General features: G+C 43.1%; 2 protein-coding genes across 5 annotated transcripts; both read left to right on the top strand.

Annotated features, from left to right (window-relative positions):
* The first annotated feature begins 10,354 nt into the window (after window positions 1–10,354).
* On the top strand, window positions 10,355–25,184 carry Ahcyl1 (adenosylhomocysteinase-like 1). 2 transcript variants are annotated; one of them, XM_013031890.1, is made up of 16 exons: window positions 10,355–10,465; window positions 12,440–12,583; window positions 13,582–13,682; window positions 14,109–14,211; window positions 15,281–15,375; window positions 16,145–16,251; window positions 17,045–17,161; window positions 17,660–17,723; window positions 18,583–18,671; window positions 19,058–19,128; window positions 19,475–19,569; window positions 19,653–19,751; window positions 20,081–20,149; window positions 20,970–21,048; window positions 22,016–22,136; window positions 23,176–25,184. In XM_013031890.1, the coding sequence occupies exons 1-16, from the start codon at window positions 10,375–10,377 to the stop codon at window positions 23,180–23,182; spliced, it is 1,452 nt and encodes a 483-aa protein (XP_012887344.1). In that variant the 5' UTR covers window positions 10,355–10,374; the 3' UTR covers window positions 23,183–25,184. The 2 variants fall into 2 exon arrangements, with proteins under 2 accessions (XP_012887344.1, XP_012887345.1); XM_013031891.1 differs by lacking the exon at window positions 23,176–25,184 and having other exon boundaries at window positions 22,016–22,140.
* An 18,312-nt stretch (window positions 25,185–43,496) lies between these two features.
* On the top strand, window positions 43,497–64,824 carry Strip1 (striatin interacting protein 1). Of its 3 annotated transcripts, XM_013031904.1 has the most exons (21): window positions 43,497–43,706; window positions 47,994–48,063; window positions 48,740–48,814; window positions 49,184–49,318; window positions 49,421–49,541; window positions 50,351–50,419; window positions 51,728–51,834; window positions 51,943–52,070; window positions 53,971–54,153; window positions 54,486–54,703; window positions 56,016–56,081; window positions 56,185–56,248; window positions 57,437–57,508; window positions 57,951–58,025; window positions 58,213–58,310; window positions 59,331–59,457; window positions 59,670–59,770; window positions 60,721–60,787; window positions 61,239–61,343; window positions 62,201–62,405; window positions 63,892–64,824. In XM_013031904.1, the coding sequence occupies exons 1-21, from the start codon at window positions 43,527–43,529 to the stop codon at window positions 64,137–64,139; spliced, it is 2,514 nt and encodes an 837-aa protein (XP_012887358.1). In that variant the 5' UTR covers window positions 43,497–43,526; the 3' UTR covers window positions 64,140–64,824. The 3 variants fall into 3 exon arrangements, with proteins under 3 accessions (XP_012887358.1, XP_012887359.1, XP_012887360.1); XM_013031905.1 differs by lacking the exons at window positions 43,497–43,706; window positions 50,351–50,419 and having other exon boundaries at window positions 48,006–48,063; XM_013031906.1 differs by lacking the exons at window positions 43,497–43,706; window positions 57,951–58,025 and having other exon boundaries at window positions 48,006–48,063.
* Window positions 64,825–70,629: the final 5,805 nt, after the last annotated feature.

The raw sequence follows: 70,629 nt of genomic DNA, 5'->3' as shown, positions 1-70,629 counted from the left end.
CTTTTGTATTGTGGGCAGGCAAGTAGGATGAGGGTCAGGCAGTATTCATCCTGGAGCAATAGGTAACTTTTACAAAAGTCAGTAGTCCTTTTTACCTAGTTTGCTTCTTACCAGACATCAAAGGTTATAGTCAGACTGAGATTTTTATGTAAAAAATTAAATGTGTGTATCTCAAGTTAGAAGCCAGAAAGAATGGTAAATAACACCTCTCTGGAATGAAAATACAGTTGTTTTTTTAAGTGGTTTGACATGACTGAGTGATAGGATTTGCCTACATATTGTGTCTCTATAGTCTCTCCAGGCTTATTCATTTGTAGTTGTTTTTGCTTTTTGCTGGTTGTGGGACTTGAACTCTCTGGGCTTGGGCACTGTCCCTGTGCTCTTCAGCTCAAAGCAAACGTTCTACTGCTTGAGCCACAGTGCCACTTCCCGTTTTCTGGTGGTTTATTGGAGATAAGAGCCTCATGGACTTTCCTGCCCCAAGCTGGCTTTGAACCGTGATCCTCAGATCTCAGCCTCCTAAGTAGCTAGGATTATAGGTGTGAGCCACTGGCGCCCAGCTCATTTATGGTTTGAAGGACTAAGGAAGCTAAAATCAACTGTAACTGATCGTTAAAAGGGTTTTGGTTAGTTCTTTGAACCTGAAAATACTTGGTCTTAACTCCAGGATGATTCTGAAAGGTCACATTGACCTACTTTAGAAACAGTTTTTGTACTGCATTGTCACTACTTCCATTAGGTCTTTAAAGTCAGCTTTATTTTATGCTGGGTTGTGATGGCCTCTTCCCCTGGGCCTATAGTCTGTGGCATGCAGTGGATGGTGACCAGTAATCTGATACTGTTTCTATTGTCAGATGTTCAAAACACTGACTCTCATAGACTTGGCTGCCACATATTGAAAGCTGCTTGTAGTTCTTCTGCCACCCATGTACTACTTGGCAAGGACTTTCTGTTTCTTTCACCTCTAGTTAGACATCGCCTAGGCTTCCCAAATGCTGAGCTGACTCAGCTCAGCATTGAGCTAGGGTTCACTCAATCCAGCAAATAACATGAATTTAAAATTTAACCTCACTGAAGCTAAGCTCCCAGATCAAGGAAGGAAGAAATGTTCTTTCACATTGTTCATTGTCTTTCTTTCTTGATAGCTGAAGAAATGAGATGGCATTTCCTCATCTTTGTGGCTACCATCCAAAATGACAGAGACACCATCTTCTAGAGGTGTCTGCTGATGGCTTGCTTGAAGAGTATAGATATACTCCTTATACCAATTGATAATAACCAATTAAAGATAAAATAGTATTGGCAATACTGGAGCCAGAAGTCAGGGCCTTGCTCTTTGCAGGCAGATTCTCTACCACTTGAATCTTAACCCCAGCCCTTTTTTGTTAGTGCTTTTTCAGATAAGAGTCTCATGTTTTAGCCCATGACTTACCTCAGACTGTGATCCTCCTATCTCTGCCTGATTCTTTCTGTAATTACAGGCATAAGCCACAAAGACCAGCTCTGGTTGAGATGGAGATCTTACTAGTTCTTTGCGCAGGCTAGCCTTGACCCATGATTCTCCTAATCTCCACCACTTAAGTAGCTTGAATTATAGGTGTGTGACACTATGCCTAGTTATTAGTTTCATCTTGAAAAAGAACACCTTAGGAATATGTCCTAAGGACAAAAAGAAGAAGGAAGTCTTGACTACTCCTTATGGTTAGAAATAAGATTAATTTAAAACAACAGATAGATAGATAGATAGATAGATAGATAGATAGATAGATAGAGAATAAACTAAATAATATTACTAGGGACAAAGATCTCCAACATGAGTGAAGAAAGACATGAATTCACAGTATGATCTCAGGAATAAAAGAGATTTCTCTCCTTGAAACATTGATGCCTTTTATAGCAATTAGCATAACTTGTATCCAGATATTAAATTCTAAATATCATTCCCCATAAAAAAAATTAAGGCCCCATGGAGAATGGCCAATTCTAGGAGCAGAGAAAGAACAAAGGAAATGTGGCATCCCTTCTTTGTCCACAAGGAAGGAGGTGCTTAGTAGAAGAATCAGCTTATAGGAGGCCCTCATTGACCCAACTTAGAACAATATGAGCATTCCACACACTTAGCATAACATTGAGTAAGTGAACATGAATCACAAGAAACAAAGGTGAAGATTTTCTTTACACAAGAACACCAGCTAATATGTAGAAGGAATTATAGAACAAGTTGTGATTTTATAAGCTTCTCTAGTATAACTAATTCAGGCAGAGATAAACAGATGATAAAGTCATGAGGCAACAAGATATTTACATTATAAGTTCCACCCCACAAATTAAGCTTTACTTGCTAAAGGGAAAACTGTCTTTCAACAGCCTTACTCTAACAAAGAACATCGTGGTGTCACTAATAGGGGAATCTGACATTTTGTGCCTTCTGCAAGGATTCTTTGCTACATTGTCTGAAAAATTCTTGCCAATATTTTAATCTCTTTCTAACCAAATTAAACTTTCAGTTCACAGGAAGGAAAAAATCTGAAAGATTCAGAATATAGTAGATACTATAAAACAGCTGGCCTGGATTCTTCAATATCACAGGGTGGAGAGAGGCTAACAAACTTGTATATTAACCGAGGCTCTGGAAATCTACTAAATCTACAAAATACATTTAATGAATCTTGATTCTATTCTTGGTTGAAAGGAAGAGGAGCCTTTTAGATCCACAGGTACACTAAGCATCCTTGAGAAAATTGGGGTCTTTGGATAGAATCTGGATGTAGAATTACTGTTAATGTCCTTCAAAACAAAACAAAAAACTACCATTTGAATGATAATGCAGAATTACTGTTAATGTCCTTCAAAACAAAATAAAAAACTACCATTTGAGCCATGACTGTAGCCCTTTTGGATTTAATTTTGTTGTTAAGTTACATTCACGTTTGTGCCCTGGCTAGCCTCAGAACATAATCTTTCAACCTGTGCTTCCCTTCACATCTGAATTGTAAGTGTATGACACCATACCCCATTGGTTTTCTGAGATAGGATCTAACTTCTTTTGCCTGTGCTACCATGGAGCCTCACTCTATACCTCCCAAGTAGCTGGGATTATATAGACATGAATTACCATGCTCAGCCAGCTTACTATTCATATTTTCAAGGATGATAATGTCATTGAGAGTCTTATGAAGGAGAGTATGCTTACACTTAGAAGATGGTCTGAAGAAATTGTTGGTAAATTTTCCTGCTTCTTTGGTTTGAACATGTGAAAGTATTCATGTGTGTATACAGAGAAAAACGTAAGATTCATTCTATGTCAAGAGCATACAGATGTTATATTATTTTAAATTTAGCTTATTATGTTGGAAACAATTATAATAAAGTTGAAAAAAAGTTTGAAAAATAGTACAACAATTGTATGGGGGGTGGGGGACAAAGTAATCTATAGCTTATTACTCAAGTACTGAGTATGTTCCAAGGAACCAGGATTTCTTCAGTCGCTTTTACTAACTTTCTTTTTTTTAAATGTGGAATTGACAATAATTCATTGTGGAGCTGGCTTAAATATATGTGTGTGGGGGGGGGGAGAATAGGATTGGAAATGAGGGAAATAAGAACAGACCAGACAATTGTGTAGGTAGATAGCTAAGAGGGCATTAAAAGCAGTCTGGATGTGGCTTACATTCTGTTGTGAATTGTGGTTTTGAAAGAATTACGAAGCCCTTCCTAGTCCTACACTGCAATTCTTTAAAACTTTTCAATGATCTCTAGTTGGTTGTGAGAGGTCTGGATCACTCATTGACTAGAGCACTTGAGTAGATAGTAGAAATCTAGTCCAGGTGTCCTCTGGAGATAAAATCACTGGCACTTTGGGAGTTCTTCAAGGTGTTTCTCACTTTTTAAGTGACTGGGCAGTGTGGGTCCTGATACTGCCTCATCCTGCTCTACCAGCAGTGACAGAAGGTCAAACTGAATCCCATTTTGAAAGTAAGGTCTTCATATAGAATTGGATTCTATGAGAAAAGGAGTTGGAAAGAGAGGGAGGAAGAGACAGTGTATTATCTGGTTACTGAGATATAGAAGGGTAAAGTGGGGGGAGGGGGGATGTGTGTTGTGATTAGTCAGCTTCCCCTTCCTCCTCCCCTCCTCCTCCCCCCCTCCCCGAAAAAAAATCCATCTGGGGAGACTGAGAACTTAAGAAACTTGAGACTAGGAAAGAAAGCAGGGAGCAGACAAAACCTGCTGAGTCTCGGAAACCTGGTTTCTCCTCAGGGAGAAGAAGCGGCTGAAGGTGGCTGTGGGTTCAATTTTCTGGCCTGAGATTGATTCTCAAGATCCCTTGTTTTCTGGGGGTTGTGTCCAGGGGCAGGGGATCTCTTCTTTTGAAAACCCTTACCTAAGTAAAATTGAAAGATACGCAGACTTGTCTATTCCTTGTACCAAGAAGTTAGTGTTGCTGTTTCTTTGGATTCATCAGAAATGGTAATCAGAGGAATTTCTGGTAAGTGTCAAGAAAAGGTGTTGGCATTGTTTAGTTTGACTGTCATGTTCTCTTTCCTCACCCCTGAAAAGGGAGTGGGGGAGAAGAGAATAAAAAGAACTAATTAGCTGGAAAATGTGTGAAGGTGATTAGAAAAGATGTAGAAGCCTTGGAAAGCATATTAGCATACTGCTTGGTAATCAACCTTGTTAAAATTTCTAGCTTCTGATAATCACCTTTTTGCTCAGTGCTATTAGCCTAGGAGTATGCTGATCATCATTTCTAAGAAAAATCTGCATGTAGTGTGTTGAAGGAGAAAATGGGTCAGAATATATAAATTTAAATGTCTCAGAAAACCAGTAGTATACCTGAAGAAGTACACTAGCCTAGCCCTTCAAATAATCTCCAGCAGTGAGAAAGATTCATCTATATAATGCCACAAACTTCCAAGGTAGGCTTTCTTAATGATTTGTTTTCCTAGTAATTGCTGTTTACCTTTGAGTCTAGTGCTTCACCCTTAGGAGGAAACTTTTCTAAAGAAATTAAAAGCTGTTAGATAAGCAGGTGAAATAACAAGTTTAATAAGATGTCTAACCTAACCTGTAATTTTTTGAGGCTTAAGTTGAACAACATTTTATAAGACATAGAAGAAAGTCATCCATCATAACACTACTATGCTATTTGAAGATGTGCTCTAAAATAGTATTAAACTAGCGTGATACTAAACACAGCAAGTAGACTTCTGTATTTGGGTCTAGTGAAATTCCATAGCAAAGCCATTTGATTTATTAGTAGCGGTAGTAGTAGTATATTCTGAGTTCAAAACACATCTACAGATTTTTGTTTTGTTTTGTTTTTGGGTCCGGTCGTGGGGCCTGAACTCTGGGCCTGGGCGCTGTCCCTCAGCTCTTCAGCTCAAGGCTAGCGCTCTACCACTTTAAGCCACAGTGCCACTTCCGGCTTTTTTCTTTTTGCTTATGTGGTGCTGAGGAATCGAACCCAGGGCCTCGAGCATGCAAGGCAAGCCCTCTACCACTGAGCCACCTTCCCAGCCCCACATCTACAGATTTTTAAGAGTTCATATTTGTTTGCATATCTCTTTCCTGGAAATATTGGGTACTTAGTTGGTACTACCTAGTAAATGTGTTGACTGAAAGAACACAATGCACTGCTGGTATTAGTTGTTCTGATCAGTGACCCTTAGCCACAGGATCATAGTGGAGTTCTGGTGACTTTTAATTCTCTGATTCAAGAAGTAGAAGGCAGAATTGGGTAAGGCCTAGGAAGGAGGGTAGCTGAGCTATTCAACTTGTGAAGCTATGTGTTTGTAAAAGTAAACTCAATTTCTGATAGTAAAAATACTCATTAGGATCAGCTAGTCAAGTAATAATTTTTTTTATTTGTTTGTTTTTTTTTTTGGGTCCGGTCATGGGGCCTGAACTCTGGGCCTGGGCACTGTCCCTCAGCTCTTCAGCTCAAGGCTAGCACTCTACCACTTGAGCCTTTTTTTTTTTCTGCTTATGTGGTGCTGAGGAATCAAACCCAGGGCCTCATGCATGCAAGGCAAGCGCTCTACCACTGAGCCACCTTCCCAGCCCCTAATGTTTTATATTTTTCACATGAGGTTTTAACTTTTGGGGGTGGCCTATGATTCTTGTTCTTAAATTCTGTACAGGTTTTTTTTTTTTACCTCTTACCAGGCTGATAAAGTACCCCAAATTATTAGGTAGAGGTTTTTTGTTTGTTTTATCAACATTGTACCCACTTAGCTATTTGAAGAAGTACTTTAAAATAGCATATTAAACTAATAGTTAATTGGGTTTTTAAGACACAACGACTAGACTTCTATATTTGCATGTGGTGTTTGGAGGATGGGTCATTCTGACCTTATAGCCTGTCTCAAATGTGCTGTAAATTCAAGAATGGGATATTGATGTGCTTGTACAGTTGTGGTAAGGCTGGGCAGTGAGTACCCTAGCATGACATAGTTAAGGACTTAGTTTTTGGCTTTTTATCTACTTTCCCATCTTCCTTATCCAGCTTATATGTAGGCTTAGTATTTCATATTATCTAGAGTTGAAGAAATGTTAGAACACACCAACTAAGACAATGATTGAAGTCATGATGGTAATATAACCTGCTTAACTATGTAGTAATCTTTTTTCTTTTTTGATGGTACCAAGGTTTGAACTCAGGGCCTCACAATTACTCAGCTTGCTCAACTGGTGCTCTACCACTTGAGCCACACCTCCAGTTATCTCTTGATTTTCTTGTACCATAATATGTCTTATATATGTTCTATATAATTTATATTGTGTCTATATATAAATATGGTGTATAAAATATATATGTATATTTAAAATATGTTATCAATAATACTGATCGTAATTCATCATTGTCATTATTATGGCTTAAATGCAATGTTGTCCAACCCAGTCAGAAGGCTGTTACTGAGATCTTATTTCTTTTTAGTTTGTTGTTTGGGAAGGGTGGGAAGTGCCAGTACTAGGGCTTGAACTACAGGCTTCATGTGCTCTCACTGATTTTTCACTCACAGCTGGTGTTCAACCACTTGAGCAAATGCCTCCAATTCCTGAGATCTGCCTTCATTGGAAACTGATATTCAAAAATTGCTTTTGGCAGCAGTGTCTTTATTTACAATGTAAGGTGAACAGCGGTCTAGAGGGTTTTTCCCCGCAAGGGGAAAACAGCTACCAACTGGGAAGACAACCAGTGGAGCTGGAGGCCTGGGGCACCTGGCAGAGCAGATGCATTCCACAGCAGGAGTCGTGATGTGGGGACTCTACCACATGTTGTTGGAGAGAGAAAAAAAGGTTATTATGCAGCTGAGTGTTGCTGGGCCACCTTAAAGACAATCATCTATCAGCACATGGCATGCACCAGCTTGAACCTGTAACCTTGCTATACTGAGGCTGAGATCTGAAGGTTGAGGTTTCAAGCCAGCTCAGGCAGTAAAGTCATGAGACTCATCTCCAATTAACCAGCAAAAAATCTTGACCGGAAGCAAAGCTCAATTGGTTGAATGTAGCCATGAGCTAAAAAGCTGAACAAGAGTACAAAGCCCTAAATTTGAGCCCTGATATTACACACAAACATGCACGTACACACTCATGCAAACATACAACTTGAGTTCACATTTTGCCTGCTTTAAATGTGGACCAGACTCATTGAGAGATAGGGCAGTGCACTGTGTAGTAAGCCGCTTGCCACACAGTCTAATATTTTTAGGTAGTGAAGATTATGCTAAGCTTTAGGCTGCTGGTAGATTTATTAATACAAGGTGCGATTATGACTATTAGTTCAGTTCTTACATTACTGAAAAAGTATTTCTTGCCACAGCACCTTTTCTTTTTTAACCTAAAAATCTGCAAATGTTATTGCAGTTCCTCTCCCCAGCATCAACTCCTATGTAGGTGGTACCTGGGTACACACCTAGAACTCTGAAAAAAAGATGAACAGGGAAGGGAGTCACAGCAGCATGAAAGGAAGGAGCTTCCAAATAGGCTGCCAATGCCAGCAGCATAGAGCTGGTGGAGGAGGGGCTGCCCCTGGAAAACATTAAGAGGTACTGATGGTCTCTTGACTGTTTTCAACCACCAAAATAACTGCGTATTGGGTTGAACGTCATTACCTTGGTCCTGCATTAATCTCTGCAGTAAAACTAGCTGACTGTTAAAAGTCATATCAACATGCAGGAAATTTTTTCTAGAAAGGCAGTGCTGACCTATGGCCATCTTAGTGACTTGAATATGTTGAGTGCTTTTAGTTTTCTTTTTTGAAATGCAATAATTCTTTTGACATAAAAGATATTCTACAGTTTTAGCACCTAAACTGAAAAAAATGTTTCTTTGGATCCAAAGAGATCCTTGTTAATCATGTTCTATCTGATGGAGTATATGTAGTTGATCTTGAGTCTTTATTGATTTGTGTGGGTTTTGTTGTTTTGTTTTTGTTTTTGCCAATACTGAGAGTTGAAATTAGAGCCCTAAGCTCTCACTTGGCTTTGTTTTTCACTCAAGGTTGGCACTCTACCAGTTGAACCACATCTACTTTTCAGCTTTTTGCTGGTTAATTGCAGATAAGAATCTCATGGACTTTCCTGTCCAGTTTGACTTTGAACTATTAACCTAAGATCCCTACCTCCTGAGTGACAAACTATAGGTGTGAGCAACCAGAGCCAAGCTTGAGTCTTCATTGAAGACTCAAGTCTTCATTAAAGGGACTTTGAGAGGTTCACTTGTTGTACAGCTGTGTATTAAATGCATTGTTCCATCTATAAGACTCTGAGCAAGATGCCAGGATGTAATTCTTTCTCCTTCTGTCTTTGGGATCTGACCTTGGACTTAATAAAACAGCATATAGACTCTTTCCCCTTGTTATTTTACAAAGAAACTTACCCAGTTAAATGTTGACCCAAGATGAGTTTTAAATAGAAGTACACCCAGATTTTTCTGGCCTGCTGCTCAGCTCTGTTCTATGCTTTCAGTCCTGATGTGAACCTTGCTAGGTAGAAAGTTGAAAGCACAAATCCTGATCATTGCTTTATGGGTCTTGAGGTTTACCAGTTCTGTTTTCAATTTGTTTGTATTACTGCCTGGGCCTAGGCTACACACTGCAGCCTGGTGCTACCCCAGCTGGAGGGTGCATGTGACAGGAGGGGAAGGTTGTACAGCTGTAACTAATGTGTAGTTTACTCTTCTTAGCTTCAAAATGGTAAGAGCCATGTTGCTTGCATTATGCAGAAAGGATTTTAATCTGTAGTAATGTACATTTCCAGAGATAGTTGCTAAAAACTTGGCATAATTGATTCTGCATGGGAACCTTTTCATTTGTCAAGTTATAAGGAAAAAAAAAATCTCGATTTGATCATTAAACAATTCTATTTATTTCAGGAAACAACTTTATTGTAGATTTTGAGGAAAGGGCTTATCAGAGTTTAATCAAGAGTTGAGAAAGACTTAAGCCATATAATAAAAGTCAGTGTTTTCACATTTTAAAGTCATCCATTAATTTGTCTATAAATGCCATTGACCATAAGCCATTTGCAATTTACTAAAGCTAGTCTTCTTTTTTTTTTCTTTTTGGGTCTGGTTTTGGGGCCTGAACTCTGGGCCTGGGTGCTGTCCCTCAGCTCTTCAACTCAAGTCTAGCACTCTACCACTTGAGCCACAGCGCCACTTCCGGCTTTTTTTTTTCTGCTGATGTGGTGCTGAGGAATGGAACCCAGGGCCTCATGCATGCAAGGCAAGTGCTCTACCACTGAGCCACCTTCCCAGCCCCAAGCTAGTCTTCTTTAATAGAGTTTATTGAGTCATTATTTCCTCCTTCCTTCAGATTCATCCTAATTAGTTAGAATTTGCTGTGGTATCTTGTTTTCAAATTTCTTATTCATCAATCCATTCTAGACTTCAGATTTTAACTGAGTATAGGAGGTTCTACATATACCTTATTGGTTGATGAGTGCAGAATGATTGGGCTCTGAGTATTGGCACCCTAATATGCATTAACATTTCTAAACATCTTTTCGTGATTCTTTCAAGAAGTAAAACCACTGCCAACTTCAGAATAAGAGTGTATTTGGGAGAAGGGAGAGAACAGAAGCACTATGCGGTATCTGTTTTCTGATAGCGCTGGGTGGAAAAGCAAAGATTGATTTGCTAAAGTTATAAGAAGAGGCAGTAGTTAGCATCTGAAGAGCAGTTAGAGCAGCCTCTGGCCTCTCTCATTTCTCATGGAAGAGTTGCTGACTTCACTGGAACCACTTGGTAATGTTGGCTTTTAGGGAAGGCAGTATATGAGACTAATAAAATATTTCATAGAATTCCCATTTTAAGTTTTTAATTTTACTGTCGTTCTCTTAATAGCAAATCCAGTTTGCTGATGACATGCAAGAGTTCACAAAATTCCCTACCAAGACAGGCCGGAGATCTTTGTCTCGCTCCATCTCACAGTCCTCCACCGACAGCTACAGTTCAGGTAGGTGCGAACAGTAATGTCCCCTCTGATCTCTTCCTGGTGTTCTTCACTTACCTGGAATCTAAAAATTCTTCCTACTGAGGTTGTTAATTCACAGTTAGGAATGAGAATGGCCCCAGCCAGACATAGCTAGGGAAGCATTTGTTATTTTGATTCTTTTTCACCTTGTCTCTGTAGCATCTGTGGCCAATGCTAGAAGATTCTTATTCCCATGTTTATCCACTGACATTTCAGAGGGACAGAATCAGTGGAATTTTGGTTGACAGAACTGGCTTTGACAAAGAAGTGCCCTTTAAAGCATAATTTCTAATATAAAATAAACCTTGCCACCTGGCTTTCTTTTTGTTATTCCCAAGTCTACTTGAGTTGTAACAATAAAGTTACTATTTTGGCTTCTTTTATTTACTAGTAGGATACCTTTTTTTCTGACCTACTTCTCTCCTGTTAACCTCTGAAATGTGAAGCATACAAACCACTATAATTGACTCCAGCTTTCTTTTATCTTTTTCCAATTGAACCGTTAGCCCATAACCTTAGAAAAGGATATAGAGTCTTAGGAGGAACACTAGAAGAAACATTGGGGGGCATCTAACATAAACCCCATCATTGTTCAACTGAAGAATCATTGCCAAAGGATTAAGAGGCTTTGCTAAGGTCCCAGATTGCTATTAAAGGCAACAAAAATCCATATCCAAAGCCTTTCATTGTCCCTTGCCAGAATATTGTTTGCATTGCCTGGTTTGCAGTGTAAAGAATGTAAAATAAAATAATTTGCCAAAAAAAAAAACCCAACCAAACTTATCTCTGTCCTGTACCACTGATAATCCAGTGTAGATAAGATAGGCACACAAGAACAATGTAGGTATAGAAGACTGAGTAGTGAAATTAGTGTATGTATTCACTGGGGGCAGAAGTATCCAAGAAACAATTGTAACTATAATAGTCATCGTAAGTGAAAAAGTGCTTTGGAATAACAGGAGGAAAAAAAGGGTATTTAGATGACAAGCAGGTTAATTATAGCCAAGAAAAAAGGATAACTAATTGGAGTGAGTTATAAGTGGAAAAGAAATGGATGACTAACAAAGTTTTTAAATATCTTGATGGTCGTGATATAGAAATGTAGTGGAGCGTTTTAAAAAGTGAAGTGATAAATAGAAATCAGTGAGCATTGGTGCACTGGTAGAAACTGTGACAAGGGAAACATTCAGTTCAGAAAGGAAAGAATGATTTGAGAGGTAAAGACTGTAGATCCTCTTGACTATCTGTCTGAAGGCTATATTTAGCATTTATGGAAAGCTAGTATTTAAAGTTGGTTATCTTGACCAACTGGCAGTAGAACCAGATTTGCCTGCTTTTTGTGTTACATTTTTTCCCCTCATTATTCCTGAGCACAACCTAGTGCAAAAATCCCTTGTGAGAATCTCTTACTGTTTTCATCTATGTCGGTGATTCTCCAAGCAAGATCCTCTGACCAGTAGCATCAGCAGTACCTGAGAACTTGATGAAATACCAGTATAGGGGTACCTCCTGAGATTTATCAAATGAGAAACTTTGGCCATGGCACTTAGGTATCTGTGTTTAAACAAACATTCTGTGTGATTCAGATAAATGTTTGAGTTATAAGAACAAGTGCTCTATAGAAATAGCATTACTTCTCCCTAAGTTAGTCTTCTCTTTTTGCTAGCCAGATATCTCTGTTACATGGGATCACTACAGGACTAGAATCTGTGACCCCTCATCATAGGTACTAGTGCAGAGCATCCTTAGGATGAGCGAAAGAGCTGCAGCAGAGAGAGATGCACAGCAGTTCTGTTCGTTCTGGCTTAGACCTGAAAGAGTAGGTTCAGCTGAGAGTGACGTAAAAGGGAGCTCCAATTAGTGTTTGCTTGACTTAAATGACAGTCCCTTGGGGGTTGCACTCTGTACAATTGGGACCATTGAGGTTTTTGTATCCCTCTTTCTTTATGGCTCTAGCTGCATCCTACACAGATAGCTCTGATGATGAGGTTTCCCCCCGAGAAAAGCAGCAAACCAACTCGAAGGGCAGCAGCAATTTCTGTGTGAAGAACATCAAGCAGGCAGAATTTGGACGCCGGGAGATTGAAATTGCAGAGCAAGGTAAAAGAAACAGAACGGGTAGAGGACCAGAAGCAACCCTCTTATTGTTTATCAGGACTGAGACAATTTAAGGCTTGAAAGCTAACTTGAAAGTCGTTTGGGGAAGGACAGTTGCCTGGACTTTTGGATAAACACTTCTCTCTTCATGGAGCTTCAGCCCCAGGAATTTGTTCTTGTTTTCCCTTCTTCCTGCTCTCAGCATGTGTTTTCCTCCCTCATGACACCACATTCAAAGACCTACAGTGCAGAGTCAGCAAGTCCTCGATCACTACATAGTAGTTAGTTATGTGGGATCTTACTGGAGTTGCCAATCCCCAAGACCTAGTTTTCCCAGAAACAGCTGATGTGGGGGAGAGTTTAAGCCAAGGATATGGTAGCCTTGGGTCTGCTTTGGTCCAGAGCACCCTCTGCTGGAGCAAAGTAGAATTGACTGGCAGTTAAATCTTGGTTTCTCTATCCAGGAAGCTCTTTACTGTTGTTTTGTTTGCACCTTGAAGGCATGGTCTTTTCTGGGAAAGGGGTAGAGAAACCAAGCAGATTTACAGGATAAGGTAAGACAGCAGAGAAAACAGAAGCAGGTGGCTTCCAGTGAAGGCAAAGACATTCTTCCTGGTGTGGTAATTAGGTATGGAATTACATTAGCTTGTGCTATAACTAGTTCTCTCAAATGGATAGATGGTGAAACCCATCATCTATTTTGACTAGTTTTGAGAGTTTACTGCATTCTTCCTATGTAAAGTAGAAGCAGCAAAAGAAAAAGGAACTGCCAAGTGGTTGCATGATAGCTTGCTACCATTACCTTACTGAAGCTTCTAGAAGTCACCAGGGAAATATGTATGCCTGGTGTTTTTTTGTTTTTGAGTTTGTTGTGTTTTTGTCTTTTGTTTGTTTGCCTCATCTAACTATACCTTAGCAGACCCAGCCCGGCTGTGGCTGTGGCTGGGCAGTATATGGTATTGGTAATGCAGACCTGGCTCAGATCCTCTGTTCTTCCACAGACATGTCTGCTCTGATTTCACTCAGGAAACGTGCACAGGGGGAGAAGCCCTTGGCTGGTGCTAAAATAGTGGGTTGTACACACATCACGGCCCAGACAGCGGTGAGTTTACTGGAAGAAAATAAAAAGACTTCTAAGAAAGGAAAGAGACAAGTTGTTGTTGTTGTTGTTTTAACTTGCTTTTCTTCCCCTATTGAGCCACCCTCCAACTGTCAACTATTAAATAGAATCTATGTTACATAATAATGTGTTATTTTATTTTCATTTGTATTAGTACACCCATTTTAGCCAAGCCAACTTAGAAAGAACTCAAATATGATCATGATAAAAATGTATAGACCTCTAGGAACATGCCTTTTGGGTATAGCTAAGTACCAGTGTGCCACCCAGCTGGATTACACCCTGTGTAACTTCCCCACTATGGCAGCTCTTGTTGCAGTTATGGATAATGTGTTCCTACCGAGGTTTGCACCCCACTGCTGAATGGCCCTCCTCTTCCTCACCCTGTCTTCCTACACATCCACACAGGTATTGATTGAGACACTTTGCGCCCTTGGGGCTCAGTGCCGCTGGTCTGCTTGCAATATCTACTCAACTCAGAATGAAGTAGCTGCAGCTTTGGCTGAGGCTGGTAAGTTCAACTTTTTTTTTTAAAACCAGCTCTGCCTCAACTTACTTATTTAAACATAACTTTGCTGTATCAAAATTATCATTACATCATGTATGTCTAGGGACTATAAAATTTGTGCAATGATTAAAAACATCAACAGGAAGAAAATGGATAATAAAATCTGTGGCAGAATAGTATTTCATCATTAAAAATGATCTTTGAAAATAAGGATAATGAGGAAGTGACCAATGCTGTGTTAAATGGATGAAGATAACTATTAAGCTGTGTGAGCTCAGATGGTCTCTTTTCACCAAAAGTCTAAGCATTTTGAGAGAAAAAAATCCAAGTAAGCAATGCCCTTTTTTTTATTGGTAGATCATTAGCTTATTTGGTATTACACTGAAAATGTCTGTGTTACTGGTGAGTTTTAAACATAAAATTTTTATTGTTGAAATGTCTAGAAGAAAATCACCATGAGGCTTCTTTGAGGACTTCCCATTTTCCTAAGATCTTCAGAAAATAACTTTATAATATTCTTGCCTTGCTTATTCTGATCTGATAAGTGTTTATCGTAGACATTTAAAGATTTCAAAAACAAGTCCATAATCCCATTTCACCCCTTTCATGGTAAAATTTTTCTTTTTCTGTCTATACTGATAGAATGAAACTTAGTATGCCCATAGTTTTATAACCTGTTGTTTTCAGAATTTTTCATATCACTGAAAACAGACACATTATTAATACCCATACAGCCTGTGATTTTACTTCATATTTTCCAAACATTGAACATTTAAATTATTTCAAGGTGTTTGCTAATATATATGATGCTCCAGAGAACAACTTTATATTGTTTTCCACTTGATTTTATCTCTTTAGGATGGAGTCCCAAGTATAAAATTGGCCTAAACACAGTAACATTTTATGATTCTTTGAATTAAAGTATTATTTTGACTGAGTTTTTGCTCTTCCTAAGTTTGTCCCTCTTTGGGATAGTTTTTTTGCCTTTGTCTCTTCACATGAATCTCAGAAACTGATTCTGGTACAGTACACTCCTCAAAGGAAGAACTGACTGACTTATTTTGATCTACAGGAGTTGCAGTCTTCGCTTGGAAGGGCGAATCAGAAGATGATTTCTGGTGGTGTATTGACCGATGTGTGAACATGGATGGGTGGCAGGCCAACATGGTAATAACTCATGCCCATCCCACACTTTTGACTATAGATTTATTTCTTTTCCTCCTTTAAAGCATGGTTCCCTAAATATGTTTTGGATGTTTGGTCTTACTAACTGTTGCTAAAGTGTTTATGAGCATGACAATCTATTCAAAATGGATATGAGATGCACAAGGCCCTGGGTTCAATTCTCAGCACCAAAAAAATTAAAAGAATGGGTCTGAGTACTGAATGGAAAGGTGGAGAAAAAGGGTAAGTCTAGCTGAACTCATGACTCAAACACAGCAGAATGAAATAAAAGGAAATGATACAGTCCTTTAGAGTAGTATATTTGGCTCTTTTCCTTCCTGTCCCAACACTCCTTTTGTATTCAAAGGGGATATATATTTCAAGACTCAAAGCTAAATATTAATCTAACACTCTTCACTGTAGCAGGCATGGTGGCACATGCCTGCACTTACAAAGCTTGGGAGGCTGAGGTGGGAGGATCAGTTGATTTCAGGAGTTTGAGACCAGCATAAGTAGATAGTGAGAGGCTGTCCAACAAAAAAGAAATTTGAAAAGAAAAAAAAAAATAACTCTCCATCATAAGAATCCTTTTGAACTACTTTGCACCAACAGATTTTACTGTATTTCCACTGTCTAAACTTTCTCTGTGGAGCTCTCAGAAGTGCTCCCAGAACATACAGGGCTCTCTTAACTAGTGCAGAAAGTGGGCTCAAAGTTTCCCCCTAGCTCTAGCAGCCTGAATGCCCATAGAAGTCTTCTGGCTGTTCTGTAGATCCTGGATGATGGGGGAGACTTAACCCACTGGGTTTATAAGAAGTATCCAAACGTGTTTAAGAAGATCCGAGGCATTGTGGAAGAGAGCGTGACTGGTGTTCACAGGTAACAGATTCTGGAGTAGCTGCCCTTGTGTCCTTGCCTCAGCCAATTTTTCTGGTCTCTCCTAGGCTTTAGGGCTGTGTTTCAAACTTGTAGTAACTGAATGGGAGTTGTCTATACTAGATAAAACTGAGTTTTTACTTTTGAAAAATCAAGGTGGCTCTAAAAGAAAGAATTTTCAGGTTTTAGTTCACATGAATTTCTCCCCCACTTGCTCCACTGAGTAATTCTTAGTTTGGGGGGCCAGAAAGTAGGGGGTGAGTGTATCTCGAAAAACTGTATTGTATTGCAATTTTATATTTAAATGTGGGGAAAAGTTCTGTACACACTACATGTTATACACACTACAAAAAGTAAAACTGGGCAAAACCCTCTCAACTTGTTGAAAATACCTAAATATGTTTCTCAGTTGGTGGCACAATGCCCTCCTTGCAATGGCACACACAGGAAACCAACCATATTAGAATCGATGTCTTCCTGGTTTATCAGAAGAAGATACGGGCTTTTAAAAGATGCAGAAATGCTGGCCTAAAGATACACATTCCCTTTGTGGAAGGAAAGTAAATTACTTGCATTGAAAGGATTTTATTTTTCTTCAAAAATGAAAGGGCAGAGGGAGAAGAAAATGAAAAGTCAGGAGAATGACAAGGACAAAATCATGTTTACTAATAGCCTTGGGCAGTAAGTAAGACTGGGGAGGGCAAGGTGGAACTTGAAGATAATTAGATCTTTATCCTGTATTATGTTTTAGCAGCTAACTTGGTGTTTTTGTTTTTGTGGCCTCTTCTTCCTTTAGGCTCTATCAGCTCTCCAAAGCTGGGAAGCTCTGTGTTCCTGCCATGAATGTCAATGATTCTGTTACCAAACAGAAGTTTGATAACTTGTACTGCTGCCGAGAATCCATTTTGGATGGGTAGGTTGAAATGTACATACATTCAAACTTAAAGGGAATCAACTAGATTGGGTTGCAGTGTTGTCACTGCAGTTTTATCCCCTGGTTTTCCTTTACCTTTAAAAGTTCATTAGAGCTGGGCACAAGTGGCTCATGCCTGTAATTCTAGCTATTCAAGAGGCTGAGATCTGAGGATTTCAGTTTGAAATCAGCCCAGACAGGAAAATCTATGAGGTTCTTATCTGGAGTTAACCAGCAAAAAGTTTGAAGTGGGGCTATGGCTCAAGTAGTAGAGTGTTAGCCTTGAGCACAAAAGCTCAGGGACAGAGCCTAGGCCTTGAGTCCAAGCCTTGGGACCAGCATACATACAAAAAAGTCCCGTATAAGGGCCCATTCCATACTGAGCTTAATCAACTTCCAATTGAAGTTCTCTTGAGTATTTCTCTACTCATAATTTTGTGTGGAAGGGACTATGTTGAGCTAATAATGTTTGAGTTGAGCCCTTATCTGTTTCCACAGCCTGAAGAGGACCACAGATGTGATGTTTGGTGGGAAACAAGTGGTGGTGTGTGGCTATGGTGAGGTAAATAGCTGGGCCTCAGTGTCTCTATCTTTACATAGACTTACTAGAAATAGTTGGTGAAGGAGACTTGTGCTTTCAGTGTAGAGTTAACTGCTGCCAGAGTCACAATATGATTTCAAATGTTTCTCAAACTAAAGCAAAACGTTCTTCATTCAGCTCTATGAGTAGAAATAGAACAAGTTCAGTTGACAGAGTTGATCAGTTTGTCTTGTATCAGCCTCCCCCCATTATATCTTTAATGAGATATAATTCAAATGAATGTAGAATTTTAGCTCCACAAGTTACTTTGGGTGGAATAAAGGGTGTGGCCAAACATCTCTAAACTGAAACAGGTTTTAGGAGACTGTATTGTCTTCAGCAATAATCCATAGAACTTGGGATGGTAGGCTGTCCTTGCATAGATAACATTGCAAATGAGTTACCAGCATTTTCTGCAATAAGAAATTAAAGGTTTTAGGGCTGGAGAATCAGTTACCTGATTCCTGGGCCTAAGGCCCGAAGTTCAAATCTGTGAGAAAAAAACATCTTTTCTATCAAAATATCCTGAGATATTTCTAACAAATCCCAGTACTGTTTAAAAAAAAAAAAAGTGAGAGAAAGAAATTAGTGGTTCCAGTCACTCTTGCTCAGTCTTGTTTCTCTAATGGTTACAGTTATCCAAACCGCTTAATTGCCTCTCATACTGAAGTTCACAATGTGGTCTAGGTCTATTATCTGCTTCGATTTGGAGTTTTCCCACAAGTGCTCACTAGATAACTAGTGATATCCAGAAGTTAACTCTTGTCTCCTAAAGAGCCCACCTACCCCAGTGCACATGCCTCAATGGACAAGGCAACCAGACCTTTCTTATATTCTACAGGTAGGAAAGGGCTGCTGTGCTGCTCTCAAGGCCCTCGGAGCAATTGTCTACATCACAGAAATCGACCCCATCTGTGCTCTGCAGGCCTGGTAAGGATAGAGTAGTGATAACACGGTTAGGTTTGTTTTGAAAGTTCATGATTGAGTCTATTAATCATTTCTTGCAGAAATCTCCAAGGGAAGAGAAGACTAAGATTGCTCTATTCATGCTAATCCTGGGGGTTTCCTAGAACTTGTTGGCATTTTCTCTTCCTAGATGGAGTCTGGGGTTAAAGGCAGCCAGTTTAGTTTAACTCCGCTTACTCCTGCCCCACCTTCACCCTCCTGGGGATAGCACTGGCTTTAATTCCGGAAGGGGATTTTGTTGTTTAATTATGAGACCAGTGTGTAAAGTTTTAAGTTTGAGGCCATTGTCCTTTTCCTCACCCCTGAACTGTCTCATTGTTTTGCTCAGTGTTTTCCCCCTTTTCTTCCAGCATGGATGGCTTCAGGGTGGTGAAGTTAAATGAAGTCATTCGGCAAGTCGATGTCGTAATAACTTGCACGGGTAAGAATCAGCATTGGTGCACAGGGAGGAATGTTTACTCCAAGGTGAAACCTCAAAAGTAACCAGGCTGACTTTTTCTGACACCAAAGGTGAAACCTGTGCTCAGTTTAAAGTTCCAGCCCCAGAATGAGCATCAAAACCTTAATGTATCTTCCAAAGGAAAGAGTCCCTTTTATATTGCTTCAATCTTTAAGCCAAGTAACGGAGCCAAAAAGCCACTGTGCACTCCTGTGTACAGTGTATGCAGGCTCTTTAATGCCAGGTCTCTCCCACATTCTAACTGAAAACCAATCAGTGCCTTTGCTGCCCAGCATCTCATCTGTCATTCTACCATTTCTACTTTTAGGAAACAAGAATGTAGTCACACGTGAGCACTTGGACCGTATGAAAAACAGTTGCATTGTGTGTAATATGGGCCACTCCAACACGGAAATCGATGTGGTGAGGCTTCTTCCAGTAGTTGCTATGTCTTTCTCCTCTGCCTTCCCTCAGAGCCATTGTCAGCTGTATCTTCTTCCTTTCAGACCAGCCTCCGCACTCCAGAACTGACCTGGGAGCGAGTCCGTTCCCAGGTGGATCATGTCATCTGGCCAGATGGCAAACGCGTTGTCCTCCTGGCAGAGGTACACACGCAGGAGACTGGCAGGGAGGGCGTTCCACAAAGTAAGGAGAGGCAGAAGAAAATATTAAGCCTGAGTTGCTCTGAATTCTTTCTCTATTCAGAGGTTTATTTCTCAAATGCTCTAGTCCCTAAAAGAGAAACAGTCCAGAAAAATTCCCTGACCATGGATGCTTTTCAGCCTTTCATACTTAGTGGGTTTGCAGAAAATGGGATAAAACCTGTTGACTTCCTCGTCCAACTGAGCATATATAGGGGTACAGTCTTTTGCTAAATTTGCTTCTCTTTTTTTCCACTGGACTCTGAGAAAAGGGTTTTCTCTCTTCCTCCCAGGGTCGTCTGCTCAATTTGAGCTGCTCCACAGTTCCCACCTTTGTACTGTCCATCACAGCTACAACACAGGTACATGGCAGAATTCCCACATTTTCTGCACTACATGTGCAGAGCTGGATATAGATCAGAGTTCTAATGAGAGTGCTGTGTTCGTGTGTGTGTGTGTGTGTGTGTGTGTGTGTGTGTGTGTGTGTGTGTGTGTGTGTGGTTAAAATTTAGACTTTTTCCAGTATAGAAAAGAGTCATTAGTGAGCCACACACTGGTGGCTCCTCTATAATCCTAGCTATTCAGGAGGCTGAGATCTGAGGATTGAGGTTGAAAGCTAGCCCAGGTAGGGAAGTTCGTGAGAGTTACCTCCAGTTAGTCACCAGAAAACCAGAAGTGGAGTTGTTGCTCAAAGTGTAGAGCGCTAGCCTTGAGCAAAAAAGCTCAGGGACAGAGCCCAGGCTTTGAGTTCCAGCACCATGACCAACCAAAAAAAAAAAAAACCCATTAATGAAAAGTCTGGTAGTACATGCCTGTAATCCTAGCAATCAGCAGTCTAAAGTAGAAGGATCTTAAATTCAAGGTGGGCCTGGGTTACATAGTGAAACCCTGGCTCATCAAAAATAAAGGAACAAGATAGGAAGGAGTTACTAGTGTTTGTGTCTCTGACTTGGCAAAATTCAGTTGAAAATACAGTATTCTAGCATAATGGTTCTTTAGATTGTTCCAGCTTTAGTTCGTTCAACTAGTAGACAAGAACACCAACTAACTCTTAGGCAGAATCATGGGTATTGTCATTTGGCAGGTTACTGTAGTACTTACCTTAAATTCTTGTTAAAACTAGTTCTGTTTTTATGTCCCTAAGAAGTGTTTTTGTCTTCTGGCCCTCTTTTCCCACCCTAGGCTCTGGCACTGATAGAACTCTATAATGCACCTGAAGGACGATACAAACAGGATGTATACTTGCTTCCCAAGAAAATGGGTGAGTGAAAAGTGGTAGAACCCCTATTGGTTGAAGGATACTAGATTCGGAGTCCAGGTTCTGATTCTTTTTCTTGTGAGTACTAATAGGTTGATCTCAGGAGATCAGTAAGCCTCTGTTACTTGATCAGTAAACTGAGAATGATAATTTGTACATTACAGAAGTATAGCAAGAACTACAACTAATGAGCAACAGTGCTTATTAGCACAGTGCTATAAGGTAGATGATGCTCTTCTTCTAAAGTAACCTTTGGAAAGTCAGTAAACTTTCCAGAGCAACTGATACAGCCCAGGCCTTTTATGCCCATCTCTGTCTTGATTAGCAGATTGGTTCTGTCACCCCTGAGGACTGCCATGCTTTGTTCATGCAGTGTGTTCCATTGCTAGACCTCAGCCTTTCTGCACAGTGGTACCCTCCTACCATCTCCTGGGGCCAGCCCAAATAAATGTCTTGCTTTAAGCTAAAAAAAACAAAAAAATTAAAATAAAAAATAAAAAGTGGCTTGCTTCAGATTGACTTTTTAAATTAATATACTCATTAAAGTCAGATTCACCTGTGTGAGAAATCTATGATCCTGAAGTGTGAAGCCTTTATGGATCTTATGCTAAGTAAACATTAGTGTCACAAAAGTTTTTTGAGCTTACTACAGTCCATTTTGATTCAGTCCAGCTAAAAAGGTGGTAAGGAGGATGGGAGCAGTAAATCAAATGTTAACAGCTAAGATGAAGCCAAACCTTTCCTAGAGAAGATATGGAAGTACACTAGATGGAATTTTAGAGATACTGAAAGAAAATTCTCTGCCAGAAAAACAGGGCTTTTAAGATAAGCACATATTTCAACTTGTGGATTCTTTCAAGGTTATTTCATCTCTATTCTATCTCAGAAAGCTTCCCATGAAAATAAGGGTAGGCCATGCCCTAAGAGGCATATTTGACAAGGAGTCTGCTCCCCTGCCACTTCCTCCTAGATGAATACGTTGCCAGCTTGCACCTGCCATCTTTTGATGCCCACCTGACAGAGCTGACAGACGACCAAGCAAAATATCTGGGACTCAACAAAAATGGGCCATTCAAACCTAATTATTACAGGTAACTTGGGGAAAGCAATGAAGAGTTCTTTAATATAGAAGTAACAGCCTAGGGCTGGGAATGTGGCTTAGTGGTAGAATGCTTGCCTAGCATGCATGAAGCCCTCGGTTCAATTCCTCAGTACCACATACACAGAAAAGGCCGAAGTGGCACTGTGGCTCAAGTGGTAGAGTGCTAGCCTTGAGCACAAAGAGACTCAGGGACAGTGCCCTGAATTCAAGCCCCAGGACTGGCCAAAACAAAAGTAACCAGCTTAGCCAACTAGCTTTCATTTTTCTCTTTCTGGTGTATGTGCTGTGGGCTTTAACTCAGGACCTGGGTAGTGTCCCTTAGGTTCAAGTCTGGCTCTCTACCATTTCAGCCATAGCCCATTTCCAGCTTTTTTGCTGATTAATTGGAGATAAAAATCTCTTGGGGTTTGGTTTGTCTGCCTAACTGACTCCAAACCATGATCCTCAGATCTCAGCTTCTGGAGTAGCTAGGATTACAGGCATGAGCCAGTGGCACCCAGCAGCCAGCTTCCTCCAGTAAAGATCAGGTGCTATAACTGATTTTATAAAGAATAGGAATTCTTCAAATTGAAGACAGGGTAAGGTCTGGGGGTGGAGTTCCATGATGAAGAGTCCTTACAATGCATGTGTGAAACTATCTCTAGATTGATTCCAGCACCACAAAACAAACAGATTAACGAGGTAGGTAAAGAAATTGTAGACGCAGAAAAGTAAGTATATTCTGAATTTGTGGGGCTTGAGTCTCACCCTAAAGACTGATGTACTTGGTCTGGGATGAAGCTCTGGCAAACTTCTCTTATGAAAGCTCCACAGACAATTCTAATGCATAGTCAGGGTTGAAACCATTGACTTATATTAGAAAGAAATGCCAGAAATGGCATAGTGAGAGACAAATGGTGCCTGGGATCACCTGCAGGAATCCCCTGCCTGGGCCAGGAAGGGACCCGTGAAAGGTGATCTGTTTCTGCTTCTTCTCTTGGATATCTCACATGGAACATATATTAACTGGTCCATCTTTTTCCTTACAGATACTAACGGACCATATTACCAACAACCAGTCCATATGAACCACACAACTCTAAAAGAAATATTTTTTAAGATAACTTTTATTTTCTTTTTATTCCTTTCCTGTTGATTTTTTTCTATATTGTCATTTTTTTGTTTTTGTTTTTGTTTTCTTTTCATCTCAGTATCCAAGTTTTGCAGACCACAAAGGAACTTGGCTTCAAGGTTCCTTAGTTGAACCTGAGGTTCAGGGTCCCCCCCTACCCCGACCCCAAGTCAGTCAAGGATTTTACTCTTCCAGCCCAGAAAGGTAATCCTTTCACTACCATTTCTGGGGCCTATAGTCGTGATGAGGTACCTTGTTAATAGGAAATGCTAAGGTACCTTTGATGTGGAACAATTTGCAATGTCTAAATTGCCTTAAAGAGCCCACTTATTAGCTGCTGAAATCAGTGCTCTTTCACTTCTTCAGAGGAGCAGGAGTGGTAGCTACCTGCCAGGTAGATGTAGATGGTGCATGTTAATTTCCCTTAGAAGTTCCTGGCCTGTGTTCTGTGTGAAGGTGAGGGGTCGGGCTCAGAGAAATGTCTCCCGGAGGACTGCCTGTGAAGATGCAGCAGCCTCCTAGGCCTCTGTGCCACCCTGCCTTCACTCCCTCCACTGTCTCATTTTCCTACTTCTTAACAGACTACATTGTATCAAGTTGAACTTTGTCCCCTAGCATTTATTTCTGTTGTTTTGTTTTGTTTTTTAATTAAGGAAAATTTTAGTGTTAACACTGAGGAACTGCTCAGGTGGTCAGTTATCAATTTCTCTTTTCAACTTTTGAAGCAAAGAGTGGAGAGTTGAGATTACTCTGTAATCTCAAACTCTGATGAATCCCTCTGTTTCTAGCTCTTCATTTTTATAGCATCAGTGAACTGGAGCCATAAGCAAATTGTTTCTGCTCTGCCCCATACAGCTTATGCTGAAGGCAAATTTCTTGAGCCATCACTCAGTATAAACACACTGAGCTCTATCTTTAGAGTTTGTCCTTTAAGAGCAAATTTTTGGTCAGCTGTGCTTCTGCAACCTAAAATATTTAAAGGGAGATAGGTGTGGATAGAAGGAAGAATGGTAAACTGGGCCAAAGTAAAATGTATAATGTGTCTGGGACTATAGATGCTGTCTGATGCTTGTTTTATAGAAGTGATACCATTTTTGATTGACACATCCACAAAAAGTTGATGAACCAAGATGTTAACATTTTGCTGTGGAGAAAGTAACCAGTATATCCTGACTCATTTTCTGAAAGAATACCCAGAGATTTCTCAAAGATCAGAGAGTATATCCATGCCATGCACCCTGCTTACCAGCATTTCTGCATGGTGAAATGAGCTTTAAGTATATAATTATTCAGGATTTTAAATCCTCAACTGGTTCTAGCTTATAGTCCTTCAAAGCCGGGCTATGCATTAGTGCTAGATAATAGACATTCTTAACTTCTCTCCACTGATCAGAGAAACAAATGCTAAAAACAGGAATATTAAAACCGAAAGCTTTTACCCTGCAGCTTCCTAGCAGGGGATGATAATCTTGCCAAAACTTTTTTCCCTTCTCTCCCATTTCTCCCCACCCAGTCCCTTTTCCTTGCCAGTGTGGCCATGCTTGCTTCTCTGTAGATGCTAACAGTTGAAGCCCTTTCTCCTAGGGCACTTAACCAGCCAATCAGAACACCACATCCATTGGGGAGGTAACCTGGCCAACACTGTATCCATGGGGTCAGCTCTGCTGGAGAGAAGGGGCCTAGATCCAACTGCCCTCTGATCCTATGTCTCTTACTGTGTCCATAGGAATAATAGGTAAGGGCTCTGTCTCTGTCAAGCCATGTAACAAAGGACACTGTGGAAAAAGTCTGGCATCAGAGGGAGTATATGGAAAGCAACTTGGGAGGAAACTGTTCATTTTGTATTGAATGATTTTTAATGAATGCAATATTAATCCTTGCAGATCAGCAATAATCATTAAAGTCAATTAAAATGATAAGATCTTATTGGTAGTCTGTGTTTTTCTTGGTTGAATAGCAAAACTTTATAAGAACCTGTTTGCTAGGATGGGTTGAGTCATAGGTCAGGAGTATTTAATAGGTATTTAATAGGACCTAATATACAGAGGCTAAATGTAGACTTCATTATTAGCTTTCAGGGTCTGTTTTTGTTTCACTGAGATGATCTCACTGTGTTGCCCAAGCTGGCTTCAAACTCTGAGACTCAGTGTGTGCTGGTGACTTATGCCTGTAATTCTAGCTACTCAGGAGGCTGAGATCTGAGATCAAGGTTCAAAGCCAGCCCCAGCAGGAAAGTCCATGAGACTCTTGTGACTCCAATTAACCACTAAAAAACTGGAAGTGGAGCTGTGGCTCAAAGTGGTAGAGTGCTATCCTTGAGCAAAAAGAGCTCAGGGACAGCACCCAGGCCCAGAATTCAAGCCCCACGACTGACTTAAAAAAACAAACTCACTCCTGGGCTCAAGCCATCCTCCTGCTTTAGCCTTCTCAGGGGTACACCATTGTACCAAGCTATCAGTAACATCTTATATTGTTACAGTTTGGATGGTGAATGGCCCCTAAAAGTCTGTATTGAGGCCTGATCCCTAGGATGTCACTATTGGGAGGTACCATGGATCCTTTGATAGGTAGGATTTGTAAGAGGTGATGAGGTCACTGTGGATCTGTGCCCTTGGAAGGGATGATGGGACTTCTCCCACTACTTTGTCCTTTTTGGTTCCTGTCTGATGAGGTGAACAGTTCTGCTCTACTTTGCATTCCCATCAAGTGCTATTCACTATAACATGGAACATTGAGGCCAGTCAAGCAAGCACTGAGCCATCTTCTAGAACTGTGAACAAAAGTAGTAAGCCTTTTCTCACTGTAATCCCAAGACCCACAAAAAAAAAAAATGGGGAAGCTGAGCACTGATGGGTTATCCTAACTACTAAGGAGACTGAGACCAAAGGGGCAAGGTTGGAAGCCAGCTTAGGGAGACAAATCCTTGAGACTTTTGCATCTTAAATTAACTAGTGAAAATCCAGAAATGTAGGTAGAGTGCCAGCCTTGAGTGAAAGAAGCCAAATGATAGCAAAAGGCCCTAAGTTCAATGCCCAGTATCAGCACCAAAAATGATAGACAGACAGACTGACAGACAGACAGACAAACAGACTAAAGAATTACTAACAATATCCCCAGCTCTGAACATCTGTTTTTCTTTTGTTTGTCGGTCGTGGGGCCTGAACACTGGGCCTGGGCGCTGTCCCTCAGCTCTTCAGCTCAAGGCTAGTGCTCTACCACTTGAGCCACAGCGCCACTTCCAACTTTTTCTGCTTATGTGGTGCTGAGGAATCAAACCCAGGGCCTCATGCATGCAAGGCAAGTACTCTACTATTGAGCCACCTTCCCAGCCCCCATCTCTTTTTTAAATAGTGTTTACCTATGCTGCCAAAAGGCAAGAGATTGCCCTGGGAGACATCACTAAGTCTGTGCCATATTTCTCAAAATTACTAGACTCCGTCTCCCACCAATGGCCAAACTTCCTCTAGACTGGCAGCCACTGCCCTCCTTACTGAACAGGCTTCTAAGCTATGAGACAACCACTGGAGGGGTCTTAGAGGTGGAAGGCTACTTTGTTTGCTGGACTCTGCTGAGGTTATACTTAAGGTTTATCAGGCCCTAAACTCGGCTACTGTCATGCCTGATCAGAACCATAATGAGATCATTCATATGTTAGAAGCAACAGACAAGTATGTTCCAACAAACCTGACTCAGGAGCTGATGCTGTGGAAAACTGGTTTACTGGTATATAAAAATAGAGGTAAGAAATAGGATTTGTGGAGCCAGGTGCTGGTTGTTGACACCTGTAATCCTAGCTACTCAGGAGGCTGAGATCTGAGGATCACAGTTCAAAGCCAGCCCAAGCAGGAAAGTCCATGAGACTCTTATCTCCAGTTAACCACCTGAAACCTGGAAGTGGTGCTATGGCTTAAGTGGTAGAGCATTCACCTTGAGCTGAAGAACTCAGTGACAGTGCCCAGGCCCAAAGATCAAACCCCATGACTAACAAAAATAGGATATGTGGTAGTAAGTCGCCAAAGGATTTTTGAAGTAAGGCCTTTACTTCCAAGCATGTCTTACCCCAAAGGCTGAGCTCATAGCCTTAACATGCTCAGTCAGGTAAGGAAACTTGAGTCAAAAGCCACAAACTACACATACCTTCATGCCCAAAAGGCTATATGGAAGGAAAAGAGATTGTTTACAAAAATAATAATAAATACAACATGGCACAGAGATCCTGGTCATCTTTTTATTTGCAGTATTGAATTTTCAACTCAGGTTGATTGCCAAGCAGGCACTATGCCATTTGAGCCACCCTTCCATCCCTGGACCCTGTCCCTCTTACAGGCAGTTTGAAAGCAGTAGAAGTGGCCATTGTAATTGCTGCTGGAGGTTTGGCTCAGTGGTAGAACAATTGACACCTAGCATGTGTTAGGCTATAGGTTCAATCCCTGGGAGCGGGGGGGGGGGGGGAAGGCCCTTATGCACTATAAAGGAGATAATGTCAAAGGAAGTAATTTGACAGTAGCAAAAACAACTGTCCTAAAAACAGGACTACAGGTGTTCTCTCAGACAACTAAGAAGGAGCATATACCAAGTTACAGAGCAGGCTGAAATAGATAGGGACCTTACAAGGACTATTAGAAGAATCCAGAGGGCTGGGCACTGGTGGCTCATGCCTGTAGTCCTAGCTATTCAGGAGGCTGAGATTTGAAGATCATAGTACTTGGAAGTTAGGCAAGGAACGTCCTTGAGACTCTGATCTCCAATTAACCACCAGAAAACCAGAAGTGAAGCTGTCCCTCAAAGTGGTAGAGTGCTAACCTAGAGCAAAAAAGCTCAGGGGCAGGGCCCCGGTCCTGAGTTCAAGCCCTTTGACCTGACCAACCACCCCCCCCAAAAAAAAAAATCCCAAGAGATGATGGTTCCTAGATTAAAAAATAAAACTTCCAAAACCCTTACAACAACAAAAAAAAAAAAAAAAAAAGAGAAAAGAGGGAAAAGCTGGGCCTCATTGGTTCACTTCTATAAAAGGCTGAGATCTAAAGGACTATTGTTAGAAGCCAACATGGGAAGAAAAGTCTACAAGGTTATCTCCAATTAGGGGCTGGGAAGGTAGCTCAGTGGTAGAGTGCTTGCCTTTCATGCTCAAGGCCCTGGGTTCGATTCCTCAGCACCACATAAGCAAAAAAGAAAAAAGCTGGAAGTGGCGCTGTGGCTCAAGTGGTAGAGTGCTAGCCTTGAGCTGAAAAGCTGAGGGACAGCACCCAGGCCCAGAGTTCAGGCCCCACAACCGGACCCCAAAAAAATAATAAAAAAAAAAGGTTATCTCCAATTAGCCAGAAAAATGCTGGGCTAGAGGTTTGGCAGAAGGATAGCCAAGTTGAGCAAGTATGAAAATCCCAGACAGGCAAAAGTAAGTTAATTGGTTAATAAATTTTAAAATACATGGTTGCTCTTCCTTGAGGAGGGGTGCTATGGATACCTTAGGCCACAGAGCCTTTACTGGGAAGATGACAGTTGGGCACCAGTGATTCATGTTGGAAACCACTTCAAAGCCAGCCTAAGTCTGTGAGATTCTTATCTCCAATTAATCACCAAAAAAAGCCAGAAATGGAGCTGTGGCTCAAATGGTAAAGCACTAGCCTTGAGCAAAAAAACTCAGGGACAGCGCTCAGGCCCTGAGTTCAAGCCCCATGACTGGTGTACACACACAAGAGCCTGACTACTCAGGCGCTGGTGGCTCACACCTGTATTCCTAGCTACTCAGGAGGCTAAAATCTGAGGATCACGGTTCTAAGCCAGCCCAGGCAGGAAAAGTCCATGAGACTCTTATCTCCAATAAAGCACTCAGAAAACTGGAAATGGCTCTGTGGTTCAAGTGATAGAGCACTAGCCTTGAGCTGAAGAGCTGAGGGACAGCACCCAAGCCCCATGACTGACAGGAAAAAAAAAAAAAAAAGCCTGACTATTTGCTATCGCAATAGTCTTGGAGGAGGACTTTGATCCTTGTCCAAAGAAAGAATACCTGCCTTGGTAAATTTAGACTTCAGTTCACCTAGTCTATCACCACTAAGCTTTGACTTCCTCCTAGTCTATTTTCACCTTTACAGTAAAAGGTAGATTGTGGCTTTGAGAACTAAAAAGTCTTTAAGGCTTTTTTTTTTTTTTTAGATGCAGTCTTGCTCCATAGGCTTCAATTATGCTGCCTCAGCCTCCTGAGTGCTGGGAGTTAGAGGTATAAGAGTGTGCCATCTCACCCAGCTTCGAAGACATTATTAAGAGGACCTTCCAGCTAGGCACTGGTGGCTCATGCCTGTAATCCTAGCTACTCTGGAGACTGAGATCTGAGGGTTGAAATTCAAAGCCAGCCTGGGCAGGAAAATTCATAAGACTCTTCAATTAAGCACCAAAAAAGCTGGCGGTAGAGCTGTGGCTCAAGTGGTGGAGTGCTAGCCTAGAGCAAAACAGCTCAAAGATAGGTCAGTGCCCTGGAGTTCAAGCCCCAGGATTGGCACCAAAAGAAAAGGGGCAGGGGGATAATACCCAGGCCCTGAGTTCAAACTATAGGACTAGCATAGGGCTGGCAGAGAGAGGGCACAAACAATCCTTGTTTTAGGCTCCCTATGTCCCTACAGAATGATAAAGGACCTACCTTTACAGCTAATATTTTTTTAAATGGGCTCCACCACCCTGAAGATCACTTATCCCCTATATCCCTACATACAGCATAGAAAATGTTAAAAAGGCTAATTATGCCCTTTAAAAAAAAACCTTGCCAGCTGGGTGCTGGTGGCTCACACCTGTAATCCTAGCTACTCAGGAGGCTGAGATCTGAGGGTCAAGGTTCAAAGACAGCCTGGGCAGGAAAGTCCATGATACTTATTGCCAATACACCACTCAGAAAACCAGTAGTGGTACTGTGGCTCAAATGGTAGAGCACTAGCCTTGAGCTGAAGTGCTGAGGGACAGCGCCCAAGCCCAGAGTTCAGGCCCTACAACTGACCAAAAATAAATAAAACCTTGCCAAGCCAGGTGCTGGTAGCTCATGCCTGCAATCCTAGCTTCTCAGGAAGCTGAGCTCTGAGGACTGCAGTTTGAAGCCAGTTCAGGTATGGAAGTCCACGAGGCTCTTATCGCCAATAAACTACATGGAAATAAACCATAGATGGCTGTGGCTCAAGTGGTAGAGCACTAGCCTTAAGCACAGAGGCTCAGGGACAGTGCCGAGGGTCTGAGTTCAAGTCCCAGGACTGGCAAAAACAAAAAACAAAAACTTGCCTGACTGGTTAAGCTATGTCAAAAGTATCTGAAGTCCTGCTTAAAGCTGCTACCATCTCACTTGTAAGGATAAGAATAGCTTCTGAGGATATCTTACAACTTAGCCTTTTTTCAGATGCTAATTTAAAAAGCCCTTCTGACTTCAGACTTTTTTTTTACCCTTTTTTTTCTTTTTTGTGCCAGTACTAGGGCTTGAACTTGACCTGGACACTGAGTCTTAGCTTTTTCACTCAAGGCTAATGAACCATACTTCTACATTTAGAGGTTAATTGCAGATAAAAGAGTCTCACAAACTTTCCTGCCTGGACTGGCTTTGAACCTCAGTCCTTAGATCTCTTGAAAAGCTAGGATTATAGGCATGAGCCACAGGCACTCAGCTTCCAGACTCTTTTCTTTTTATTCCAGTACTTACCAAATGTCTCAACAATCTAGGACAGGTGCAACAAGCTATTAACTGAATGTGGAGATAGGATCTTACCAGCTCTCAGGACAGAGGATACTCTGGTAATCCTAGGAGATAGAGTCCTGATACAGAAAGAAGGAGCACACTCTGATCAGCTAAACCATAAGGTGCTCTGTGTGTGTGTGTGTGTGTGTGCACGCGTGTGTGTGCGCGCTGCCCTGGGCTTGAACTCAGGGCCTTGGTGCTTTTGCCCGAGGCTAGTGCTTTACCACTTGAGACACAGTCTACTTCTGGCTTTTTTGGTGCTTATTGAGAGTTGGATTTTCCTGCGCAGGCTGGCTTTGCACTGTGATCCTGAGATTTCAGTCTCATGAGTAGCTAGGATTACAGGGGTAAGACACCAGCCAGCACCCAGCACCCAGCGACCATAGAACTTTTTAAGAACCCCCACTGCTGTCAAGTTAAGGGGAATAAACAAGTAAGTTCACTTTTCTAGAGTAAAATGTGTCTTTCTTGAGAGCTCACAGGAAATCAAGATAGAGGATTACTCTGACTGCACCTGCAACCCTGTGGAAGATCTAAGGCTTCTTTTCAAAGGTGACTATAAAAACCAATGTTCAGGTAACCAATATGACCAATGGCTTCTGCCTGGGAGTCCTCTTGGACTTCTTTGACAGTTTTTCTTGTTTTTGCAAACTTCTGCATGCTTCCAGAGGACTGCTTTTCCTGTTTTGGGTTATCCTAGTCAGTAGCCATTATCCATTTCACCTTAGTCTTTCAACTAACACCCGCCCCTCCCCCCCGCATTATGTTATCTCAGTTCTCCCTAACATTCAAGCAATGGAATAATAATGCCTATATCCTCCTCACTAAAGTCTTATTTAGGGTTCAAAATCTAGCTAACCTTTGGGTTTCCCACCAGCAATTACATCTGGGTTTCTGATTCTCTGTACCTGAAATGCTTAGATTCTTCCAAGCAAATCTATACATGTTAACTGTAGTGGATTTTATTTGTTTGTGCTGGTGCTAGGAAGTTCTGGGCATTGGCCTTGTGCATTTTTGCTCAAGGCTAGCACTCTACCACTTGAGCCACAACTCCTCTTCTGGGTTTTTGGTCTGGGGTTTTGGTCAACATATCTCAGCCTCCTGAGTAGCTAGGATTATAGGCGTGAGCCACTGTGCCTGGCCAACTATAGCATTTCTTCCCACCAAACCACGGAATATAATCCCTTTTTATTTCCAACCCATATCTTTGATCTTGGTTACTAGTGTTGCAACTGTAATAGTTCTTGGTATGCTGAGAAAACATGTTAACAGGTGCTCAACCTATTCAAGACCATACTGGCAAAATGAGACTCTTACTGGCCTATACTATAAATTCAACAACTTCCTTCCTTATTCCTCTTTCAAGACCTCACTGATCATACAAATATAACCTTTCAAGTTGGGCAACAATGGCTCACTCCTGTAACCCTAGCTACTCAAGAGGCTAAGATCTGAAGATTAAAGTTCAAATCTAGTCCAAGCAGAAAAGTCCATGAGATTCATCTCCAATTAACCAGCAAAAAGCCAAAAATGTAGCTGCGGCTCAAGTGGTAGAAGCCAGCCTTGAGCAAAAAAGCCAAGGAAGAGCATAAGGCCTTGTGTTCAAGCACCAGTACTGGCAAGTGCATGGGTGTGCATGTGCACTCATGCGCGCGCGCACACACACACACACTGCAATCTTTTCAGATAATGGCTTCCTTTTCCTCAGGCCTGATATATTTCTTTGCCAATTCCAGGGTAAGGAGTGGGTATACAATGTGTGGACTAGAATCCAGTAACAGAACAATCAACTCATATATATGACCCCTTCAAATAAGATCATAATTATTTATAATCATTCATTTTTCCCTAACTACTACTTTTCTTTGTTGTTGTTGTTGTTGTTGGTTGTGGGCTTGAACTCTGGGCCTGGGCACTGTCTCTCAGCTCTTCAGTTCAAGGCAAGCACTCTGCCATGCCACTTGAGCCACAGCGCCACTTCTGGTTTTCTGGTGGTTAATTGGAAATAAGAGTCTCATGGACTTTCCTGCCCAGGCTGGCTTTGAACCATCATCCTCAGATCTCAGCCTCCTAAGTAGCTAGGAATACAGGTGTGAGCCACCACCACCCAGCTAACTACTACTTTTTATCCTCTCAACATAGATGAGCAATTACACTAATCATAGATATAGTCATAATAGGCACCCATAGCACTGGATAAAATGTTGTAGAAATAATTTACAGGTTTTGTTTTTTGTTTTTGTTTTTGTTGGTCAAGGGGCTTGAACTCTGAGCCTGGGCACTGCGCTCTTCAGCTCAAAACAAGTGTTCTACCACTTAAGCCACAGCACCATTTCTGGCTTTCTAGTGGTTTTATTAGAGATAAGAGTCTCATGGACTTTCCTGTCTGGGCTTGCTTTGAACCATGTTCCTCATAGCTCAGCCTCCTGAGTAGCTAGGATTACAGGCATGAGCCACCAGCGCCTGGCTAATAATTTAGTTTTCACACCACTAAAATGTCACTACAGGGCTGGGAAGTGGATCAGTGTTCAAGTGCTTGCCTTGCATGCATGGAGCCCTGGATTCCATTCCTTCACACCACATAAGCAGAAAAAGCTAGAAGTAGTGCTGTGGCTCAAGTGGTAGATCCCTAGCCTTGAGCTGAAGAGCTGAGGGACAGCATGCAGGCCCAGAGTTCAGGCCCCATGACTGACCAAAAAAAAGTCACTACAGGGCTTGGAATATGGCTCAAGTGGTAAAGTACCTGTTTAGCAAGTACAAGGCCCTGAGTTCAAACCTCAATACCACCACCAAAAAAAAAAAAAAAAGCCAAAACAAAAAAGAACTTCTAAAAGTTAGACTTTCAAGCTTCTACAACCGTAGAAGACTAAAGGATAGAAATCTCCAAAGGGGAAATGAGGCAGGGTAAGCGGCATGAGGAAAGAGGGAACTGCATGACCACTAAAGGATGATGCAACAGCAAATTTGCATTACATCAGGGTGTCATGTTACCACTCAAACTGAAAAACAAGACTTTGCTAGGATCAACACGGCCAACAGAAATGACCACTAACTGTCATTTGCTTCATTATAATGGCCTTTCTGTGTGATTAGCACTGTAGTTTTATCTGTTCCCACTATGCACCTGGTGCTGTGATACATCTGAGAATCCTATATAAGGGCATGAAAAGGGAATAAACCCTATCCCAGGAAAATAACAACCCAGTCTAGGAAATGCCCACCTTAGCCCATGAATAATCCCCCCTCAATTAAAGCGCCATAGAGGTGCTGGTAAAAACCTCAGTGGATGTGACTCATTTCTAAGAATGGCCACATTCACTCATGTGACTTTTGCTTTATAATACAAGCTCACTCCCAATTGCTTGTTTTGTCTCATCTGTGAATTCTCTCTCTTGTGGTGACAACAGCCTGGAAACACTAAGCAGAGGCTTGTCTGTCTCTCCTTGAGGACCACCCCCTCCCAAGTCACTTTAAAAAAATGATGGATACTGCCAGGTGCTAGTAGCTCATACCTGTAATGCTAGCTACTCATGAGGCTGAGATCTGAAGATCAAAGTGCAAAGCCAGCCTACATAAAAAAAAGTCCATGAGACTCTTATCTCTGATTAACCAGCAGAAAGATGGAAGTGGAACTGTGGCTCAAGTGGTAAAGCACTAGCCTTGAGCAAAAAATCTAAAGAACAATGCCCAGGCCTTGAGTTCAAGACCCACTACTGGTACACACACACCAGAAAAATAGACTATTGCTCCTTGCTAAGATCAGGATTTGCTGCCAAATAAACATGCCAAATTTCAGGGAGAAATATAAACTTTTAGAATGTTTTGAACTTCAGAGATGTAACTGAAAGAATCCTTCACATCCACCCTAGGGGACCACGCAGAGGCAGGCAGGCACAGAAGAAAGATTATTACAAGGTTTATTAGAGGAGCCATATGTCCCCCAGAGAAGGAGCACATGGCACCCTTCACTATCTAGGTAGGAGGAGAGTCTGGGTTATAAGCCAATAGCCTTGTGGCCAGGAGGAGTTGGACAGGAGAATGTAAGGACTCAGGAAGAAGTTTAGTTTGGAGGAAGGAAAGAAAGAAAAAGAATGCATCTACATAACTGGCCTCCTTTAACCTGCCCAACCGCCTGCAGAAGTTGGATAGATCCTGTATAAAATCAGGATCCAGTGTCCCATGAATGGGCCATGTGGACTTATTGTCCAGTAAATATTCAGGCTAGATCTCAGTACAGAAGTATATGAGCTCCTGTGAATCAATGTCAGATTCAAGTTGGAGCAATTTTAGATTATTTAAGAGACAACCCAAGGGGGGAGAGTCCTGAGGAATGTCAGGAATATTAGATTGTGTCCCTCCCATAGTAGATGACCTGGAACCAAAAGCTTGCTGCGGAGCATCCTTGGCAGTGCAATTTGGCTCAAAAAGTGGGAAACAACCAGTGGGAAATATCACGTTTCTCCACGGAGTCCGACTGTCTCAGAGGCCCTCCAAAATGTGGCTTAGATACTTGGCCAAGCTTTTTGGGGAGAGGTGGGGAGGGGAGGGGCTTAAGTCCCCTGACAGAGGAGCCTGATACTGTGAAATATAAGCCTCTAGACTCTTCACTTACCTGGGGGTAGGACTTGATCAGCCACTGGCAGACATGTGGGAGGTGTTTCAGTCAGTAGGATCAGCTCGGTGGTCTTTTGGGTCTGCCTAGGACCATAGGTTAGGTCCCAGGGTTGCTGGCAAGGCCCTCCTAGTGGTCTGGAGGAGCAAATCCACCAGGGAGCCTATTCCCGTATGAGCCACCAAAATGAAAGAAAAATGTAACCGGGGCAGAAAGTAACCCAGAAGACCACATGGACAGAAGTCACATAGATGAAAAGATTTATTGCCAGTAGAGCTGACAAGGCCAAGTTCTCATGAGGAAAGGGAGAGAATGGTGCTGTCTGGCTCCTTGGAGGCCTCTTTTATATTGTCGGGGGCCAGAAGTGGGAGGTGCAAGCACTGCCATCGAGGGCAGAGATTAGGTCTGTGAGGGGGGCATTTCCTTACAGTAACCTTGGCCTTTCTCCTGAGTTGACTTGAGGTTTCCCAGGACTGGGTTTTCAGGAAGCTGCCCCATTTTTCTCATTTTCCAGCAAAGATTCTTTCAGCAGAATTTTACAAGGGTTCACAACTAAGTTGCCTTGAATCTCAAAGCGGAATTTGAACTTGGGCTTTTAAACAATGTTTGAATGATTAAGATTGTGGGTATTAATGGAGACAGACTGAGTATATTTTGCACTATTAAATGGCAGTAAGCTTTTGGAGGTCAGAGGAATATTATGGTTTGAATATAAAATGCACCCCACTCCATGGGCTCAGGTCCCATTAATGGTGCTGTTTTGGAGGTTCTGGAAATTTTAAGGGCTGAGGCCTAGATGGAAGGAGATGGAGCCTAGAAGTAATATCATTGAGATGGTGGGTGCTTGACCTGCCTTCAGTAATAATCTTATCAAGTTGTCACCTCAAGACTTAGGCAAGGGCTGGGAAGGTGGCTTAGCGGTAGAGCACTGGCCTTGCATGCATGAGGCCCCTGGGTTCGATTCTTCAGCACCATATAAGCAGAAGCAAAAAAAGGCCAGAAGTGGCGCTGTGGCTCAAGTGGCAGAGCGCTAGCCTTGAGCTGAAGACTGAGGGACAGAGCCCAGGCCCAGAGTTCAGGCCCACAACCAGACCCCCCCAAAAAAAAGACTTAGACAATTTTTCTACTGTTAGTAACATTTTAAAAAATCAACTGAGTGCTGGTGGCTCATGCCTGTACTCCTACTTACTCAGGAGGCTGAGATCTGAGGATTCTGGTCAAGACTCTTACCTCCAATAAACTACTCAAAAAAAGCCAGAAGTGGTGATGTAACTCAAGTGGTAAAGCACTAGTCTTGAGCACAAAGAGGCTTAGCTCAAGGACAGCACCCAGACCCTGAGTTCAAGCCCCAGGACTGGCCCCCCAAAAAATTTGGGATTCTACCAAAATAATTGCTTGTGTCTTCTGTTAATTTTGTTGGCCTTTTGGATAAGAAATTAAATCTTGACAAAATTGATTTAAGCATCTGTTTATAACAGTTTTGAAATGATTAAGACTGTGATTAAATAACTATTATTGTGAGTGATTCTGTAGCATTTATCATCCTATATGTCCATGACTAGAAATGTGAGCTGTGTATCTAAACCTTTACCTTACCTAAATGTTACACAAACATTTACAAGAATTAAAGGTATATAAGTTTAGTACATGTAAAATGGCCAGCAAGTGCTCTATTTATACAATATACATTACATCTGGACTTTCAGTATATAAAAATGATCAATACAACTTTTGGCTTTTCTGCTACTATTCAGCTGAAGAAAGATTTGGCTGTCCTATATTTGAAACCTGTCCTACATATATGAGTATTATTGAGTATTACTGTATTTATTGTATTTATTAGAAGTGCACTTGAAAACACTATACATACATGTATATTGTGCCAGTACTAGCACTTGTAAGGAGAGATTTTCATTTCTTTTTTGTGGCAGGCTAGCACTCTACCCCTTGAGCCACAGCTCTATTTCCAGCTTTCTGCTAGTTAATTGAAGACAAAGTCTTACAGACTTTGGGGCTTGAACTGGCTTTGAATCACCATTCTCAGATCTTAACCTCCTGAGTAGCTAGGATTACAGATGCAAGCCACCTGCCACCTGTGTGCCTGGCCAGGTTTTTTTTGTTTTGTTTTGTTTTTGTTTTAGATGCTGAGTTTACTTTCGGAAGCTGACTAAATGCCAGGCTTGTTTTGAGAGGTGCCTTTTTGGATGGAAGGTCTTCCTGGCCCAGTTTCTTGAGGATTCTTTTCTGACTCCCTGAGAAGGACTTGCAAGTCCTTCTTACAGGCTGGTTGTGAGCCTTTCTGTTCTAGTTTATCCTTCATCTCCCATGGAAATATCTAAGTTGACTTAAGGACCTTCTCAAGTCCCTTCTTCAGTCATTCTGTCCATCCCTGTCAGAACTTTCCCCTTTCTTCTCCAGACTTCCAGTTATCTGAGCTACTAGTTCCTCTGTCCTTAAGAGACGCAGGGACCCCCCAAGTAGTTGAAAAAGTAAAAGACTGATTGGAAATCAACTATTTTTATACATTCCGATGGGCTTTGGAGGCCTAGCCAGTCACTGTTTCACTCCTTACTAAGAATTAAGTCTAAAATGGCTGCAATATTGACCTTTAATAATAGGCAAATATGTCCCTAAACTCCTTCCTAAAAACAGAGGGCTAAGATGAAGAAATAAAAATGGCAATGAAACACATGAGGAAATATTCATCATCCCTGGTGGTGAAGGAAATGCAAATAAAGACAACCCTGAGATACCACCTTACCCCAGTCAGAATGTCCCACATCCACAAATCAGCCAACAATGCTGGAGGGGATGTGGAGAAAGAGGAATCTTATTACACTGCTGGTGGGAATGTACACTTATACAACCACTTTGGAAAGCAGTCTGGAGGGTCCTTAGAAAGCTAAAGCTTGACCTCCCTTACGACCCAGTCATACCAATTCTAGGCATCTACCCTGAACAACAGGAACCAATATACAAGGACACGTGCACCTCCATGTTTATTGCAGCACTGTTCACAATAGCTAGGATATGGAAACAACCCAGATGCCCCACCACAGCTGAATGGATCCAAAAATTGTGGTATCTATACACAATGGAATATTATGCAGCCATTAGAAATGACAAAATAATGGCATTTGTAGGGAAATGGATGGAGCTAGAAGGAATCATGTTGAGCGAGGTAAGCCAAGAGCAAAGAGACAAACGGTACATGGTCTCCCTGATAAGTGGATGCTAAATCAAAAATGTTAGGTGATACAACAAAATTAACAGGACTTAAGAAACAAAGAACTCCCACTCATCTGGTCAAACCACTACTAAATATCCCCATGCTGCTGATCACATGTATGGTGTATATGTGTACACCGTTATATGTTACAGACTGTGATAGACAATTTGCTCCAGGAAAGTTAGAATGAACTTGTGACTTTAAATGAGCATCATTATTCCACAATACTGTGAAATTTGGGGAATTATGTAATCGCTTAATCACAATTTAAAAAAAAGAAGAACCTCGGGGAAGGTAGGGAGGGAAGAGATGGTAGGGGGAAAACAATGGAGGGGGTAACAATGCTCAATAGGAAGTGTACTCATTACCTTGCTCATGTAACTGTAACCCTCTGTATAGTATTTTACAATAAAAAATTTAAAAAATAAATATAAAACAACTGTTAAAAAAATTAAAAAAAAAAACAGAGGGCTAAGGGCTTGGCTCAAGTGGTAGCACCTGCCTAACAAATCCTAAACCAAACAAAAACAAACCCAGGATAGCTTGAATGAGTCCTTGGCTTTGATCTTCCAGACTACAAAACAAACAACATTCCTCTTCTCCCACATATAAAATAAGGCAAAATAAAAACAATTTACATACATTTACATGTATGTTTTTTCTATCTTGTTTGTTCTAGGGCTTAAATGCAAATTTCAGAAAAAATGACTCATCGAGAAAAAAAAGCCATTTGAATATGGGCTAAATAAAAATCCTGTCTTTTTCTCAAATAGTGGTTAAAAAAAATCTTTAACCAGTAACCTTTATCCTATCATTCATAAAAATTATAAAAATGTTTTTTCTTACAAATTAATTTTGTAACACAGATAATATGAATTTATCTTTTTTTTTTTTTGGTCCGGTCGTGGGGCCTGAACTCTGGGCCTGGGCGCTGTCCCTCAGCTCTTCAGCTCAAGGCTAGTGCTCTACCACTTGAGCCACAGCGCCACTTCCGGCTTTTTTCTTTTTGCTTATGTGGTGCTGAGGAATTGAACCCAGGGCCTTGAGCATGCAAGGCAAGCGCTCTACCACTGAGCCACCTTCCCAGCCCAATATGAATTTATCTTGATGCCCTCTAGGAGAACAGATTCATTTTCTCTATCCATTGAAGAATTAAAAGGTAGGAAAGTGTTTAAGGTAAGCAGAGTAAGTGTCTTTGAAAATGAAAGGAAAGCCTTAGAAAAAAGTAGCTCTCCATGAGAAGAGATAGTTCAATGGAGTCCTCTTGGAGAGTGGTTATTATAGTGTGGGGCTCTGCCCATATCTTCTCCCCAGGGCTTTTGGATGATGCTTAATGGCTTGTGCATGCACCACTTAGCTATTTTCATTGGTTGAGCAGGAGCTATGGTCATTATGGGAGGAAATGTTTGAGAAGGAAGCAGAAGCATTTGGGTAGGAAGAAGCATTTAAGCAGAAGCCTGAGGTACTATGGAAACAAGAAGTGCCATGACGAGCCACATTTTATCTGCCATATGTTATTTCCATCATTTTTTATCCCTATCTACTTAATAGCTTCTCTCTTCCCCTCCCACCCCACCTCCTCATTTCTGCCTCTTGGATAGTAACCCCAACTGCTCTCAGTGAACTGGGACAATGACTGTTCCAGACTACTTTCTCCTGAGAGGGGCCAGAACAGGGTATGACAATCTGGGATCCTCTAGGAAGGGTCTTTTTGCCAGATTGGTCATGATTTGTGTTCTGTTCCAACGGATTACAGTAAAACCCCAGAGTTTATATGAAGTTCCTCTTTTTTTTTAATGCCCGTTTGTAGCTTGATGGTCACCAATCTGGAAGAAACAAACTTAACAAGCTGATTGAGAAGACAGGTGCCAAATATTAGTAGAATTATACTAGATGTAAGAAATGAGAGGTGAGCAAGAGTGACTGATACAAGCTCAAGACTTTATTGGGAGACAGACCTGCCAGGCTGCTCCAAGCAGGAATGGAGGCAGCAGTCATGGACAGGTGTGGATAGAAATTTAAAATACGTTAGAGACATTCACATGGGTCACATGGGTCACATTACATGGACTATGGGAATTTGGGGGTAGGGTCAGTTCTGAGAAGTGTTATGAAGGTGTTACCTGGATGACAGAAATTGGAGGGAGAGTCACATTCTAAGAAGACTATTGCAACAGGGCCAGAAATGTGTATGTCACATTGGAAAAACAGTATCAGGGAATAGTACCAGATTTTTGTAAACAGGTGGGGACATGGGTGGGGATTAAATCAGCAAGCTGACTCTGGGACCCTAGACTAGATAGGAGTCCCAGAAAAGCTAATGATCAAGACAGCTAGTACCAGCTCTCCCCATGAGAGCCATCCTTGGAAAGTCTGTATTTTAATTTGAGAGGCTATATGAGTTATTTATGGATGAATTTGGACTTGTCCTGAACTGTTCATTTAAAAGCAGTTGCTATGCTTAGTGACAAATTTTTGTAGACAAGAGCAGAAGATTTTTTTTTCTTTTCTTTTTTGTCGGTCATAGGGCTTGAATTCTGGGCCTGGGCACTGTCCCTAACCTCTTCAGCTCAGGGCTAGTGCTCTAGCCCTTGAGCCACAGCACAACTTCTGGTTTTTCTGGTGGTTAATTGGAGATAAGTCTCAAGGACTTTCTGCCTGGGCTGGCTTTGAACCACGATCCTCAGATCTCAGCCTCCTTAGCCAGTAGGATTACAGGCGTAAGCCAAAGGCACCCGGGTTTTTGTTTTTTTTTTCTTGTTGTTGTTTTGTCGATCATGAGGCTTGAACTCTGGGCCCGGGCACTGTCCCTCAGCTCTCCAGCTCAAGGCTAGCGCTCTACCACTTGAGCCACAGCTCTACTTCTGGCTTTTTCTGTTCATGTGGTGCTGAGGAATTGAATCCAGGGCCTCATGCATGCAAGGCATGCACTCTGCCACTGAGCCACCTTCCCAACCCCCACTTTTTTTCCTTCTATTTTTGACTCTTATTTTCAACATAATTTTAAAGATTACCAGTAGAGGAATAAGTTAGATAGCCCTCTTAGTCCTAAGAAGTTGTGTATGACTGCACATGGGAAGAGGCATCTGAGTTTTTCCTGGTGCTATAGAAATAGCAAGTGACAGAAATACAAGGGTGGTAATTTCCCTGTCTTATCACCTATCCTTCCTGAAAGAGGAAACCTAAATAGAAAAGTTATATGTCTGTGTTATATTTCATGCTGACAATTCTGAGAAAAAATTATATTTTTCTAAACCAACAATTTATCATTTACCAAACCTCTTTTTTCTTTCTGTCTCCTTCCTTCCTTGCTTCCTTCCTTCCTTCCTTCTTTCTTTTCATCCATTGATCCTTCCCACTCCCTTGGTTGGTAAATTTCCACTTGTCCCTGTTAGATTAAGAGTAAGGTTCAATCTCTCTCCTAATGCAAGACCTGGTTGGAATGGTCCCAATACATAATACCATGTTCTTCTTTGAATAAAGCCTGTCCTACTATGTTATTTTTTCAGTGATGGTACTAGGACTTGAATTGAGAGTTTGGGTGCTGTCCTTTAACTCCATTAGCTTTTTCATTCAAGGATGTAACTCTTCCATTTGCGCCACAGCTCCACTTCTGGCTTTTTGCTGGTTACTTGGAAATAAGAGTCTTATAGACTTTCTTGCCCAGGCTAGCTTTGAACCATGATCTTCAGATATGTCAGCCTCCTGGATAGATAGGACTACAGGTGTGTGCCACTAGCACATACTTCTTGCACTTATTTGCCTACTGTTTAAAAAAATAACATATTTTAATTTATACATAATTGTACACACTTAGGGAATGCAGTGTGGCATTTTAATTCATGTATACACTGTACGCTGATTAGGTCAGAGTAATTGCCTTATTGTTTTATATCGTTGCCTTGCATTGAGAACATTTGAAATCCTCTCTAAAAACTTATTCTGCACTGTTAAATTCATTGTTGTCAACAGTGTGCTCATCTGACATCAGAAGTTATCCCATCCATCCGTACTCTGGTCTCTATTAACCATGCCCTCTCCATTTCTCCCTCACCCATGACTTATTCAATATAGTATGCCGTACAGTTCTGCCTACTAGGCACTGTCATTGCACCATGACTGCTCCAGTCTATTCTGCTGGCTGCAGCATAGGAGACATTTATTAAATGTTTGCTGAATTCATTTGCACCATGACTGCTCCAGTCTATTCTGCTGGCTGCAGCATAGGAGACATTTATTAAATGTTTGCTGAATTCATTGGTCTGAACTGTGTCTTGGATGGGAGACAAAGCTCCCTGGGTCCTGAGTACCTGAGTTCAAGTCCCAGTAAACACACAAATGCCGGGTGTCTTATGTATTCACTTGTCTGTACCTCTCCAGGACGTGAGTATCCACTCCGACTAGGACCTGACATTCCTGCGGGCTCTGAAGAGGGCCGTGGCAAGTGCAAAGAGGAAGGTCAGCCCAACGGAAGGCACTGGGGTGGAATGACACCTAAGGACAGACAGAATGACACCTACCCGGAAAGGGAACCAAAGGGGAGACTTCTCTGGCTGAGGGATCACAGGCAGTGACAGACAAGCAGCCAAGATGGCGTTCGGCACTGGCCTCCACACTCAATATGGCGCCCTGGGGGCCGGGGAGGGGGGGTAGGAATCTCGCGAGAGTTGCAGGACGGCGACGGTCCGCGAATTGAGCAGGGGGTGTGGCATAGCCAAGATGGAGCCGGCGCTCGCCGGTCCCGGCCCGTTGACTGTGAACAACAAGCAGCCCCAGCCGCCGCCACCTCCGCCGCCCGCCACCCCGCAGCCTCCGCCCGGGGCGCCGCGGGCCGGCGGAGGTCTTCTTCCGGGGGGCAAGGCTCGAGAGTTTAACCGCAACCAGCGCAAAGACTCGGAGGTCAGGAGCTTCGGAGGGCGAGGCTAGCGCGGGGCGGGCGGCGGCGGCACCGGCTTTCCTGGGGCCGCCTCGAACCAGCGAAGCCGGGCTGCGGGAACACTCGTCCAGCCCTGGCCAGGGAGCTGTCACTGGCTGGAGATCGCCGCGGCCGGGGGCGGGGAGCCCGGAGCCCCGCCGCGCTCGCCCGCCCGGCGGCTCTGCTCCCCGGGCCGCGGCCCTGTGGGCGTGGCCTGGTCCCGGCCCTCGGCGGTCCCCCCCCCAGCGCCCCTGAAATCCGTGCGGTGGCTCCCCCCACATCTGATCACCCGGGGCCCGCTGCTCCAGGGCGGCGCGTGTGGGCAGGGGAGGGACGGGGCGGGGGGCAGAAGGCCCTCAGAGCCAAGCTCGCTATCCGCGGCTCGGGCTGTGCTGCCCAGAGACGGTCAGCGTGGTAAGGGAGACCTACCAGCTTCCCACCCACCTGAGCCTGGGCAGGCTCTGGCCACGGGCAGACGGCGCCTTTGTGGTTCGTGTTCCAGTGAGTGTGATGTCGGAACTGGTGAACGATCAGAAATACATACTGGAAATGTGTTCGGGTGCTGGATTCACCCTCCTCCCTTGCTCATGTGCGGTGTCTCCCTTTGAGGAGACACCGTCGTCTGGAGCTGACTGTTCACCCCAAGTTAAAATTCCTCCCACTGCTTCCCTTTGCAGAATTCATGAATGGAGGCACACACACACATATCGCAGCATTTTCGGGTTTCTTAATCATCACGTTCCCAGAGCATTTACTATTTCCAGTGCACTTACTATGCAGGCTGCTTCACCTGAGACAACTCCCAGCCTGATGAGCAGGCACTTAACTAATGAGAGGAAATTCTTCATGGTCCAAGCATGGTGCCTCAGCTCTTACCAAAGAGTGACGATACTATCTTTAGACCCATGAAATCAGTTCCTCTCAAACGTCTGGTATTTTTGTTTGTTGCAAGCCTGTCTATGGTTAAAACATGTCTAAAATTGATAAGCCCAAAGTGGAGTGAAATATCTTGAGTTTGTATTGAATTATTTAAAAAGGCAAAGAAACAGGTAGAGAGAGAAAGTGTGTGTGTGTGTGTGTGTGTGTGTGTGTGTGTGTGTGTGTGTGTGTGTGTGTGTGTGTGTGTGTGTGTGTGGTCCTGGGCTTTAAACTTGGGGTCTGAGCACAGCCCCTTAGCGTTTTCATTCAAAGTTGGTTCTACCACTTGAGCTATAGCTCCACTTCTGGCTTTTAGTTGGTTGATTGGAGATAAAAGTCTCACATACTTCCCTGCTTGGGGTGGCTTTGAAGCACCATCCTCAGATCTCAGCCTTCGGAATAGCTAGGACTACAGGTGTGAGTCACTGGTGCCCAGCTCCTACTCAGTATTCTTTGAAGTTTGGAGGATTGTGAAAGTCATGAGATGACGAACCCATCTTCCCCTGAAGGGAGGTGCGTGTGTGTGTGTGTGTGTGTGTGATTGAACTCAGGAATTTCCTCATACTAGGCACATGGTCTACCACATGAGCTACATCCCAGCCTTCTGTTTAAAAAATAGTTTTAAATTTTCCTAAGGTAGCCCCAGTCAGATAAAATACCCTTGGATGCATATTATTTAGCTTTATTTTTTGTGATGCTGGGGATCAAATTGAAGACCTGGAGCATGCTAGGCAAGCTCTCTCTTGCTGAGTTATACCCCTGATTCCTATGGTACATTTTAACTTCTCTTTCTATCCTTTAATTTCCATGTAGACTGTGTACATGAAAAGCCAATCAAATAAACAGGGAGACTTGTTTAAACCTATTACAAATGCTGATGCTGTACACTTCCTCTAGTTGTAGCTGATGTAAGTAATTTGGAGCGTGGTCAGTACCTGAAAGACAGGGAAGCTGATATTTGACTAGAGTTTTTTGTATGTTCTGCAGTTTTGATTAGTTCAAGGTCACAGACATAGTGGCACGTGCCTATAAACCCAGCACTCAGGTGGCTGAGCCTGGAAACTCATGAGTTCAAGGCCAACTTGGACTACATAGTAAGCTCAGGCCAGCTAGGACTACATAACAAGATCCTGTCTCAAAAATTCCAAAACCAAGCCGAGCACTGGCGGCTCATGCCTGTAACCCTGGCTACTCGGGGGGCTGAGATCTGAGGATCGTGGTTCAAAGCCAGCCCAGGCAGGAAAGTCCATTAGACTCTTATCTCCAATTGACCACCAGAAAATCGGAAGTGGCACTGAGGCTCAAAATGATACCCTTGATCAAAAGAGCTCAGGGACAGGGCCTAGGCCCTGAGATCAAGCCCTAAGATTGACAAGAAAAAAAAAATAGTTCAAAACAGAGAACTTGAACATTGGAAGAATTGCTGTTCAAGACCAGCACAGGCAGCAAATTAGACCCTATCTCAATGAAAAAACTGAATGGGGGAGTATTTGTTATCCCAGCTACATGGGAGACATAAGTTAGAAGATTTTGGTTCTAGCCAATCCGGTATAAAACACCAGACCCTACTTGAAAAGTAACTAAAGCTAAAGGGACTGGGAGGCGTGACTCAAGTCGTAGAGTTTGATAAATGTGAAGCCTTGTGTTTAAACCCCAGCACCCCTCTCCTCAAAAAATGAGAAAAAAAGCCCCAAAGGTAGATTTTTGTCACTTCCATAAATGAAGAAATGAAAGCCTAGTAATGTGTGAAATTGTATACTATTGTCTATGAATAAGGAATACAGCTCTTATTTATAGTTATGTCATTTTGTGGGTGGCCTTTGTCCTCATCATTTGTAAGAAGATGTTATGTTGTTTCTCTCTTTTTTTCTTTTTTGTGGTACTAGGGATTAAACTCAGGGCTGGAACCTCTTACCACTTGAGTCATATCCCAATCTCTTGTGTTTCTCCTTCTCCTATTCTCCCTCCTTTTCAGTGCTAGATATCAAACCCAAAGCTTTTGCACATGTTAAGCAAGTCCTCTACCACTGAGCTATATTTTTTGCCTGCACAAGTAAATTTTAATTAGGCTTAGGGAGTTTACCTATTTCTTCCTTGTTTTTGCCCTCTTCTGAATACAAAGCTTCCAGATGGCAGTGTCTTGTAATCACCTCTCTAGCTGTAAAAAGATTTTCTTTGTCTCCTCTTCTGAGTGGGAGGGAGGCCAAGCTGTTCCATTTCTGCCTCCTCAATCTGTCAGTTCTCATCTCACTGAAAATTGAAACAAGAGCAGGGAAGCTGAGGGTTACATACTCATTTTGTCCTGAGCTGTTGACAGCTCACTCTCCAGGAAGAAGTTGGGCTTCTGAATTTTCAGGATTATATGCAAAAGCCATTCCCTGTACAAAATAAAGTCTTGTTCACTCATATAACAGGTATACATTTGAATACAAGCCATTCATTCATTTTATTTATTTATTTATTTTTGTCCAGTCTTAGAGCTCGAACTCAGGGCCTGGGCACTGTCCCTGAGCTTTTGCTCAAGGCTAGCACTCTACCACTTGAGCTACAGCGTCACTTCCAGCTTTTTCTGTGTTTGTGGTACTGAGGAATCGAATCCAGGGCTTCATGCATGCTACACAAACACTCTACCATTAAGCCACATTCCCACCCAAGCCATTCATTGTTTATTCATTCTAAGTACTGTTGAATCACTGGTGAGCACAGTGGATAAACTTCCTGTTCTCAGGGAACTTGTAGTCTCATAGAGAGGCACACACTAAACAAATGTGCCAATATATAATTACAGAAAGTGTTCTGAAGGCAAAGTATAAGGTGCTGACAGGCCTTAATAGGGAGACCTAGGTCAGGAGACAAAGGTGATAAAACATCAAAAAAGTGGAAGCAATGGTATCCTACGACACAACAGTTTCTGAAAGCATATGTACTTTTCCCTTTGGAAAATATTCAGGATGATCTTTTTTTATTATTATATCTTTAAGTAGTTGTACAAAGAAATTCCCATTCTACAAAACAGTATATGAGTACAATATGAGTACAAGGTGTCTGACAACATTGTCACCCATCGCTCCTAACCCATCCCTTCTCTCACTTTTTTTTAAAGTTGAGATTAGGTGATTACATAAATTTCACATATTTCACAGTATTGTGGAATAGTGATGCTTAGTTAAAGACACAAACACATTTTAACCTTCACAAGGCAAATTGTCATTATCATGGTCTATAAAGTTTGTGACAAGACAATTATTTCTTCCACATCAGGTGATATTTATATTTCTTTCCTTTTGCTTAGTGTAAGCTGTTTCCTCTGCATTCAAGATGATCTTTTGCATAATTTCTGCTTTTATCAAAAGGGCTATTCTGAGTCTCCAGACCTTGAATTTGAATATGCTGACACAGACAAATGGGCTGCAGAGCTGTCAGGTAAGATATAAGCCTTCATTTATTTGAAGATAGTTTTTTTTTAACTTGGTTTTAAGATGATTAAGAATTAATATCATTTTGGAGTTAATTTTGTCACTTGTTAGTTCTGTCAGTGATATATAATGCATATGTTAGTTATGTGAGTTAGACCCTTAGTCAGATTTTGATTGACTTTTACTTGAATTGCCTTTTCCTTTTATGAAGTGTCTGTTTGTGGTTATTTCAGTTGGCAAGAGCTCAAGTCAGTTAGTCACTCACGTTCTTTGGCCATGCATATCCCCCTTACAATGCTTACTTCTACAATAGTAGATTGTAAGGGGGAGGCAGCAGTGAATGTACTTGCATATGTGCACATCTGTTGTTACTGCTGTTCAACTGTAACATGGGTCAGCATTAGCAGCATTAGCAGGTCCCTTCAGAAGGTAGCACTTGAAAGATGTGCGTTCATTCTCTGAGGGATGCACATCAAACGGGAGTGCCTGGACTTAAGCTTTCACTCTCATTATTAGCTTCTCGTTAGTGCCCATCAGAGCACTAAGATCCCCTTAGTAATTAGAAAGCATAGTCCAAGTATCACTGTAACTCATACAGAGTTTGGAATGGTATTTGTCTTTTCTGCTGCATGTAAGACTAGGTTTGGAATCTGGTGATGGTGATGAGATGTTGTTCTTGACAGAGCTTTACAGCTACACAGAAGGGCCAGAATTCCTGATGAATCGAAAATGCTTTGAGGAAGACTTCCGGATGCATGGTGAGATGATTTCGACTCTTTCTCAATTCTCTTCATAGGCATCAGGAGATGTAATTTTTCTTGGTCATCTGAATAATCTAAGTTATCCTCGAGTGTGCAAAACCTGCGTCGTGATTGTTTAAGGTCAAATGCAACATTTATAGTGAGCTTTGTGGGAATTTTGGTGGTAGCCTTTTAGGCAATTAAAATTCATAGAACAGCAGCATGATTTTATCCCGTGTGTGTGTGTGTGTGTGTGTGTGTGTGTGTGTGTGTGTAAACTTATCCTTCCTGGTCCTATCATAGTCCTGAATTTAGAGGACTAACACAATCTGTTCCATTTTCAGAATTTTTTTCTAGCTCAGTTATAAGTGGTCTCTCTCCCTGCAGTGACAGACAAGAAGTGGACTGAGCTGGATACCAACCAGCACCGGACCTATGCCATGAGGCTCTTGGATGGCTTAGAAGTCACTGCCAGAGAGAAAAGACTCAAGGTGGCCCGAGCAATTCTCTATGTTGCCCAAGGTACTGTGTGGACCTCCTTAGAAACTCTTGGCAACTGTGCCAGTGACATTGCCCAGTAGTCCCATGTGGAGGGGCTGGGTACAGTATGCCCTGTGTTTGCAGGCACCTTTGGGGAATGCGGCTCGGAAGCAGAGGTGCAGTTCTGGATGCGCTACAACATCTTTCTGCTCCTGGAGGTGGGCACGTTCAATGCCTTGGTGGAGCTTCTGAACATGGAAATTGAGTGAGCACTTCTGCTGAGGGGCTTAAATAGGGAAGGGAAGATAGTGGTGGGAAGGGGGATAGAGGACTCAGAACTAACTGGCTTTGAGATGGGCATGTGAGCCACTTGAAGCTGAGTTTAGCCCACACTATTCTGACCACCTAGGTTGAATAATGCTGGAATTTCTTGACCATACCTTGAAGATAGTAGAGATTAATGATGGGTCCCTATTACCAGTGATTTTACACCGCACTGTGTAGGACCTGCCCAGATCTAAGGCACCCCTCACAAAAAAGGCTAATTCTTTTGAACTCTCCTTTGAGCCTGCAGACTCTCCTGTTTGCCCTTTGCTTTCTCCCTCAGCAAGAGGTCAGACACAGCTCTGACACACAGGCTCAATCAAAGCTGCTCTAGCCTGTGTCACCACTGGTCATTTGTCTGATGGACAGGTCAGCTGCTGCTCATGTAAATATAACCATTAATAATAATAGTTCAGAACACTCACTAAGTGCTACATATTCCAGGCATTGTTCTGAGAGTATTGCCTGTGCTAATTCATGTTATATGACATAGCTACTATTATCAGCCCCATTTTGTAGATGAAGAAACTGAGGCACAGAGGTTGTCTACCTTGTCCAGGTGCACATAGTAAGTGTTAGAGTCAGGATTCAAGCTTAGAGATTTGGCAATCTGATTCAGGGTTTAAATTCCTAACCCGTGTGTCCTATGACCTCTTGTGCAATGTAAACACATATTGTAGCATCTTACCCTATGGGACAGTACTTGTCTGTCTTGCTAGGGCAAGATGCTGACTCTCAGTTCTCCTGTAGCAATAGTGCCGCGTGTAGCAGTGCAGTGAGGAAGCCTGCAATCTCCCTGGCGGACAGCACAGACCTTAGGTAAGATTCAAATAGCAAGGCTTGAGCCCCCTGAGCATTAGCCAGAGAATGACCTGGGAACAGGACTGGGAGGATCTTTGGGTTTCCTTGCTCTGTGTGCAACCTTGCACACACGAATCTGCTGGTGGGATGGTTTCAATCTGAGTAATTTGGGAAGAGGTGATGGAAAATCCAAAGGAAACCCACAATCAAGCCACTTAATGGAGATGTTAAGAACTTGGTTATGGGGTATTACATGTTTGGACAAAACTGAAGGTGTTGCTCTGTGGGCTCTACCTTTCACATATGTATCTTTATTCCCATCTACATTGGTTTAATACTGACTATATCATTACATTTCACAGAAACACAGGAAATGGTAGCAATTGATAAACAACAATATCACCTTTCCATATTATTGCGTTAAAACCTTTTTGTGAATTTCAAAGGTTCTCAGGTTGGATGTGTGTGTGATACATTCCCTACGATAGTTGGGGTCCCTAGCTTTCACCTCCTGTTTTCCATTCCATCATGTAAACCGTTCTTGTTCTTGATGTGATTCTATCCTTTGATTCTATTTTTGACCAGCACAGCTCCCTGTCACCTGTTTGGTCTTCCCATGAAACTTAGAGCAATAAATACCATTCTTATTCACATTCATTCATCTTTCCTTTTTTTGTGAGAGTCCTGGGGCTTGAACCTCAGGGCTTAGATATTATCCCTGAGGTTTTGTGCTCAAGGCTAGTGCTGTATCACTTGAACCACAACTCCACTTTTGGCTTAATTGATAAATCACCAGATTAATTGGAGATAAAGAGTTTCCCAGACTTTCCTGCCTGGATTGGCTTTAAACCAGATCCTTAAGTCTCAGCCTTCTGAGTAGCTGGGATTACAGGTGTGAGCTACTGGTATTCAGCACCACATTCATTCATCTTTGTATATAAACACTTGCAATACAAAACTGAATGAGATATGATCCCTGAATACGCAACCTGAACAGTACAGGAAGTACTGGGGGAAAAGACTTAAACTTGCATTTGCTCTACAGGGATGCTCAAATTGTCACTTCTCATTTTCTGCCTACAGCCTTCACCCACCAGTTAGCCTTTGTGTACAGAACTTTTCATGGTAGCTGGGATGTAAGGAAGCCAAGATTGCCTCCTTAACCCACTATTTTTTTGAGACTGGGTACACTTTGTAGTCCAGGCTAACCTTGAACTTGATCCTCCTGCTTCAGCCTCCTGAATGCAGTTTGAGGGTACCACCTCTGCTTGAAGGTGCCTCTCAATCCTCTATCCTACTCTGTTATAAACTGATTCTTGTGCTTAGAGTCCTGCTCAACATTATGTACCTGATTGTGGAGACGGTTCACCAGGATGCTGAGAGTGACAAAGCCGAGTGGAGAACAGTGCGACAGACCTTCAGAGCTGAGCTGGGTAGGACCACAGGGATCCTCTCTAGTCCCTGCCTAGTAGCTGAACCTGGAGGGTTTGGGGAGGGTCCTTTTGCTAATTATGCTCCTGATGCCTTTGGGTCACCCCTAGGCTCTCCACTATATAACAATGAGCCGTTTGCCATCATGCTGTTTGGGATGGTGACCAAATTTTGCAGTGGCCATGCTCCTCATTTCCCCATGAAGAAAGTTCTATTGCTGCTCTGGAAGACAGTATTGGTGAGCACCTTCTTGGGGGAGGGGTACCCAGATGCTAACAGACAGGAAGAGGGATACTTCCTTGTGTAGTCAGCCCTCCATATCTGCAGATCTGTGTTCCTGGATTCAACCAAATATAAATGAAAACTTTTTAAATAGTCACTCCCTAAATAATATAGTAGAATTATTATTTAACATTTACCTTATATCTGGTATTAATAAATAATCTAGAGGTTATATGCACATACCATACCATTTTATACAAGGGCTTGAGCACCTGTACATTTTGGGTTTTGTCTAGGAGAGGGGCTTGAGGAGAAAGGTCCTGGAACCCAGTCCCTCATGGATAATAACAAATGACTATATCCTTTTGGATACTGCATTACATTAATGTAAAACTCCTTTGGCTAAAAGAAAACATTTTGAAAGCTCCTGAAAGGAGATAGTGAAGGAAATGTCTTTTGGCCCACTGCATCAGAGGACATGGCCTTTGAATCAAGATTGATTGGCTCCTTAACTCCCCCAACCTGTTTTCTCAGAAATAGAACAGTGTCCCACAGACAAGGTGACTCTAGGAAGCTGTTCCCAAACTCGAGATTTTTAAGGGGATTTGAGGCAAAGAGAATTGCTGTAGTTAGGGCCCTTGGCCAGATGTCATGTGAAGGAAGCAAGAATGAATCCTGATTTCTAGTCTGATTTTCTTCTGGTATAAAACTGTTCGTAAATGAGTGGGGAATAAGTGCCAGCATACTTGGCTTGGGGGCATTGTCTGCAGACAGGTCCAGGCTGAAGCCCTTTCCACCAGGAGAAGCACTGATCCTAGTGGAGTTCTCCCTCTTTTTCTAGAAATGGTCTGCTAACTATGTGACCAGGGCATCCTGAGGTTAGGACCTCTTTAGTTCATTGCATGCTTTATCTTGGCCAGACATCCTCACTGAAACCAGAGGGGAAAGTTGAGAAACTGAGTTGCTCAGGGACAATGACACTAAGCACCCTACAATGACTATGGTGCTAGAGTTCAATCTAGGAGGGTGTTTAGGCAAAGCTTTTTTTTTTTTTGCTAGTTCTGGGCTTGACCTTAGGGCCTGGGTGATTGATGTCCCTGAGCTTCTTTTGCTCAAAGATAGTGCTCTTTCACTTGAGCCACAGCTCTACTTCTGGCTTTGGGGGTAGTTTATTGGAGGTAAGAATCCGTGGACTTTTCTGTCCAGACTGGCTTTGAACCGTGATCCTCAGATCTCAGCCTCCTGAGTAGCTAGGAATATGGGCATTAGCCACCAGTGCCCAGAGATTTTTTGTACTGGGCTTTGAACCCAGGGTGTTGCTCATGCTAGGCAAACACTCTACCACTTGAGTGTACCCACCCAGTCCTGTTGTTTTGCATTTTGTTTCTGAAATAGGGTCTCACTAACTTTCTGGGTTGGCCTTGAACCTACCATTGCCTTCTAAATACAGTAGTCAGATAGATTACAGACATGTACTACATGCCTGACTTCATGTTCAACTTCTGAAATATGAGTCTGCCAATGTTTCTAGGAATTGGCTCCAATCTGCTGCTGTTTTTTAAAATTAAGGAATAAAAGGGAGGTATGACTCAGGATCACTTGACTAGCAAGTATGAGTCCCTGAATCCAAACCCTGCCACCCAAAAATTAAGGAGTATATCATGTATATAGAGTTAAGTATATCTGTGCTCCAAGGTCTGCCAGTCAATGGTTTCTTGCTCCTTCTTCCTCCTTTCCCTTGCTGAAGCCACTGAAATGTCCTCTGGGTGGCTTTAGTCCCTGGTTCAGTGCCTTTGTAGCTATCTGTAAAGGTGTGGGTTATGAGGGTGTCATGCATGCTTTTGAGCCTGACACCATTATCAGGCACCAGGTTTACAGACATGGTGACTCTGGCTCTGAACCCCCATCTGACATAGTGTACACTGGGTGGCTTTGAAGAGCTGCAGAGCATGAAGGCTGAGAAGCGTACTCTCTTGGGTCTCCCCCCACTGCCTGAAGACAGCATCAAAGTGATCCGCAACATGAGGGCTGCCTCTCCACCAGCATCTGCCTCAGACTTGATTGAACAGCAGCAGAAACGAGGCCGCCGGGAGCACAAGGTGAGGCAGAGATCCCTAATCTCTTGAGAACACACAGAGGGGCGAAGTCCCTAGAGGAATGGGGTGTTGGAAATCAGCTCTGAACAGCTGGTCAGAATAGATGTCTTCTCCAGCCCCAGGTCCAATGTATAGTAAATACTCAGAACATGGTACTTTTGAGGTGCTGGAGCAAGAAATGATTTGTTATTTAGTTCCAGTCATGACTCCTGTTTTCTCCATGATTCTCAGGTCTCTCTTCACCCTTCCTGTGTTTGGTTCATTGCCATTGCCTTTCCCTTTTCTGTCTCTTCATCAGCTGGCTCTGGTCATATCTCCTTTCCCTCTGCATCTAGGCTCTGATAAAGCAGGACAATTTGGATGCTTTCAATGAACGAGATCCCTACAAGGCTGATGACTCTCGAGAAGAGGAAGAGGAGAATGATGACGACAACAGTCTGGAGGGGGAGACGTTCCCCCTTGAGCGTGATGAGGTGATGCCTCCCCCACTGCAGCACCCCCAGACCGACAGGCTTACCTGTCCTAAGGGCCTCCCATGGGCTCCCAAGGTCAGGTGAGTCTCAAATCTCTAGAACACTCTTGGCTCTTGAAACCAGAGCCTTCACATCCCCTTGTTAGCACCTGAGGTCCTCTATAAGACCAAGCTGACCTTGGCTTTGAGGCAATCCTGGGATTCTAATATGAGCTAGCCTTGCTGGTCTCATATGAAGTGGTCCTTGTATGGCTCCTACATCAGTAATTTGTTAGCTTTTCGCCAGACTTGCTAGTGAAGGAGGATTGGAAAGAAAATGAACAAAGAAACATTTAGTCAGATCCATCCCACTCATCATTTATCCTGGAGTTATACATTGTTTTCAACAGAAAAGTGGTATTCTTTTCTTTTTCTTTGAGAGAGGGCTTTACTATGTAGTCTAGTCCAGTTGGGGCTCAAGGTCTCCAACCCCCTACCTCAGCTTTCTGAGTGCTGGGATTAAACACATATGCTGCAAAGAAGAGTTTGGAATCATAATTAATGAACTTGAGATGCATATGGGGGAAACAATGGATGGGAAGGTACCTGGAATAGGCAGCAACTTAAGGAATAGAAGAGTATATGGAAGGATATGAAGTCCCTAATATGCAATGTGTGCCAATTGTAGGAAAATGAAACCCACATAAAAAGTCAGTAGCTCATAGCTGTCAGTGTTTAAAATTGCTGTTTAAGAAAACTTGTTGATAGCCAGGTGGTGGCTCATGCCTGTAATCCTAGCTACTCAGGAGGCTGAGATCTGAGGATCGCGGTTCAAAGCCAGCCCAGGCAGGAGAGACCGTGAGACTCCTATCTCCAATAAACCACCAGAAAACCGGAAGTGGCGCTGTAGCTCAAGTGGTAGAGCGCTCGCCTTGAGCTGAAGAGCTGAGGGATAGCGCCCAGGCCCAGAGTTCAAGCCCCACGACCGACAAAAAAAAAAAAAAAAAAGAAAACCTGTTGACAAACTTCTTACTATTGTCTAAATAAAACTGTTAAGTTTATAATATATCACCTATATTGTATGGGTAGTCTACATCACCTTAATTATATGGGTAATCTAAAGTTATTGATTCAACAAAATTATAGAGGATATCAAATAGCCAGAGGATTTCAGATTTTCTCTCTCTGAATATGGGTGTGAACTCAGGGCCTTCCACTTGCTAGGCTGACATTCTACTTCTGAACCATGCATCTAGCCCTGATTTTTTCTCTTTTTTTTTTTTGAAAAAGGAATATAATTGTGAGAAACTTTTCCTTCTATCTTCATAGTTTCTTGATGTTCTGTTTCTATTAGAAACATAACTATTAAACATGTTGAAACAGTTGATAAAACTTTTCCCTCTTTCTTTGGTAGAGAGAAAGACATTGAGATGTTCCTTGAGTCTAGTCGCAGCAAGTTCATAGGCTATACTCTAGGCAGGTAAGTGTACTCTAAATTCCTTTCACAATTAATCTGGCATTTGGTGGGGAACAAGGTGAATTGTTGTCTGGGCTCAGTGTAAGGCTTTTTTTTTATTCTCCAGTGACACGAACACAGTGGTGGGGCTTCCAAGGCCAATCCATGAAAGCATCAAGACTCTGAAACAGGTAAGTGATTCTGGGTGAACTTTCGACCTTGTTCAGTCCCTAGTGAGTAAAGTGAGATTGGGCTGAGGGAGAAGCTTTTCAGAAATGTTGTCTGCTGTTAAGAGTTTGATCAGCAGTTCTTCACAAGTTTGCTTTTGTATGGGATTGATAGGAGGTTTGTTAAATAGATTCTATTACCTGCTGGTCATTGGAGTTTAAAGAATCCAGTAAACAGCCCTTGGTTTTGCTTGCCAGAAGTTTTTGTTGTTGTTTTGTTTTTGGGTCTCAGGTTCTTGCTTAGCCTTTTGCTCAAGGCTTGTACTTTACCATGTAAGTCATACTTCTACTTCTGGCTTTTTTTTTTCTAGTTAATTAGAGATATGAGTCTCTCAGATTTGTCTGTGTGGGCTGACTTTAAATGTGATCCTCAGATTTCAGCTCCTTAGCAGCTTGGATTACAAGTGTGAGCTACTAGTGCCTGGTTTTGCCCAAGTTTTAAGGTAGTTAAAAGAGAGGCCTGCCAGTTTTTCTGCTTATAGAGTTATCAAGGAAGGAGACTTTTGAACTGAAGCATGTAAATACTGCAGTGCTATACTTCTGAAGTTAAGGAGCTCACCTACCCAGGCTCAGGCAGGGCTAGAACACAGAAAGGGCACAGGTTCTAGAGCCAGGTGCCAGTGGCTCATACCTATAATCCTAACTACTCAGGAGACTTGAGTTCTGAGAATTGTGGTTTGAAGCCAGACTCTGCACGCGCGTACACACACACACACACACACACACGCACACACAAATATGTCTCCTCTACCAATATACCTTGAGTATAAATGTGGTTTTGAAATACGATTTTAAAATTTGTAGTGCCAAAATGGTCTCTATTTCAAAGCATTTGGATTATAAACTTGGTTTTTCTTTTAATAGCTTGTTCTTTTGTTGTTGTTGGTTTTTATTTTATTTTATTTATTTATTTTTTAATCATTGCTATCTGAAAGCCCTTTTCTTCTTTTGACTTGTTTTTTTCTGACCTGCTGTGGACTTTTTACCTTGGTTTTAAAAATTAGATACCTATTTAGAAAACTATTTTGGATTTGTGCTTCAATTAGGGATCTTAGTTGCGACTTAGCCTCTCTCAGAAGAGAGCATGTAGGTCTTTGCCAGAGTGGGTGAATGTGCCCAAAGATTAAGGGTGTTTTTCCTGTCTCTGTCCAGCACAAGTACACATCGATTGCAGAGGTCCAGGCACAGATGGAAGAGGAGTACCTACGCTCTCCTCTCTCAGGGGTGAGTTGGTTTCCTAGCTATTCCCAGACATTGTATTGGGCCTGGTCCATTAAGCTACCTCAAGTCTCAGGCTTTGCCTCAAAGAGCTCCCAGCCCAGTGCCCAGCTCAGGGGGTGACATATGTCTGGCACAAGACTTGCAAATGCAAACTCTGAACCAGGCACCTGTCTCTGAATCCCTGCTCTCACAGGCAGTGGGTGGCAGCATGGACTGGATCTCTCCATACTTTTGTTTTCCTGCTTGTAAATGGGAATAATAAGGATTGGCTAAGCTATTTGAAGTAAAGCTGCTGGCCTGGCACAGTGCATGTGTCAGAATTTACTATCATCATTGACATGATTCTTTATATTAGTACTTAGGGACTCTCCTCCAGTCAGCTATCAAGTTGGCTTAGATTATAGATTAGACTGGACTTCTGTGTTTATACCCATTGTGTTAAAAGGGAGAAGAGGAAGTTGAGCAAGTACCTGCAGAAACCCTTTACCAAGGCTTGCTTCCCAGCCTGCCTCAGTATATGGTGAGTGTTCCATGTCTTAAGACCCCTCCGTGGTTACTCATAGTGGGATTCCCCATTACACTGGCTGGTCTTCTTCCCCACAAGGGCTTTGACACTTGATTGCCTACAGGAGCACCACCTCTCAGGGCTTAGATGGTCCTAGGCTCTTTGTGTCTGTGTCGGTGTCTGAACAGTCTGCCCTTCCCAGATTGCCCTCCTGAAGATCCTACTGGCTGCAGCACCCACCTCAAAAGCCAAAACAGACTCAATCAACATCCTAGCAGATGTCCTGCCTGAGGAGATGCCGTGAGTGTCAATCCTGTCATAGGCAAAAGTCTGGGGCAGAGCACAGAGGGAAAAGGGCCAATTTAGGTTGGGTTCTTTTGTTGGTTTAACTTCCCTGCAGGATAAATTTAGGATATTCCTAAACTAAGCTCCAGGAAACCATAATGGATTCTACTGCAAGGGGAATTGGCCACTTGGTCTGGACAGCTTGCCTGCCAGTCCCGGGCATGTACTAGTGTAGATTCTCTTCGCTGATGGCCATTGATCTGAAAGTGTAATCCTCGCGAATGTCTCAGGAGAGAGAGTGAAACTCTCAAGGGTTCTTTCTTACTGGCTGACCTCATCTCTTTGATTAAGAGTACAAAATGAGGTCGTGTTCTACATTGAAAAAGATGTGAGCCTTCACTTGATCTGCCTACCTGTTTGCCAGGACTGCCCAGTTCTGAGCCCAACTCCTGGGTGGCTGTTGCCTTACAGTCTGACAGTGATAGCCAGTTATAGGAAGAAGCAAGGATTGGCTTATGCCAAAAATGGAGCAATAGAGTAAACCATCTTGATAATCCTAGAGAGATTCAGAGTCAAGTGTTGCATTTCCTCCTATAAAGGAAATCTTGTAAAGGTTTATAGTGAGAAATCCTGAAATAAGAAACTGATACTCTCATTACACTCTAAGGTTATCTAGCTTCCAAACCTTTCTTTTCCTAAACATGAAACTTCAATGTACTGATGTTCCACAGAACACAGTTTGAGGAGCTCAAGTTAATATGGTGACTGAGGCTTAGGGGAGATCTATTTGTTTGGGGGTAAAAAGCAGAGAAGTAGGTTCAGAATGCTTGAGGGGGAGTATCATAGGGAAGCAATCATTTGTGCCAAGTTAGATTGCTAGGGAGGTAGGTGGATGGAGTCCTGAGCCTGACCTCTGCGATGTCCATGGATGGAAGCCTTTGCCCAGAGTGCTTAGGAACCCCATGTGTGTTGTGGGCACCTGGAGAGAAGATACTGCCCTGTGCTAGTAGTTCACTCAGGCACCTGTGTTTCCAGCACGACAGTGTTGCAGAGCATGAAGCTGGGGGTGGACGTGAATCGCCATAAAGAGGTCATTGTTAAGGCCATTTCTGCTGTGCTGCTGCTACTGCTCAAACATTTTAAGTTGAACCACGTCTACCAGGTACCTAACAGGACCTTCCTTCCTGTTCACTGGGCTGGGCCTCAGGCAGTGCTGTTCTTCCATCTCCCAAAAACAAGGCCTCAACTTTTGAACCCACTTGAATTCTGCATGAAAGTTCTAAGACATAGTTCTACCAACCAAGGCTTTTTATCACTGGTGGAAAGAGGGAAGGTCTAAGGGGCATGCTTATGGTTTTGTTCTGTTGGTTTCAGTTTGAATACATGGCTCAACACCTGGTGTTTGCTAATTGCATCCCTTTGATCCTGAAGTTCTTCAATCAAAACATTATGTCTTACATCACTGCCAAGAACAGGTGATGAGTACCAGGGACCAGAAAGGGGAGGGTATGGCCAGATTGATGGGCTCTCAGCTGATCTGAGACCAATCAGCCAACATTTTTTTGTGTGTCTGTCGGTCCTGGGGCTTGCACCTCAGGGCCTGGACACTGTCCCTGAGCTTTTTTGCTCAAGCCTAGCACTCTACTATTTGAGTCACAGCTCTACTCTCTGTTTTGTTCTTAATTGCAGAAAAGAGTCTCATGGACTCTCCTGCCCTGGCTGGCTTCAAATTTGATCCTTGGATCTCAGTCTTCTGAGTAACTAATTCTAGTTACAGGTGCCCAGCAAACTTAACATTTTTTTTTGTCACTAATGACAGTACCCTGACAGGCATCAGGACATAGAGATGAATGAGACAGAGTTCCTCTCCAAGCAGTTTATGTGTCAGATCTGAATCTAGCTAGTCTAGTCACAGGTGATTCAGTCTGGCCTGGACAGAGGCACTCATCCTGCGCTCAAGTTTTGTTCTTACTGTCCTTTCTGCTTTTTTTTTTTTTTCTTTTTCTTTGAGGAGACCATCTGGGCTCCTTTCTCTGTGTAAGGAGCTTGGCTAAATGCACTTTCTGTTGACGTAAGCTCACCACACTTCCTTACACCTGCCTAGTACCAGCTGTGCTTGTCAGTGCCTGCTCATCAGGGTTTGTTGCTACGAGTCATTTCTTTCTCCAGTCCCAGATTCATTGCTGGGGGGAAGCCACAATATATTACACACTATGGTTCTCCACCTACAGACAGGGACTTCACAAGTTCTCTTCTAGTGGATATTTCTTCATCGCATAGCTAGGGACATTGGGGTGGGGCAAACAAGGTAAATTCCTTTTCCTCCAGGAAGTGAGAGGGGAAAGCCAGGAACCAGCTCAGTTACAATTGCTCAGATTCAGGTCTTTGCTCACAGAGGGTGCTTGGGTTCTCTTATTTTCTGCAGCATTTCTGTCCTGGATTACCCTCACTGTGTGGTGAATGAGCTGCCAGAGCTGACTGCAGAGAGTCTGGTGAGTGGCTGGCTCCCTCAGCTCTCCATGGCAGGTGTTTCCTCCCCCAACAAAGGTTAAAGGTATCTTCCCTCCAAGAGGTCATTTGAGGGCCTGGCTTTTGAAGTGCCAGAAATGCACAGAACAGTGGGTGTGGGTTAAGGCTGAAGAATGGGAAAGTTTGGATATAGTGGCTAGTAAGTCAGGAAACAGTTTTAAAGGGCTGCTGATCCAGAGTTCATGTCATAGAGTTGTTCCCTGTCCTCCCACAGAGCCCTCAGTTTTTCAGCTCCTGTTTCCTATGGGAAAGTTTAGTTAACTTCTAGGGTGGAGCCTCCAGGTGGCTCTGACAAGGGGGTTTTCTGTCATTATGGAGACCTTATTGCTCTACTGTCATACATATTGAGGGCCTTTGGACACTGCTGAGCACCCAGCTGCAAGGATTTTGATTATTCCTGGGTTTACCCTACAGGAAGCAGGAGACAACAACCAGTTTTGCTGGAGGAACCTCTTTTCTTGTATCAATCTGCTTCGAATCTTGAACAAGCTGACAAAATGGAAGCATTCAAGGACAATGGTGAGTCAGCAGGCCTGGAACTGAGAGCTCAAAGAAGAGTGCTACACCCACCCTTCCCTTCCCCTTCCCTAGGGGACCCAGCGAGCAGTCCCCAGGGTGGGGTGTCCTGGGCAGCTGTATTTTCTCTTAGTTTTGCTGTAGCCATGGCCCTTGAGTTTCAGAGTTAGAGTCTTGATGAGTTGAACTGGAAGCAGGAGGGGGCTTGGCCGTACTCTAAAACAAACCCACACTCACAGACACTTTCTGTATCTTTATTATTATTATTGTTGTTGTTGTTGTTGTTGTTATTATTTTTGGTTGTGGGGCTTGAACTCAGGGCCTGGGCTACTGTCCCTAAGCAATTTTTGCTCAAAGCTGGTGTTGTACTACTTTTAGCCACAGTTCCACTTCAAGTTTTCTGCCCAGGCTGGCTTCAAATCACGATCCTCACATCTCATCCTCCTGAGTAGCTAGGATTACAGGCGTGAGCCAGGAATGCCCAGCTTTTCTGTATCTTCTTAAAATCCTGATTGGTATCATAGTATCTAGTCTCTTAATGCTGGACCCCTTTGTGGGAGTAGGTAGGTTCATGTGTTCTCAGAAATTATGTGAGTGTGTGTATGGGGAAGGTGCTGGTGAAGGAATGTATAGCTTTATATTCCAAAATGATCCATAATTAGTATGACCAACCTTCCTGGTTTTCCTGCTCTCCCAGTTTTAGTACTTAAAGTCCATGTGACAGTATACCTCTTTATCCAAGGGAAACTGACATGGCTTGTTACCCTGTCTGTAACCCCAGAAACATTAACTGGCCATATGGCAAGGTATGCATTTTTCCCATCTGTCCTCACTTTGGCTGTCTGCTGTGTCCCACTCAGATGCTGGTGGTATTCAAGTCAGCGCCCATCTTGAAGCGGGCCCTGAAGGTAAAACAAGCTATGATGCAGCTCTATGTGCTGAAGCTACTCAAGGTGCAGACCAAGTACTTAGGGCGGCAGTGGCGCAAAAGCAACATGAAGACCATGTCTGCCATCTACCAGAAAGTGCGGCATCGGCTGAACGATGACTGGGCATACGGCAATGGTGAAGCCAGGCTGAACAAGAATGGGGGAGGGCTATGGGGAAAAGTGACATCTTTAACTCCAAGCCAGTAGTACTTTAGGGGCCCCTCTGCCCTGAGCTTCCTGTTGAGGAACAGGAAGCCCTTCTCTGGCTTTGTGGCATCAGTATAGGAATTCTAGGAAGGACCCCTAGGTTTTTATTTTTGTTTTTTTCCTGTTCCTTCTAAGCCATTCCTTTTTTAGAGATTGCCATCCTACTCCTTTTGAAGATTTAAAAAATTAGTATATGTTGGTTGTACAGGGGCTTTTCATTGGGACATTTTCATACATGTATACAGTATACGCCACTCAAACTTCCATTCACTCTCACTCACCCTTTTCTTCTTGTGCCATTACCAGGGCTTGAACTCCAGGCCTCATATTATGCTCAGCTTTCTCTTTATTGGATTTGTCTGTCCAGGCTCTCACCAAACCATGATTATGAGGTATCAACCTCCTGAGAAGCTAGGAGGACAGGCATGAGCCAGCTCCTTATTCTCCTTCGTAAAACAATTGTAAAACAGTTTTACATCTCCACAGCAGTTGTCTTTATTTTGGCTTCCTAAGCTCTTGCATCTCCTGACTATCTCCCATTTTGTTTCTTCCCCTCCATCAATTCTCAGACTTGGCCTTAGTGACCTCAACAAATGACTCCATGCTGTTAAGTCCTTCATTCATTTGTTCTTTCCCTTAGAATTGGAGTCAGACTCTCAAGGCCCACTCATTCCTTGCCCTCCCTGCTCCATAATCTGGTCCTGCTTCTTTTTCAGTCTTATCACTTACTGGCAGTACAGCCTCCATCACACCCAGGACTCTTAAGCACAGAGTATAGTCCCTTGGTATCTGCTAGGGATTGGTTCCAGGATGCCTGCAGATATTAAGATCCACAGATGCTTGGATGCCTTCAGTATACCCTCTGTGGGTTTGGCATTCTCAGGTACAGAGAACAACTATACTTTGTTCTGGACCATTAGCCATGTCATTTCCTGCTGCTATGTACTGTTCCATCTCCTCACAGTATTCCCTCAACCCCACCACAGCTGTTAGGTAGCTGCAAAAGTTCCTGACATGTAGCACCATGGCTCGGTAATAGTATCTACTCCTAGTGCCCTGTAAATTTGTTCAGGCTCAAGATTACCTGGTCAAGGAGATGAGAAAGAATCTCTAGCTTCTGCCTCTGACAACATAGAACTGGGGAGAACTTCACCTTCAGAAAAATGAGTTTTGCATGTAGTTCTCTCTGGGGCTACATAATCTGAGGGGACAAGCCTCTTTCTCAATTTATCTGGCTGTATTCCTTGTACCTGACTCATTGGCATCTAGGAAAGAATTCTTACTTGGCTTCCCGAGTATGGGCATGGAGCTATCCTGCTCCCCATGCTGGCTGCCCTGGCCTCTGAGCTACAGAGCACCCATGGAGAGCTGCTAGACGGCTGGGCTCTTAACAGTATCTTCCTGCTCTGTTCCAGATCTTGATGCCCGGCCTTGGGACTTCCAGGCAGAAGAGTGTGCTCTCCGTGCCAACATTGAACGTTTCAATGCCCGGCGCTATGACAGGACACACAGCAACCCTGACTTCTTACCAGTGGACAATTGCCTACAGAGTGTCCTGGGCCAGCGGGTGGATCTTCCTGAGGACTTTCAGATGAACTATGACCTCTGGCTAGAAAGAGAGGTCTTCTCTAAGCCCATTTCCTGGGAAGAGCTGCTGCAGTGAGGCTGCCGGGCAGGGGTCTAAAGCAAAGAAGATGACCTCAGACTTGAGGAACTGTCCTGGTCATTGCTGCAGTGCTCCTGTCCCCCTCCAGGTGGCAGCATGGTCCTATTGTGTCCCCCAGCCTTGGTCCTGTGAGTGAGCCCAGATGGCCTCTGGTTGATTCCTAGCATCCTCAGGGCTCTCTATTGTGATCCACTCTCCCTCTCTTCTCCCCAACTCCCACTTTCCTCTCTTGGGCATGATTGATTGCAGCTCATTTTACCATCGACCCAGGGCTGAGAAAAACTGGGCTAGACTCGACACCCTTTCTCATCACATCAGGATATCAGGATCATGCTGATTTCTCCTGAGACATGCAGATTTTGCATGTCAGCTTGCCATGGATGAGAGCTAAGACAAAGAAGTTGGAGTCTTGGTTGTGGTGGGGGTTGGGAGGTGATTTCTGATGTCATTCATTCCAGCCTCTTGCTAAGTTTTGTTGAGAAACAGTAGCACTACAGCCACTACATTTTGGGGGTTTGGATAGGGTCAAGGTAGTAAGAGAGACATCCCTTAACCAGAGGTACCAGAATCCTCTTGGTTTACAAGGGACTGTAAATATATAAATCTATATGTGTTCTCTTGGTCATGTTGGGGTTTTTAATGTGTTTGTGTATTCTGTTTACATTAAAAGAAGCAAAATCAATTGCTATTGCCTTGTCTGTAGGAAATAGGACCTCTGAGAATCTCTTCCATTTCTCAACTTACTACCAGTGTCAGCAGTTCACCCACCCACTTGTCTCCTCTTACGATCTGTTTGCCCCATCAAGGTAGAAAAGGTGAAGTTGTTGCTTGTTTGAAGTATTATCTGTCCACATCAGTCTGGGATCACTGCAGCCAGGTGCCAGGGCTTGGGTATGCTAGAATGACTAGTGGTCACACCCCTGAGTTGACCTCAATCAAACCAACTTTAGAGCTGAGTTAAAGGGGAAGCCAGCTTCTCGGCTATTATTGGGTCAGGGACTGAGGGAATATACATGCTCAGAGCCTGGGAAACAACTCATCAGGAGTCAGCTTTGTGGTAGGAAAGAGCGCTGGGCAGCTCAGGAGCCTCCTGTGGCTGAATGAAATACAAAAGCTTCTGGACCCCTGGTGCCTACATTTTCTTTCAGATTACCGGTCAAGTCTACCTTTGCCTTCATTTTGATACTGATAAAGGATGGCTGGCTTTTCAGAGATGATGAAAGTTCCCTTATCTTACTAGTAGTTAAAATGTATGACGTCTGTACATGTATGTGCACATACCCACATATATGTGTGCGCGCCAGTTCTAGGGTTTGAACTCAGGGCCTCAGGTTCTTCCTTTTTCTCTCAAAGCTGTCAGTCTATCACTTGTGTCAAACCTCCATCTCCAGCTTGTATGAGATCTTAAATCTCCAAGGGACACATCCTGGAGAAAAGTCCCCTCTGTGGTTCTTAGATTCAGTACCCACTCGGCCTGAGACCTGCTGAATCTCAGGATGGGCCTTGGTGTGTCTAGCAGGGTTGGGTGCAGTCAAATGCAGAGTCACAAAGCCTGTGAGATGGAAGGTCCCTGTGACTGGCCCTTTTCTCCCAGAGTAACTTGGCACAGGACAAGGACATTTGTGTGTATGTGTGTGTGAGAGAGAGAGACAGACAGACAGACAGACATGAATTTTCTGCCATCTCTTGACAGGACTGATAGGAAGTAAATATCAGGATTTCTATTAGAGAAGATGGATTCTCTCTCTCTCTCTCTGTCAGTTGTGGGGTTTGAACTCTGTGTCTGGGCACTGTCCCTCAGCTCTTCAGCTCAAGGCAAGCGCTCTACCCCTTGAACCACATTGCCACTTTGGGTTTTCTGGTGATTTATTGGAGATAAGAGTCTCATGGACTTTCCTGCTCGGGCTGGCTTTGAATTATGATCCTCAGATCTCAGTCTCCTGAGTAGCTAGGATTACAGGTATGAGCCACCAGTGCCTGGCAGAAGATGATTTTCATACTCTTACACTCTTACAATGTGCATTCAGATCACTGAAACTGAGGCCTGAGGCTTTGGTCTGCTTCTTTGCCTTCTCCAGTCTTTGCTCAGAAAAGAACCCAGGGCCACCAAGCCAGCAGGGCATGTGATTCCTATCTTTGGCCTTGATGCTGGCCAAAGGAGGGAAAGGTGCTTCTTGGTCAACAAGTGTGTTAGGGGCAGGTTGGTTCTTTGAACTGAGGGCCTTAGACAGAAATATCTTTGAGGGCTACCCAGTCTTTGTGGCCTTACATCTCATCTGGGTCATGAGATGAACAGGGTACATGAGGGCCCTTTGTAAATAGCTGAGTTATCTGGAAGGCTCGTCCAGGGCTCCTTCACTCACTAACTGAAGGAGGCTTGCCCTAAGGCTTGTGTCACCTTTGGGATTCATAGTATCCTTTGTTGATCCTATGAGTTAGCCATTAACTGGATATCAAACTAGGACCAAGCATAATATTAAACACTTCTTGTAGACATTTTTATGTATTTTTATTGTAAAGATACTGTACAGAGGGGTTGTAATTACATGAGCAAGGTAATGAGTCCATTTCCTATTGAGCATTGTGACTCCCTCTGTTTTTCCCCTACCATCCCTTCCCTCCCTACCTGCCCAACTCCTCCCTCCAGCCTTGTAGACATTTTTTTAAAGAAAGTATTCAGCAAACTGAGTGCTCACTGTTCCAAACTCTTTATATAGAATATCAACTTTTTGTTTGTGCTGGTCCTAGGGCTTGGGTACTGTCCCTGAGCTGCTTTTTGCTCAAGGCTAGTTATCTACCACTTAAGCATAGCTCTACCTTCAAGTTTTCTAGTAGTTTTTTTTCGGAGAGAGGAGTCTCATGGAGTGTCCTAATTTGGCTGGTTTCAAACCATGATCTGTATATGTTATGCTCCCTAGTAGCTAAGATTACAGGCATGAGCCACTGGTACCCAGCGGAATACCACTTTTTTTTTTTTAAATAAGAACCCTGAAAGGTATCATAATGGCAAATACCATTGCAGCACCTGTTTTGCAGATAAGAAATTTAATTTGCCCAAGGTTATACAAAAAAATAGAGGCCAGAGCCAGCATTCAAACCCAGATCTCCATAATGTACATGTGTTCCCCTCTTCTGCCACTTTATTAATTATTGTTATGCTGTGGCATTTTCCACTAGCCTGTGTGCTCATTTGTTCATTGTGGCCAATACTGAGAGTTTGCTCTGGCATAGCACAGAAGATTCATGACAAATGTTCCTTGCTTTAGGCCCTAACTGAACCAATCAGATGACCCTGGCATAATTTGTGATTTGTTTGAATGTGCCCTGATTTAACTTGGGAGTTGCTGCTATTTTTTTAATCTTTTTTCCCTTTTCATCCTGAGCTTCAATTTCTTTCTCTCCTGGTCTCAGAGGACACCTGTATCAGCTGCCCTGGCCATACCTTCCTAGAGGCTGGCTTCCTGTCTGACCTCTAGTGAACTGACTCTCAGGACAACAATGGCTGCTGCACTCATTTGGCACTTGGAACAGTCAGCCTCAGGCTGCTGGTGTAAAACAAGATGATCTCCCTCTGGGAGTAAGACAGCCCTGATCTTTAATCTGGGCTTTGGCATGTACTCACTGGGGACCTTGAGCTAATCAAGCCTTAAGCCTCAGTTGGCTTACCTGTTAAACTTAGTTTCATGATAGCCCTGTGGCAAGGGCTGAATAAGGTAACAAGCAGGCAATGTACCCACACACTGGCTGACAAAGGATAACAAGAAGTGGTAGCATTGTTAGCATTGCTTGTGGCCCTTCCCAACTCTAATTTCCCTATGAATTTGAATCTGTGTATCTCATGGCAAACAAATCCTCAGGGACCAGAACTGTGTCTGAGGCTCCTTACACCCCTGACCTAGCCCAGCACTCTGAATCCAGAGGCCTCTCAGAAGATCCAGTCACTCGGCAGCTCTTCCATCACACTGTGAAGCCCTGCTCTGGGCCAGGCCTTGTGCTAGGTGCCTGGGGTGTCCAGATGAAGAGGACACCAGGTCATTCCTTTCTCCCAAAGATAGACATACATCAGAAGGGCTCATAAGATCTGGTGACTCCAGCCAATTTGTTCCCTGTGGAGGAGAGACAGAGGTGGGGGTAGGGCATCCCACAGTGGTGGAGTGGGAAGGGAGGGCTCGGGTTTCATGAAGAAGGGTCCTAGGAGCAGATGTTCTGTGCTCACTGCTCTTTACCTGGAGGCTGGGTCACAAGCGAGACACATACTTCTCTGCTAGGGAAATATCTCTCCACTTCCTGTCTGGTACTACAGAGGGGCTACACTTTGAGGTTGAAGTGCGGTTTGATGTGTCTGTGGAGAAGGAGGATCGAATGCCTTTGACAGGAAGCATTTCTCATTGCCTGACCGAGGCAGGAAGCCTGGACTAATGGGGCCCTTAGCTAGGGCTTCCAGTACTGACCTGGTATCCATGCCCCTGCAATAACCAAGATCTTAAGCTTGAACCTTTGGGTGGGCCTCACTGAAGCAGAGAAGAGCCTCAGCCAAAAGAGACTGAGAACAGAAATTCTCCCAAAGATGAGGTACCAGGAGGGGGCCAGAGAACAGTGAGCAGCCCTGGAGAATAGAGGATCTAGGCTGAGGTGCCGGGTTACCTCGAGTGAGCCTGGGGGCGGGGGCATCTGAAGACCTGGAGGTGTAGGGGAGGAGAGGACACAGCTAATAGGAAGCAGGTGAAAGCCTGCTCGTGCCCTAGCCAGGGGACAGGCAGGCTGGGATGGTCCAGTCAGTGGGAGGACTGTCAGCTCACAGATAATCCCATGGAATAGGCTCCAGGATGCCCATTCATATTCATTATGTGTGAAGTGGGCGGTTGTAAAGTTAGCTTTCTCTTCATTTAGCTGTCACTAGACAGAAAAATATGAGCTGTGGGTAGATGACCCTGGATGGAAGCCAGTAGCTAGTCTCTAGACTCCCTGCACCTTCCCCGCCCTCCCCCCCCCCCCCCGTATCCACTATAGACCTCTTCCACTCCTGCTGTGTCCACAGCATTTGTCTTGATCTTGGGCCCAACTTTATTTTCTCCTTTCTGGGCCTTACTCTGGCTTCTTTGCTTGAGCCTCGCCTTCTCTTTCCCTCTTTCTAAGATGAGAGGAGATGAAGCATACTTTTTTTTTCTTTTTTTTGTGTCAGTATTTGAACTCAGTACTTGCTGGGGCTTTCTCACTTAAGGCTGGAGTTCTAAACTTGAGCCACAGTTCCACTTTCAGCTGGTTAATTGGATATATGAGTTTCACAGATATTTCTTGCATAGGCTGGCTTTGAACCTCAATCTTCAGATTTCAGTCTCCTGAGTAGCTAAGATTATTTTCAAGACATGAGTCACCAGTGCCTGGCGAGCTTTTCTTGATCACTGTTGAGTCTGGCACAGAACAATACTTGGCACAGAGTAGAACTTCAACAGAACCCTGTAGGAGAAACTTCTCTGCAGTTCTCTGGCTTGGGTATGGCACAAAGTCCAAGCCTTAGCTGACCATTCCTTGGGTGAAGAAACTTGTGGTGAAATGGTGTGAGTCCTAAAGTCAGAGGTGGAGCTTGAGCCCCACTTCCATGTTGGAGCAATACACAGAGCTACCTGTAGGAAGCTCCCAGGGTAGCCAAGGGAGTCCCTCATGTCTGACTCTAACCTTCCTGCCAGTGTTATGACAGAGGAAAATGAAGCTGCTAGAAAGGAAGGAAAGGGATGGAGGGATGGAGGAGTGACTCCTGGGGATGCATGGCCGTATCACAGCAACCCTCTTAGCTCAGAAATCTGATCTGATGGGGGACTTGCTCCCTGCTTGGGAAGAAGCACAGCACTGACGTGTCTTTGTGTGCTTGGGTTTCTCTGTGTCTGAAAGATGAGGCGTGGGGTGGGGGTGGCTGGGCCGTAGCTGAGTTGGAATTTTTCTAGCAATGTGGTTGTGTTTACTGGGAAGGTGGGAGGGCCAGACCAGCTTTTTTTCCTGCTTTCCAGGCTCCAGAGATAAGGCAGAAAGTAGGGATGAAGAATAGAATGGGTAATACTCTGAAACCACAAGAAAGCATTCTGGCTTTCGTCTCTGCCCCACAGCTCAGTTGTGCTCCTGGGGCATCTGGGAAAAGGCAGCTGCCCGCCCCCTCCCCACTCCTCCCAGCACCCGGGGTCCCAGCCTACAGACACTCCGAGGACTCCTTGCTCTTCCAGTGTCCCCTCCATTGTTAGTTCAGCCAAGAACTTAGCTCTTTTACTCCCCTTCCCACTCCCTGCCAAATCAGCCCAGCCCCTGAGCTTCTCAGCACCCACAGAAGCCACAAAAGTCTTGGGAGGGTGACAGGACCAGGCATGGAATGCATCATCCTTGAGAGATCTGCAGCAGGCCCACTTTACCCTATGATCCAGGATCCTCACTGGTACCTCACAAGGGCTTAGCCTGGTTGGTTCCTAGACCCAGACCAGCTATAAAGCAACCAAGTGCC

This window comes from Dipodomys ordii, unplaced genomic scaffold, assembly GCF_000151885.1.
Source record: "Dipodomys ordii isolate 6190 unplaced genomic scaffold, Dord_2.0 Scaffold146, whole genome shotgun sequence".
In the NCBI taxonomy this organism is placed as follows: Eukaryota; Metazoa; Chordata; class Mammalia; order Rodentia; family Heteromyidae; genus Dipodomys; species Dipodomys ordii.
The sequence above is the reverse complement of the archived record's forward strand: the minus strand, read 5'-3'. Positions and strand labels throughout refer to the sequence as shown.

Bases quoted from the DNA above. Each gene is read 5' to 3' on its own strand.
- Ahcyl1 (XM_013031890.1), top strand. From the start codon at position 10,375: ATGCAAGAGTTCACAAAATTCCCTACCAAGACAGGCCGGAGATCTTTG. The intron at 12,584-13,581 runs GTAAAAGAAACA...GTTCTTCCACAG, and splicing joins GATTGAAATTGCAGAGCAAG to ACATGTCTGCTCTGATTTCA. The intron at 18,672-19,057 runs GTAAGGATAGAG...CTTTTCTTCCAG, and splicing joins ATCTGTGCTCTGCAGGCCTG to CATGGATGGCTTCAGGGTGG.
- Strip1 (XM_013031904.1), top strand. From the start codon at position 43,527: ATGGAGCCGGCGCTCGCCGGTCCCGGCCCGTTGACTGTGAACAACAAG. The intron at 51,835-51,942 runs GTAGGACCACAG...GGTCACCCCTAG, and splicing joins GACCTTCAGAGCTGAGCTGG to GCTCTCCACTATATAACAAT. The intron at 56,249-57,436 runs GTAAGTGATTCT...GTCTCTGTCCAG, and splicing joins GCATCAAGACTCTGAAACAG to CACAAGTACACATCGATTGC.